The sequence below is a fragment of the Micromys minutus genome (assembly GCF_963924665.1).
Source record: "Micromys minutus genome assembly, chromosome: 11".
Classification (NCBI taxonomy): Eukaryota; Metazoa; Chordata; class Mammalia; order Rodentia; family Muridae; genus Micromys; species Micromys minutus.
In genome coordinates, this window is record NC_137980.1 from 55,401,533 (window position 1) to 55,473,621 (window position 72,089).

Genomic DNA, 72,089 nt, shown 5'->3' on the forward strand with positions numbered 1-72,089 from the left:
GCCCCAGTTGTCCTGGAACTCAATAAATTACCCTGCCTCAGAATACTGGGATTAAAGGCATGTACCCCCAAGCCTACTGGTATCCCCTTTCAAAGACCCAATCCCCAGGCATCCTTCACCACCCAACTCACGTGCTCTGGATTCCTCCATGCTCCCTAGACATCCCTGCTACCTCTGTCCTTGGGCCTTTTTCACAGCAGAACACCCTTGATGTCTGGCTTTGCAGTACAGCAGTAAATGGTTCAAATGTAGTTCTGCCCATTTTTCCATTGGAGGTAAAGTATAAAGTTAGTGCTAAAATAATGTAGATTGTCCTGAAGCTGTTTGTGTTTAATGTTAATTTCACTTCCCTAAGAAGGACTGCCTAGTCACGTGACTCCAACTGAACCTTCCCATTTTAATTAGTAAAATAAAGGAAAGCCAATACTGGGTGGGGCGAGGGAGGTGGAGAGAGCTGAGAGGTCTGAGGAGGTCAGGGAGGAGGAGGAGGAGAGGTTGTGGCAAGATGGAGGTTCCCAAGGACCAGCTAGACCCAGGTGATATTAACTTGCGTTAAATAGCTATGAGCATTAAGGATTGTATAGGTCTAGTATCTCATATAGAAGGGCAGTTTGTATCTTTGTCTAGTTGATGTAATCTTGTTGTGTAGAGGGTTTGTGGATTGAGAGTTGAACATATAAACCTATGAAAAGCTATCGGGCTGTAGAGTTGTATTTATGTGGGATTTTGGGGTACAGAAACACCTCAGGAGGCAGAGAACAGGCAGAAGAAAACGGCCAGGGAAGGGAGATGCGCAGACAAAGTGGCAGCTTGGACCAGGAGAGAGGTGTGAGGGTCAGGCCTGAGGAGTGAGACCTCAGGGCTGATAAGGGAGATAAACTGATTTCATTTTTTAATATTTACTGCTGGCATTCTTTGTGGTAGCTCAAGTCCTAGCAACAGCACAGGTTCTCAGGAGGCAGTAACTGGTAAGCTAGGGGCTGAAACTTTTTCCTCACGGCATGTCCCACCTCTTAGATTCATCTGGTTTTAGTCTGCATTTTTGAAAAGAAAAAATCTGCACAGAAAGAAGCTAGAGCAACCAATGTTCTTCAAAAAACCACCTCTCTGGTTGAGAGTCTACTGGGAAGATTGGGAGTGGGGCATATCCTCTACATAAGAATCCCAACTCCATTTCAATCTCATCTGTCACTACGGCTGAACATAGAATACCCAACGCCCCGCCCAGTTAGAGGTCAGCTCTAGTGAGGGCCAAAGGAAACAAACACACAAATGAACAGTATCTGAACAAGGCAGAGGATGACAGGGCAGTAGGCAGGGCTGACCTTGCAAAATCCCTTAGGAGTTTCCAAGCCGAATCAAATGCACACAGGGCACTAGAGAATGAGCCATAGCATATGGTTAGTGTGAAAGGAGCCCTTTACTGGGTGAGACAAGATGCTGGTCAAGGGTAGATTTAGGGGAACAATGAATTTACTGCTTACCGCACTTCAAGGACGAAGGAAGCTAGCCAGGGAGCTAATGGCAAGGAGCACCTATGTAGCACCGGGGGATAAAGCTACTGAGACTGGGACTACCAGGTTCCTCAGAGCAGCTAGGAGGCCCTGCAGGTACCAAAGGCTGCTGCCATGTGGGGAAAGAACTCAATTATCTTTAATGGGCTGGCCACTGGGAATATTGGACTTGGTGAAATTTAGGTGTGGGAAGAGAATAAGGATGGACCTGAAGGGAATGGGACGCAAGTGTGAAATTCCCAAATATTAAAAATCCTATGTTGGTGTGTGGGGGGGGGGAGACAGAGCTACTGAGATTTATCATATCAGGAGCTGGCTCAGAATGGAAAGGTTAGATGCTTCAACCAAGTGCTTTCTACCCTGCTTCTCAGGCTTGAGCTCTGGAGTACAGCTAGAAGGAGACAGGAAGACACACACAGTCAGACCATTAAATCAGAGCCACACCCCATTTGCAAAAAGACCTTTGATTTGGGTCTGAGAAGTTTCCATAGCAGCTGCCTTGAATCTGGTGGTTAACAGAGCAGGTTAGGATGAGGGAACAGCAGGGGGCCCATGTCTGCACCAGCTGCTTTTAGTGAATTCTAGGTCACCCTTAAGAGTCTGGTAGAGAGGGGCATGTTCTGTAATGTTGGCGGCAGGAACAGCTAGTGACACTCTGGAAGGAATTGCAGCAGTATTAACTAAAGGCAACAATGTTCTCAGTCCCTGCCTGCATGCTCCCTTCCTTCCATAATCTTCTAAGGAGGAACAAATGTGTACAATTCCATTTGTGAGTTGGTTGGTATAGTCAGCAAGACCAAACAACACTGTTTCTTTGGACAAGCTTGAAATGCACTTGTTAGAAAGGCATCACAGAGCCTGGCATGGAGGTGTAGTAACTCTCAGACCAGCCAGAGCTCACAGTGGGACTCTATCCCCCTAAGAACAAAAACAGGCATTGTATTAACTTACCGTTACTCTGGCAAACACGAGGTATTCTTCCATCAGATCGACATGTCCAGGCACTGACGGATGCTTAGCACAGCCACTTAACTCCAAGGGATTCCCTTACTTTTCACACAATGCTAGGATGATCAAAATGCTGCAGTTGACAACAAATGTCCTGAGTTCAGGAGCCCAGGACAAGTGGCTGGAGTATCTGATGAAAGCCCATCTGGGTGGACAGATGTTTCCATCTGAACCTCCAGAACAGAAGCCTGAAGCTGGAAACAGCCTTCCTGGGCATGGAGCCCATTCTATGCAGTTCTTTTGGCCTTGAGCCAGGCACAGGACTGGGACAAGTTCAAGCAGCTGCCATCCATATTTCCTTCACAGGCAGGGGGCACACCCAGGACCCTTTGCAAACCATTTGAGGATATAGGCTACAACCAGGTAGTAGAAGGGGCCAGAATGATGTAGGAAAGCCTGGGCATTAGAGCACGGTCCCCAGAACCTTGCCCATGCATTTTACCATTTGCCAAGTGTGACCTGAGTCCTGTGAAGTGCAGGTAGTGGTGCTGCTAACTTCCTTCCTTCAGAGCAACTCAATACAAAGGACAAACTCTGTTGTCCTTGTTCTGTTTCTTAATGACTAAATTTTTTCTTCTCCCAGACCTTTGGTTCTTGTTCCCATCACATGCTGGAGACCACAGTGCAGTAGCTGTTGTAGCCCCAGCAGGGCACTGTTTCCCAAGACCCTGTCTAAGGATGGTAGCTCCCAGTATCAAGTTGGCTCCTGACTCAGGGCGGGGCAGGAAACAGTAAAGTCAGGGAAGCAGAAGAGGCTCTAAGGTTCCTACTATCTTCCTTATGCCTTCACCGGTGGAGGTCTTCACCAGGCTGGGATGTGCCTTAAGCTGCCGTAAGTCAAAGGGCAGGGAACAAGTGTAAAACAGAACTTGTGGCTCAAAGCTACATGCTAATTACACGTGCCCAAATAAAATTTGCTTCTTGTAGGGCTTTTGCAACCACCAGAGTTAAAGGCACTCTAGATGCAGACACTCATCCCCACACTCGAGTCGGCTGCTACCATTACTGCCATTTTCTGCCTTTTTCCTAGACAAAGACCCACTAAGACCGTCATGTGCCATATCCCAATGGAAAAACCGTCCATTCTAGGAACTGTCCTCCACACAACCATCTGCGGCAGCAGGAACACACCAGGAGATGCGCATGTGTGCCACAGTGACTTTTATGCAGAGGATGAAAGCAAAGGCCCCTCACTGTACCCCAAGTAAGATTTTCCAGCAATTACAGCTCCAGTGGGAATTTCTATACAATAGAATTGGTGGTATTTCTTCAAATTTTTGTGTTTTTTATTTTTATTTTTCTTTAAAGTCCATTGATCATCACAAAAACCCAGGAAATACAACTAAAGAGAAAACAAATGTCCAACTGAAGTCTAAGAATCCAGAGCCATGGACAAGATGTGGCACTGGAAGAGCTAAATGTGTACAGGGGCGGAAGGTAATCTCCATGGGCATGGCCACAGCCACGGGGGACACATAGAGAGGTGAGGCAGCAGCTGGGCGGTTATGTTAACCGCTGCACGATGACAGCGTTGAGAAGGTTGGCTTCCTTCAGGGTTTGGTTCTCATCAGCCAGCTCTTTGTTAGGGAAGGTAGTCATAAGGACAAAACTGGTGGCAGCCATAGCTGGCCGGGCATCCACGATGAAGAGCCGGATGTCGCTGACCCTGGAGGAGTATGTAAGTGGGAGGTAATGAGTAGGGCCTCTGCTGTTGCCCCCAACCCTAGCCTTTGGGAAGAGAAATACATCTGAAGGCTCCTCACCATGCCTGCTTCTCTGTGTCCCCTCCCTACAAGCAGCCAAAGTTGTCACCTAGAAGCACATCAGTCTCATTTCTTCCCCTGCCTAAAGCCCTCCACTCCTGGTAGGTACAATCTTCCAGAAGTCCCAAAGCCTGCCTTATTTTGCTCTTCTTATCCTCATCTCTCTCCTCCCTTCTTCCTTCCACTCTGCCTTCTTTCATCATTCTATTCTACTTCAGGACTCACTACAAAAGAAGGCTGTCTTCTACTGCTCCCATCTTGCCACAGAAGTAGCTGTGTAAGTGCACACTTCTGGGACCATCTGACTATAGCCTTTGCCTATAGACCACGATTCCCAGCAGGGTAGACACATCTTATTTGGGTGTCATAAGGGCACCTCTCAACTGCATGTCAGCAACACCTTAGTCGTAGGGACCCTACTTTAGGCACTTTCTTGCATCTGGGAATCACAAGGATAGAGTCACTGGAAATGGAATTCTTCCTTATACCCTATCAACAGAAGTTTCTTTCTGCCACTAAGTAGTAATGGCTCATGAGAACCTGGACACACCTCACCCACACTCTGTATAGGCTGTCACCTGGGTGGGGTTAACCAGTGAGGTGAAACTAAAGTAGTAACTGGTTGGTAAGATGGGTTGCAACCCTCTCAGAGGGAAGCACCAACATTAGGAACATTTGATCAGCACTCAAAGACTGCCAAACTACTAGTGGCCCACATCTGAGTCCTAGCTTAGCTGGCCCACCAGGGATGAAACCTAGACAACCTCTTTGAGAGAAAGGAGCTGCCAAGTATCTTCACTGGTAATAGCCCCCTAGCACCTCTCCTGCTAGTCTCTTCTTTCAATGGTGCCTTAGTTTTCCTAAGTTTAAAACCAGAGACACTTCCTTTGAATAAGGAACCCAGTGGCTTAATCCTAATGATGAGGAATGAACACAGATGAGGCGTGAACAGACCCAGCTACTTGTACATTCATCATCCTAACCCATTTCCTCTTCCAGGGAAAGTATGAATTGCTTGATGGTGTCCACGAGGGAGAAGAGCTGCCTGCTTCCCACACATCTATGCTGGACTCTGGAACTAGACACTGCTGGCAAAAGGTAGTTCAGATAGAGCAGGTACCTGTGGCTGTGGTTGAATTTCTGCACCAGCCTCCCGCCATCTGCAAGCCGGATTTGGATGTTTGTGGTAGGTTCTGCTTCATTGATTAAGATGGAGGAGCTAGCTTTGGCTTCATTTTCTGCTTGCTGGGCCGGAGAGCTGGTGTTTAATACCTGGGGGGCCGTGCTGAGGAGAAAGCAGTATATCAGGGCAGTGTAGAAAGAAGGCCTTCACAGAGGTACAGGGCAGCTTCTAATAATGTTGTCCAGAAGAATTTACCTCAAACTGCAAGCAATAATCATTCAGGTCAGGTTTTCAACTTATTTGCCCTATGTGACAAAGTCTAGGACAGCTTTCAGTTGTAGAGATGAGACTTGTAAGGGGTAGAAACCACAGATCAGGATGTCTCAACTTCAGTGATACAGCTAGGGGATGCATCCCAAATCTCTAACCCAGGCAGCCTTGGCAAAACTGCGAGTGACTGATTGTGTTATGTTCTTCAGGCAGACACTCTCTAGTACAACATATATAAATAAATCTTTTAAAAAAACCTAAAAACTAAAGCAAGACTTTGAAAAGGACTTAGGGTTAGAAATGGGAGTCATGATTTTGATCTTCTTCCCAATGTAGCCATACTGAATAAATCTTTTTCTGTGTTTCATTATTAAAAATAAAATGGAATAAACTGAGGCACAGTGAGGTAAAGGTTTCAAGCACTGGTCTGAGATGGAGCATCCAGGGCATAATCCAGGTCTAGCGTGTGCTCTTAGAACAGGGCTGGGTCTAGGAGTTACAGATACAGGCAGAATTGGGGAACCTGACCCTAAGTCTCACTTTCCTCAATTAAACAAAACACTAGACTTGGTGAGTCTGAGAGAGAACAAGAATGTCAGAAGATGAAGCTGGGTAGGTAAATTGGGTTAGAATTGGGAGAGGGAAGGCAAACATGGTCAATTACACAGAATGAAAATTTCAAAGATTTAATAAAAATTGTTTTAAAAAAGAGTAAGCAGCCAGACACGGTGTTTTATGACTCAGGAGTTTGAGGTCACCCTGGGTGACATGGTGAAACTCTATCTTAATATGCCAAACAAACAAAGAGACAAACAAATTAAGATTTCCCAGAAAAGTTGAGAAAGTAGCTCAAAGGACATGTTGCATTTGACATAAACTAGAAGCCCAAAGACTTATGTGGCTGTTTAAAGTTATCTAGTGTTGGCAGTTAGAACAGAGACTAGAAGGAGCCCAGTCTGGCACTGGTCAGTACTTTGGCCCTAGAGATAGGCCTGACTCTCCAAGCTATGGTACTTATATGTAGACTGGGGACCAAAGTAGGGTTAATGTTACTAAGTATGGAAATGCTTAATACAGCACACAGCAAACAACAGAAAATGTCAAACATGTACATGCTATCATTCCTAAAGATCATCAGAACTTTGGACCAAAGTCATTTAAGAGATGTTAGGTCTAGTCATGAGTTCTAAATGCTCTTTCAGAAAAGACATTAGAGAGAAAGGCAAACACTAACACTGAGCTTTATGATTAGTTAAGAACAACATGCTCAGAGAACATTAGTTCCAAACCACTCCATATAACTTTGTAGGGCAGCTATGTTCACAGGACAGACCCTCTGCTTAGTCCTTCCGAGAACTGCTTCCACCTAAGCCCCTGCTCTCCAGAAGAGCTGGCCACCTACACAATAGTAATGGAATTTCACCCATGGACAGGAAAGGTAAGCCTTAACCTCTATAACCAGAGTTTTTTCTTTGGTGTCTCCCTGAAAATGCAAGGGAACTGAAGCCTCACTCATGTGAAGAACCTCCGTCATTCATCTGCTCATCGCCTTCACAAGGGCATGAACTGGTGTTAAGGTAGTTTCTTTAACAATTCCAAATACTAGAACTCAGTGCCAGCTCTCACAAAACCACCACTGTAGAAGACCTGGGGAGCAGCAAACCTCCCCACTCATCTCCAACAGCGCCCTAGACGTGCAGTCTTTACCAAACTGTCACATAAGCGCCTGCTCAAATGAATGGATGTGAAGTCTAAACAAATATTCAACACAACTCAAGAATTTTCTCAATGCCTTTAAACTGAATTATTTGACCCATTCACTATACAATGTAACTTTTTATATATAACTTGAAAAACAAAACCCCCAATCTCAGGTTTGTTTAATATTTGCGATAAACCTGAAAAAAATTAAGATTTTAGCTCTTAATTATTCTGGATAACAAAAAGATAATGAACCTAGATATGATGGGTGGTACATGCTTCTAACTCTAGCACTTTGAGGCAAGAGGATACTGAAATACAGACCAGCTGTGGGCAACAGAATCCCAGTCTTGACTGGGCTACACACCAAAAGCCTCATCTCCAAACAGCAGTAGCCTTTCCAAGTGCTATGATGTCCTTGTGCTCCTGGGAGGCTGTGTTAGATAGGAAGTTTGAAGTTTCTTAACCCTAGCAAGCTCATTCTAGGCTTACAGCATCCAGGAGACCACAGCTTCTCCAACACTCAGGATTCTGTGTAAAAGTAGCAGCTATGCTCCACTTACTGTTCACACCAGGCAGGTCTACATGCATTGGCTCCTTTATTCCTCCCAACCACAATCCAGAGGGCGAGCGAGGACTCTTATCAACCCTACTTTATAGCTGAGGAAACTGAGGCTGTGTAGTCTAAGGTCACACAGCTCTAAAGGAAAGACAAGCAGGGCCTTAACTCAGGTCTGTAGACTCCAGACCCCATACTCCCCTTACTCTCCCTCCCCTGAAACAAAACTCAGTTACTCTGTCAACAATACACAGCTCCTCACAGGAGATCACAGAATTGGCTAGTGGGACTGATGGTTCGGCTGACATTGCCTCTTACCTGCCCAGTTTCTGGCCCTCACCAGTGAAGGCTTTGAAAGCTCCCTTGGGCTTCACGAAGTCCTCGTCCCGATGATCCTCCATATCCAAGTTCACCTGCCCACCATGAGCTAACCTCCGAAGCTCTGCAGGAACCTCCCTAAGGAAAAAGGGATTTATTGTGAGAAGGATGGAAACACTGGTTAAGTTGTTGTTGTCAACTTAACACCCTCAGTAGTCATCTGGGAAGAGAGAACTGCTTTCTCCAGACTGGCTCATGACCATATCTCTGAGAGACTATACTCACTGACCAGTGATGCAGGAAGGCCCAGCCCACCGGGGACCACGCCATGTCTAGGCAGGTGAATCTAGCTATGTAAGAAACCAGCAGGGCAGGAGTCAGTGAACAAGCTAATAAGCAGCTTGTTACAAACAGCACTCTCCTTTAGTTGCTTTTAGTTATTGTGTAGTCATAGCAACAGAAAGCAAACTAGAATAGTGCACAAGATGGGACCAAACCACTCAAGCCCTTTGCTTTAAGTCCGTCTCCTTCCTGTCTCTCCATTTCTCCCTTTCTCTATCCCTGAGGACTTTAATGAGGAGAGGAATTGGGAAGAAAATGAGGGAAACCCCACCCCCAAAGCCATTGCAGCATCTCTCACCCCAATGGCCTGAGAAGAGGGAGACTGCCTGGTCATGGTGTAGTCACCAGGGTCTGGTTGTGAAAGTGCTACCTGTCTGCCTCCACCTTCTCAGTCACAGCACAGCCTATTTATTTGGCTACTTAGCGATGCCTCAGGGAAAAAGGCAAAAAGTGCACAAAGTGTTTTGGAGGGATCCGTGGATCTTCATGCCAACTGTGCTAAACCTGTTTTAATAACTTTACTTCTCTTCCCTTTTCACCTGACAGCTGACTCACTAAAGACTAATGTGGGCTTCTCTGCTTACCCTCTACGGATAGACTCCAGAAACTGAGCATTGGATGGGTCTTGGTAGCTTCTAAGGTCACCATTATCTAGGCTGAATCCAGTTTTCCAGAGCTTTAGCACTACATGAACCTGTGACAACAGGAGGTCATAAACAGTTAGTCACGTCAGCAACGGAGAAAATGCAACTGAACCTACAAATGAGTGGTTCTTACTTTGTCACTACAGAACACCGAGACAGATAAGCACATGACAAGGGCTATCAACCAAACACGTATGCACGGACCTAAACTAGGAACATGCTGTGACACACACTAGGAAAAATGGGTATTGTCCTAAGGAGTTTGCTAGGGAGGTGACTATACAGGAGGTGACTCAATCCCAGCCGTGGCTAACTGCAGGACTGTGGGTGTCAGATCTACACCTGAGCTACTTCGCAGTTATTAAAAATGGTATCTGAGGTTGGAGAGATGACTCAGTGGTCAAGAGCATGTAGTGCTCTGACAGAGGACCCAAATGTGGTTCTCAGCAGGCATGTCAGGTCTTTAACTCTCATTCCTGAACATCTTCTGGCCTCTGGCCTCACATGCATAACCCCTGCCCCCAAAGTTTCAAGATGTGTACAAATTTGTCAACTTCCTATACACACTTACACACACAAGTTTGAAAGGCCAACAACTGAGGCACTGGAGGCCACTGCTACAAGTCTATAAAAGTTTTACTGTCTTCTTGCTTGACTTTATTTGGAAATAAAACTAAAATGATTTAAAATATACATTACAGAAATGAATGGACACAAAGGTAGGCCAAAGTATTTTGTAATATGTTAAATTTTTTTTAAAGACCGAAAATTATACAGTATCATTGCAGGGAGAGTGTGTGTGTGAATGCATGTGGAAGATAGAACAAGCACAATGAAACAAAACACACACAACCAACCAAATCCACCCAAACTGCAGGTCGTTTCTGGCATTTTCAAGGTTCTTGAACTATCCCCAAAACACTAGAGAAGCCCCCTCCCCACACATACATTGTCCTCTTGTGTGTGACCCAAAGAAAACTTCCCCACCCCTTGCCCTGGGTTTGCTCACTAAGTGAAAACTGTCTGATTTTTATGAAAGTTCCTGTAGAGACACAGCAGGCTCGTCTTTTAGAAGTTGCTCGTTCACACATGTAACCAGTCCCTTCTGAAAAATGGGCACCATGAGCAGTTCACAAACGTCTCTGAGGAAGGCACACTTACATCCTGGCCTGAATGCCGCCTTCTTTCTCCTGCCACGTAAGCAGACTCTTCCTCTGGTGCTGCTCCAAGGCGGTAGCCCCCTCCTGCAAACGGCTATAAAGGAAAGTTCACAGACACTTGGTGGTGGAATTACTCTGGTACAAAGACATATATAGGACGAGGCAGAAAGGCAACATTCTGATCAAACTTGTTAACTACTGAATAGCAAACTGACTGCTCAGAGGATAAGAGGGGAAAGCTGGAACACCCAGTTAAAAGGAGCAGCTACCAAACTCAGTATAAACTCAGTAATAATGGCTATGTAGGATATGGGTATAGGACAGCAATAATGACTTTTTGATTTTCCCAAGGACAGAAATCTTTACATAAAAACTGGTAATAAAGCTGGGTATGATGGAGCACCCTTTTAACCCCACCACGTGGGAGGCAGAGGCAGGCCTCTCTGTGAGCCTGAGGAAAGCATGGGGAAAGAATTTCAGAGACAGACTGGGCTACCCAGAAAAACCCTGTTTTCAAAAAAAAAAACCAAAACAGCCCCCCTCAACTAGTAATGAATTTAATTACAGTGAAATATAGGAAAACACTAAGCTGCCCAAATTGGATAGGTTTCTGAGCTCTGATCAAACACACAGACACTCTAGTCTTCTACACAGGAGAACAGGTAGCCAAGTGGAAAAAAAAAAAAAACAAAAAAAAACAAGGAAACCAATCTCTGCTAGAGAGAAGCAGACCACACTCTTCACTGTGGGATCAATTCCTGTGGGTACAACAACTCTTATGCTCACTCTTGGTTTACTGGTCTCTCCAGGGCTCTTGGTCACTCGTTCCACAGCTACAGCCCCATGCTCTTTGGCACCCTTAAACAGATCATCCACCAGCTCATTGGGACTTTTCTTCCGGGGAGGGCCAACAATCTGCTGTCCACTTCTCTCTGAACCCCCAGCATAAAACCTGTTTTTAATACCAAACACACCAAAAATGAACAGAAGATGTATCAGGTTCTGGGCACACTGAAGCAAAAGGTACAATGCCTCTTGTCTTTAAGGGACTTATTGACTAGCTAGAAAAACATGTAAGGGTACAGGCAGACTTATTTGATGCAATGGGAGCAGCCATGGTGGTGGTGGTGGCATGGAAATGGGGAGACACAGGGACAACAACCAAGGGTGCCAAGAGACCTCCTCCTGGGACCTCTTGAGGATGCGGTTATCAGGTAAAGACATGGGGGAAGAACATTCCAGGCATGCACAACGACACATTAATGCAGAAGAATTTCAACAGGAACCATCCACCTGGAAGCCCCCTTCCAGGAGGAGGCAGCTAATTCTAAGAGTTCTCGATTAATGTTGGTGGTGCAGTTAGTACAAGCAGCTAGGATCCAGTCCTGGCTCTGCAACTGTATGACCTTTGTTGCTTTAAAATGAAAGAAGGATTACATGCCCTACCTACCTGCTCCTTAAGTCAGGGTCGAGGTTCAAATCAGCAGATGTATGCAAAAGAGCAAGCAGAGCAATGTACATGTGAGGTCGACTGACACCACACCAGCAACTCCCCCAAGATTAGCTTCACCTGCCATTCTTATGACTCTCACTGGGAGCCTCAGGAGATGTACTAGAAGCCAAGGAAGCTCCAATCTCAAAAGTAAGCTCCAAGATACCTACACCAGGTACTCTAGTAGTCCAGGAACAGCTTGAGATTAGGTTAGTACTTTTATTAATCTAGATCTAAGAAGGTGCTGTCATGTAGCTGCTTCCTCATCAGCTTTACACTGACACAGCAATTTGTCTCTAAAAGGGATCAGTGGGAATTTGTGAAAATCAATCTTGCTTTGTTATTCTCACAATTTCCCTAGAACAGGAGGCGATGCTTAGGCCCTAGCTGAGAATGCTGTTTCAGGTCTAAAGTAGCCAAGGAAGCTAAAGGGCTGCGAAACAGTGGAAAGTCACATGGAAGCTGTGACCAGGCTGGAAAAGATGGAGGTGGTCCGTATTCGGGAGCTAGGCAGTCACACATGGGGCTGTGATAGTTAGTGCCTTCTACTTGAGGAGTGTAAAACCTTAAAATTACCAACATCTCCAAGTCTCCAGTATACTTAAAAGCCAAGTTCTGAGGTAATGTGACCCACTACATGAACACATGACTTCTCAGATTGCCACAGTGAAGTCACTACACTACCACAATGGTTACCTTCTCATCTTCCTGAGGAATGCTTGAAAGACCAAAGCAGACCCATGGAGAATAAACATCTGAGAAATGAGGCTATAGCCAGCTTATTCTTTTCAATCCAGGTAAATACAGTTCTGCCTGGGCTGAAAATTCTTAGTTGAGGGACCTTTAAGTCTTGGCTTTAAGAACTAGGAGCCTGTGAATAACAGTCTTAAAAATATTATGTTCTTGACCTGGTATTTCTGTTAGAGGAATTACTGTAAGAAAATAATTCAAAAGCGGTCAAAGATTAATATAAAAGGTGCTCACAGGATTGACATTTACAGTTATATAGACACAGACATACCAAAACTATGGGACACATGGGCTAGCAGAGTCATGGAAAACAGAATTTCAGTGCCAGCAGGGAAGTATCTAAGACCTTGCTTAATCCAACACAAGAAAACAAATCATCTTCACCATGTTAGAATTACAACAGGACTGCATAGAAACAACAAAATATAATGATAATTATCAAATAAAGGCTGTATTTTCATTCTGAATTTCATATTTTCTACAATGAAACAATAATTCTATTATAACATTTCTAAAAGTAAAAACTATTTGATTGTGTTGGGAGGACACACATTTATAACCCCATTTTTCTACTTATTGTGCAATTTATCTATATGCATAAAAACATAGCACAAGTAGACAGTTGGCTATTTCTGTACTGTGATATTACGGGTAACTTTCTCATTCTTAGAGGTTTTGCTTCCCCCTTTATGATATTCTTCTACAAATACCTTCCTGTAACAATTAGAGAGAGAGAAAAAGAAGTCCCAGAACATGACAAAGTGGAGAGGGAATCTGCTAAACTACACAGAGCAAACTGTTCTTAGGCTATTATACCCCCTATGCACAGAAGTGATGCCTGGCAATAGTGAGCATGTGCCTCATGCCTTATCCTAGGTTATTTAAACACCACTGAGTACCTCTGATAAATTGCGCTGCCTCTCAAAGCCTTACCTCTGTCCTTCCTCTTCCTCCTCCTCTTCATCTTGGTCATGAATGAGGTCTCTGAAAGATGTCACTCTATTATCACTGGAGAAAGAAAGGAGCAAAATTATTTCAGGAATAGTTAAGAAATACAACACCTATATCAACTGGGGAGTTGGATTCTAGAGTGAGATGTTGTGGAAAGATGAAAAGACTGACCTAAGTTTAGATAACAAAGAATGTGACATTTGCCTGTGAAGGTCACAGAAGACTGAGAATAAATTAGCGAATGCTACTGTGAGGTGAAATGGAATCCAGTAAGCTGTTCTGGAAGTGGGGAATGAGCCGTTTACTAGTTTTAAAGCAAGTAACTGAGGGCTGGTGAAGCGGCACAATGGTGAAGAGTACTTGACCAAGGTGTGGTTCCCAGCACACATACAGTAGCTCACAACTATCTGCAACTCTAGTTCTGGGGAGTCCAACTCTCTCCTGACCTCCGTAGGCACCAGGCATGTACATGGTCCACATACATACACATAGGCAAAATACTCAAACACAAAAAATTAAAAGAAAAAGGTCTTACTACTCAACAGTTTCATTATTTAACTTTTAAAAATAAAACATTAACTAAATGTTGGATTTATAAAAATAATTAGACTAGTCTTACAGGCTAGTGGCACAGATAAGCAACTATCTACAACAGGGGCTGTGGCAGTACACAAAGGCAGTACCTTATGAACACAAAGCCTCTTGTCTCCTGTGAGGGAAAGACTTCCTACAAAAAGACACATGTGGACCATTACCAAGGAACTGATCAACAGGCAACTGAGTAGAAAAAGGATGGTGGAGAGAGTGGGAAAGGGGAACTAAACAGCATCATGCAAACACACGTGTCAATGCAGACAAAAGACTAACACACTAGGGAAAGGTCAAAGAGACCTGCAGAGAACTGTGTGGGTGGCAGACAGCTCCCTACCTGTTTCTACTGCAGAATAACTTTTTTAAAAGTTTCCTTAGATCTTTTGTTTAGATTTAGATCCTTATGCCTCAGTCTCCCAGGTGCTCAGATTATAGGCAAAAGGCACCTCATCTGGCAAGTATTATTACTAATATTCAGGAGGTGGGTGCAAGTCCCACAGGGTAGAGGAGAGGTTTGATGGCTCAGCTCTGCAATTGTTTTCAACTGCCAGTTTCCTCTCTTGTATTCTCGGTAAACAAAGATTTAAGGACCATGAGACAAGCATTTCATTTATAAAGATTAAAAAAAAATTAATTTCTTGAGAAAAGTAGCTTTCCTACAATGTAGAATGGGAAGGGGCAACTAAGGTTCATGAGGACAGGCAGAAGGAACAGTTGTTTACTAGGAAGAAAGCGACAGCTATGTTTTAAAGATTTGTTTCAAGGGAGCAAGAGGACAAGAGAAAGTCTGAGGTTTCATCTGTTGGAAACAAGAAGACAAAGCCACAGCCAATACAGTTCCCGCTTGAATTAATTGGGAGTAACCTCCAGGTATTCTTGGAGGGCCATATGGCACAGTATAAAGGATCCCAGTCTTGACATCTACACTAATGCCTAGAGAGGCAACTTCCACTCACTTTCTCAGGTCTCTGAATGAATGATAGGCTAGGACTGAAAATCCATGGGAAAAGTTACTACTGCTTTGTTGTTAAACAGATTTATATCTACCTGCTTGAGCATACTCTCCATATGGGTTTTACCTTTCTCCCAATGTATATACCGAAATCTAGTAGCACCTGACACATTAGGTGTGGCTGTAGATGGTTCCTATGCTAACTCTGCTTCTTACATTGGGATCTTGGACATGCTACTTAAATTCTCTAATCCTTTGCTTTCTCATATGTAAATGGATATAAGGCCAATATCAACTGGGCACTGTTAGCACGCTGATGTATGTAGAGACCTTTGCAGGCTGTGGTGCACCAAGGAGCTACTTTTTGGAAGTAATTCTAAAGTGTGGTTGCTAGATCAGAAGCACCAAGAAGAGCTCCTGAAGTGAACCTGTGAATCCCCAATACCATCTTAAATCTCTGGGCTTGGAACTCTGGAAGTGGTGTTCTGCACAGTCCTTGCTGAGGAGGGGCAGAAGCCTCAAGTTTGAGGACAACTGCCCTCAGGTAATGCTTTAGAGTCACCTAATAGCCCCGATGTGCTGGGGGATATTATTAATGTCAAAATCCCGCATTTGATGGTCTTCATTTGGAGGCATTAAGCTACCTCCTCGGGTAACTGGTATACTGAAATATCATAGAAGTCCCTTATATTTTCTGCTTTAAAGCTGACCATCTTGGTTCTGTGGCATTTAGGAGGCTAAGGAAGAAGGATAACTATTTTATGTGTAGCTAGGTTGGGCTACATGTAAAGACCTTGTCTGGAAAAATAAATGCAGTGATTGCTAATAGCAGCCTATTGAACAATGTAGTTTTAGGGAAGGAGATAATGCAAGTCCTGAAACTTTAACAAGTATAGATTCTGTGAGGTAAAAGAGAAAATAAAAAATAGAAACCGCTTGCTGTTTGTTGTTAGATTCCAAAAAGTGCTGATTAGGAAGGCAGCATGTGGGAGCTCTGACTTTAGAGGCACCAGACAGCAGGTGTGACTCAGCTTTTCTAAGATGCTATGCCTTGATCTGAGAATGCTAAGTACACCCTCTATTTCCAAAGCTGCTGAAGGGTGTGTACAAACGGAGGTAAGGTTATCTGGCTTCAATGGACAGATGGCTAGTGCAATAAGAACTCTACTTCTCATTTTATTAATATGAAAAGTTAAATTGTAGGAAAAGGGTTCAAGAAAACATGAGAGAAACATTACTTATTAATACCTGGCTAAAGTAAACAGATTTAGAGTTGCAACCTGAGTTCTGAGGAATAGGGCTGTGGTGTGCTGCTCATTAGAGGGGCAAGGATGAAGGCAAACATGGGTGTGGGTTGTGAACTAAGACTGACAGGCAGAAAGCAAGACAGCAATTTAGAGAGGATACCAACAAAGACAGAACCACACACATCACAGGGATGGGTCATCAAAGAAATTAATTTGGTTGGAACAAAGGATATAAGGGAAAAAAGGGGTTAAGGTGAGAGAGGCAGATTCAGGAAAAACTTTGGAGGACTTCTGAGCATCCATGAGAAGTAGCATGCTGTGCTGAGAACTGAGATTCAGGAAGCAGAACAGCTCTGACTTTTTACCCTCCATTTGCTGGCTTGTGTGATTTGGGGAAGAAGCTCAGATCTTGTGTGTCCTAATCTATACAGGGGGAATGGTATAGTACTCACCTTACAAGGTAGATGACAACTAAAAAAAAAAAAAAAATATATATATATATATATATATAAAGGCTTAACTCATGGGCTGGCACTAAGTGCTCAGTAATGATAATGATTTATATTGATCTTAGACTTCCTCCCATAGTAGGTTATGCAAAATACCTTATTAGATTCTTCTTATGGGAATCTAATATACTCTCTTGCTAGAAGATACCTGCCAAAGTATAGTTAAACCTGTACCTACGGTGATTTTGATCTAAAGACATTCTACTATCCCTTTCTACAGACTCCTCCTGGAGGCTCAAGGGCTCCATATTAAATGCCCCATTCGAGTCCAAGAAAGTTTGTAATTGACTGTTCTCACTTGGCATCAAAGACAACATGAAAGGTAGATGACAGGTGAACAGGGGTCAGTCAGTAGAATGCTAAGTGTCCTGCAACAGCTAGGTTAAAGGCTGGAGAGCAGCTGTTCCCCCGACCACCACCAAATTCCTTTGGGGTACTAATACATTTTAGTTTCTTCTGAGAAAATTCAGTCAGCATTTTCCTCCTAAACAAAGACAATGATATAACAAACCACACCCCTTTTCTTCCCTTTTTCTTCTCCCCTTCACTGAAGCCCGAAATCAAATCTAGGGCTTAACCAAAACAGTAAGATGAGGCCAAGAGGCCTGAACTCATGTCCAGCCTTATATTCCTTTCATGTTTAATGCTAATGTTAAGCTGCAGTTCCTTGTTGCTTTACTTTTATTGTAAAACACAAATACAGAGTTCCTCTTTCTGTCTCTGTTTCTTTCTGTTTCTCTCTCTCTCTCTCTCTCTCTCTCTGTTTCTCTCTCTCTCTCACACACACACACTCACACACTCACATATGCCTGTTGTGGAACGAGGCAGGGTATAGTGTTGGTAATAGCAGGCAAAATATTATGCTCTAAAAGTTGTTTTTTTTTTTTTTTTTTTTTTTTTTTTGAGACAGGGTGGCAGAGATCTACCTGCTTCTGCCTATGGAGTCCTGGGATTAAAGGAGTCTACTCTGCAGTCTGGCATTTTGGTTTTTTGTTTGAGTCAAGGTCTCTTTACATAGTTATGGCTGACCTATGTACATAAGGCTGGCTGTGAACTCAACTCTTTTTCCTAAGTGCTAGGATTAAAGGTATATGCCACCATGCCTGACTCTGCTAAGTGGCAGACACTACTACAATTTCCATTTGACAGTGATGAAAACTGAGGAACTGAGATAAATACCCTGTTCCAAGTCATAGGTCTCTAAGCTGGGGCTCTAAACCTGGGCAGTTGGCCTCCCTGGCCCTACACTAATAAACCCTTGCTGCACTAAGGGTTATTCTGATCTGAGAAGAGAGGAGGGAACAAATGATAAGCATTAGAGGCTACATTTCAACTCCTCCCTGGTACTTCTGCGTGTCAATAACCCAAAGTGAGGTTGGATCACAAATTTGGCCAGCATTCTAAACCCTTACAACCCACACCTCAGGAATAACATTACAATATTTCATCAGTGCCTCACTGCAAATAATTGAAAGATCACTTTTTCTGTGACCTCCCTTCTGTAGAAACTGGAGGCAGGGAAAGACATGAAGGACAATAGATCTGGTATTAAGTGTTTCTCAAAGGGAAGAAATGTAGTTTAAAGCTCAGAGACCCTCTGAGAGAATTTACCACTTCACAGCACAGAGACATTCTTTCTGCATTCTGGAGTTGAATTCAAACCCAGCAAAATTTTCTGACAAAACATACACTGGAGTAGGTGCAAGCAGACTAAAAGTACGGAAAGAGTGTTGGGAGTTCAGACTCTTCTGTGGGAAGACCACAGCAGTGACTAAAGCAAAGTATTAGAAAAGGTGATAGAGATGCTGGTGACTTCCCATGTCAACTTCAGAAAAGGTATTTATCTCTACGATCGTCTTAATATGTGATAGGCATTCCTAAAGTCAGTAACCTAATCTATATTATGGCACTCCTAAAAGAATGAAAACTAAAGATAAGAAAGCCATTTCTTAAACACAGTCCTTAAAGATCAAGTAGGGGCTAGAGAGATGGCTTGATGGTTAGGAGCACCAAATCCTCTCCCAGAAACCCCAGTTCAAGTCCCAGCACCCACATGGTAGCCCATAACCATCCATTAACTCTAGTTTCAGGAAATCCAATGCTGACTTCTGGCCCCCACAGTGCAGAGACATACACGTAAGCACAGCACTCACTCACATTAAAAACAAAAACAAAACAAGCAAACAAACCCAAACCACAAAAAACTTAAGCTGACCCTTGAATCTGAGTTCTCTTTTAGTAAATCCTCAAACCCTTTGGTTCATAATCTGGATCCGAACCTTCTGTCAAGTTAGAAAGGAAAGTCCCTTTTCTGGAAACACTCATGGAGCAACTGACGTTGGTCCTTACCTAGGAGCTGTGCCTCTGGACACTGAACTTGGGGTTGCTTGTGAAATGGTCACAATGTCTTCTTCATCCCCTCCATCCTCATAAAAGCTTGCAAGTGCAATCTAAAACAAAGAGAAAGTACTTTGAGATCCTCCAGTCTTTTATCTGACACATATCTGACAATGGAACAAAAACATGACAAAATTCACACTTAAAAAAAAAACTCCTATACCTGGAACCAAAGAAGATTAGATGGAAAGGCAATAGACATATTAGCCTGGAAGTGAAGGTGGGGATATACTGCCTCAGGGGGAAATCCACCCACTAAGGGAAATAAAGATAATAAATAAGATTAATGTGGAATTAATATGGAAAACATGAAATAAGACCACCATCTGTTATTTATTTATGTGTCAAGTCGTCTGTACCCTGTATGTTAATTCATTTAATCCACTCAGAATTCTATAATTAGTATTGTCTCATTTTATAGCCAGCACAGAAGGACTGCAAAATGAAGACAGTTTCTGGAGGTAAGAAGTGGCATCAGGTCCAACCCCAGGCAGTATACTCAGGTCCTCATTCTTATGTTCTAAGAAGTGACACAGTTTAGGGACAGATGCTACACTTCCTTTCTTTGTGAAGCCCAGTTTCTTGTTTGAAATGGAGATGCTGTCCATCAAACCTGTAACGCTAAAGGAGATAATCACTAAGATTAATTCGGTCACCTGAGCTTTACACACACAGAAGTCCTTTATACATGAGTCCTTTGGCCATTTGTGACTGTCACCAACTCAATGAAAAGGCATTTATTTATCACACACTCTCCACAAAAAGAGAACAATGAGGTCCCAGAGAGATGAAGGAGGCACCTCCAGTCCACAAGGTAACCAACCATATAGGAGGAAATGAGCTGTCCTGGGACAATCAGTTTGAAGGTGTTCTTCACATAACATAACCAGCCTCCTGGGAAGTCACGTGTCATCTTAGGAGTTGTGCTAAACTGACATTAGAGAACCTGCATTCAAGTCTTGGCACTGGTAGCCAAGTCACCACACAGATAAGAGATTCAGTTCAGATAATCTACTGGGATAGAAGCTTTTCTCTTATGTATTTCTGTTCAGCACAGAGGTTTCATAGTGCCTGTAGATCTGACCTCTTTTTGTTTGTTATGTTTCTGAAAGAGGGACTATTTACTCCTGGCCATTCTGGAACTACGTAGACCAGGCTGGCCAGTTTGAACTCAAGAGATCTTCTGCCTCCAGAGTGGTAGGAGTTAAAGGAGTAAAAACCCCTAACGTTTTGGGGGGCTACTTAAATGCTAGAGTCAGCAGACATGGCTACATCAAAAAGCTCACACACTGAGCACATTCGGTGTCCCTTTGAGGGTCCAATTCCTCATCCATAAAATAGGGTTAGTCTTTACCTGTTTAATTAGCAGTTAGTGGGTTCTTCAGCAAGTTACTTATCCTCCAAAGTCTCAGCTGCAAAATGTGAGACATGTAAATGAGACATTTTAAAATGCTGGACAGTGCCTGGCTTGTAGTAGGTATTAAAGAAGTATTAGTCGCCATCATCTATCTACCTAAGATGTAGGCTGGCCAGGACATTAACAAAATCACTTCTTTCTAACATTAATTACTGAATGTTTCTGAGCGCTAAAAGATGGGCTTTCCTCTAGGGATCAGACGTGTGCAACATTTCATGCCTGGTGGAGCTTGTCTTCTAAATTAATTATTTAGTGACTATTTACCACATGCCAGTGAACAAGACAGAAATTCCCATTTTACTGTTAACTACAAAAAGCGAGGAGACCCCAAACTTGTGTCACAATCCCACAGGTAGTTTCTCCCAGCCATTAGGCAGTGGGGCGTGGGCTGATTTCCAGGCAGGGTTTCCCCCACCAGCACCGCACCGCTGCGGAAGCGGAATTGGACGGCCACCGCGACCTCAGTAGGGCTCCATCTGGAAGGCGGTCACTCGAATCCACCGGGCCCCGCGGGCACTCGCCGCCGCAGCCACGCCCCCAGACGACTCCTCCAGGCGGACTGCGGCAGCGCCCAAAGTCTCACCAACACTGCTAGCCCGCGGAAAACTGAGGCTCTGCAGAGCGGCCGGGGGCCTCCCGCTTCCAGAAACTTCCAAGCCAGGCCGGCGACGCGTGGCAAGCGACCCCAGAGACCATGAGGCCTGGGCCAGGGCCCAGCCCCCGCAGGGATGACTGTGCGCTTCGGCCATGTAGGGATCACAGAGCCGACTCCGCATTCCCCAGCCCGCCCGAAGCGGCCCGCCTCGCGGCGCTACCTGCAGGTCCCAGCCAGCTGACTCCAGGAAGAAACGGGCCCGGTCCTCCTCAGCTCCGGTCACCGCCACGAACTCCCTCAACGCGTCCTGCCGCTCCGCCGCCATCTTCGCCCCGTGCACTTCCCAATCCGCTCCGGCGGACACTGCAACAGCCCCAACCCTAGATCTGCGTTCCGCCCGCCGTCCTACCACGTCCAGCGGCTAGGCGCCTGCCCGTAGGCTCCGCCCAATGTGGTGCCACAAAAAAAGCCCTCCGTGCGGGAAACTCCACCGTTTTGCGCCCGCTGGTGGCCATTGTGCGAACTGTACCTTAATGGCTGAAGTGGATGGATGTGAGAGGGGCTGGTTTTCCCATAGGATGAAGGATTTCTGAAGAAAACAAGATCCTGCAAATTACCCATGGTCTCATTTGTTTTTTTATTTGCTCATTAATTTTCTTCTAGCAGCATTACTTGAGAGCTGTCTATAGCTTGATGCTCTTCCAAGGGCTGTGAAAACCTTATGTTTCTTGAACCTAACAGTCCAGGACTCATAACAATTCCATGGTTTCTTATCTTACATCAGTACACATCTCAACCTGTCGCTTTCCACACCACTGCATTGCTGCTGGCAGGCTGGCCCAGGACAAGGAGACTCAGAGGTGCTATGAACTTGGTGGAGCATGTGTCCTTGTCATATACATACATACATACATACATACATACATACATACATACATACATACATACATACATATATATATATATATATATATATATATATCCAGGAGTGGTGTAGCTGGGTCCTCAGGTAGCACTATGTTCATTTTTTGAGGAACCACCAGACGGATTTCCAAAGAAAGCAGTTGTATCAGCTTGCAATCCTGCCAACAATGGAGGAGTGTTGTTTTTCTTTCTCCACATCCTCGCCAGCATCTACTGTCACCCTCCCCCCCCACTCCCTTCCCTCCGCCCCCTCAATTTGCTTCCATGAAGGTGCTCCCTCTCCCAATCACCCCCTTCCCCTCAGTGCCTTGGCTGCGGCTACTGTTGTTTTTCCCATGAGGGTACAAACCCTTTCAGCTCTTTCAGTCCTTTCTCTAGCTCTTTCATTGGGATCCCTGTGTTCAGTCTGATGGTTAGCTGCAAGCATCCTCATCTGTATCTGTATGACTCTGGCAGAGCCTCTGAGGAGACATCTATGTCTGGTTCCTGTCAGTAACCACTCCTTGGCATCAGTAGTAGTGCTTGGATTTGGTGGCTACATATGAGGTGGTTCTCCTGGGGAGGCAGTCTATGTAGATCTTTTCTTCAATCCCTGTTCCTCTATTTGACCTTGTATTTCCTCCCCTGTTTTGATCTCCTTTCTAAGAAGGACTGAAGCATCTACATTCTGGTCTTTCTTCTTTTTGAGCTTCATAAAATCTGTGGATGGTTTCTTGGGTATGCCAAGCTTTTTTGGGGAGTGGGTGGGGGCTAGTATCTGATTATAAGTGAATACATACCACGAGTGTTCTTTTGTCACTGACTGTGTTACCTCACTCAGTATGATAGCTTCAGGTTCCATTCAATTTCTGAGGAATTTCATGAACTCATTGTTTTTAATAGCTGAGTAGTACTGCATTGTGTTTATGTACCATAATTTCTGTATCCATTCCTCTGTTGAAGAACATCTGGGTTCTTTCCAGCTTCTGGCTATTATAAATAAGTCTGCTATGAACATTATTGAGAGAATTCTTTGTTTAGCTCTGTACCCCATTTTAAAAAATGCTACTCTTGGTATTAGATGTTTTATTAAAAAAATTTTTTTTACATTTACACTCCAGATTTTACTCCCCTCCAGGTTCACCCTCTGACTGTTCACATCCCATCCCTCACCCCACACCCAGCCCCACCTCCATGAGGATGGCCACATCCTACCCACCCCACCAGACCTGGGGTCTTCAGTCTCTTGAGGGTTAGGTGTATCTTCTCTGACTGAAACCTGACCCGGTATTCCTCTGCTGTATATGTGTTGGGGACCTCATATCAGCTGGTATATGCTGCCTGGTTGGTGATCCAGTGTCTGAGAGATCTTGGGGGTCCAGGTTAATTGAGACTGCTGATCTGCTTACAGGGTTGCTCTCCTCCTCAGTTTCCTCCAGCTTTTCCCTAATTCAACCACAGGGTTCAGCAACTTCTGTTGATTGGTTGGATACAAATATCTGCATCTGACTCTTTCAGCTGTTTGTTGGGTCTTTGGGGGGGGCAGTCATGATAGGTCCCTTTCTGTGAGTGCTCTATAGCCTCAGTGATGGTGTCAGGCCTTGGGCACTCCCCTTGAGCTAGATCCCCCGCTGGGCCTGTCGCTGAACATTCTTTTCCCCAGGCCCTTCTCCAATTCCATCCCTGTAGTTCTTTCACACAGGAACAGTTATGGGTCAGAATTCTGACTGTGGGATGGCAACACCATGCCTTGTCTTTTTTCTGGAGGTGGCTTCTACAAGTTCCCTCTCCCCACTGTAGGGCATTTCATCTAGGGTCCTCTCCTTTGATTTCTGAGAGTCTCTTACCTCCCAGGTCTCTGGCCGCATGAAACTGGCTCTCTGTATGTACAAAAATGGAAATAGACCCATATTTGTCACTTTACCCAAAGGTCAAGTTCAAGTGGATCAAGGAACTCGACATAAAACCAGATATACTCAATATAATAAAAGAGAAAGTGGAAAAGAGCTTTGAACTCATTGGCACAGGGGAAATTTCCTAAACAGAACTCCAATGGCTCACACTCAAAGATCAAGAATTGATAAATGGGGCCTCATGAAACTGGAAAGCTTTTGTAAGGCAAAGGACATAGTCAATAGACAAATCAGCAACCTACAGACTGGGAAAAAAATCTTCACTAATCCCACATCCAATAGAGGACTAATATCCAAAATATATAAAGAACTCAAGAAACTAACCACCAAAAAATCAAACAACCCAATAAAAAATGGGGTGTAGAACTAAACTGAGAATTCACTATAGAGGAATCTTGCAGGGCTGAGAAGCACCCAAAGAAATGTTTAAAGTCCTTAGTGATCAGAGAAATGCAAATCAAAATGACCCTGAGATTCCACCTTACACCAATCAGAATGGCTAGGATCAAAACCTCAGGTGACAACACATGTTGGAGAGGATGTGGAGAAAGAAGAACACTCCTCCATTGTTGATCGGATTACAAACTGGTACAACCACTCTGGAAATCAATTTGGAGGTTCCTAAGAAAATTGGAAATAGATTTACTTAAAGACCCAGCAATACCACTCTTGGAAATATACCCAAAAGATGCTCTGCCATGCCACAGGGACATGTGTTCCACTATGTTCATAGCAGCCTTGTTTGTGATAGCCAGAAGCTGGAAACAACCCAGATGTCCCACAACAGAAGAATGGATGCAGAAATTTGGTTCATTAACACAATGGAATAGTACTCAGCCATTAAGAAAGAGGACATCCTGAGTTTTGCAGGCAAATGAATGGAACTAGAAAATATCATCCTGAATGAGGTAACTCAGACACAAAGGATATGCATGGTATGTACTCACTAACAGGAAACTATTTGTCAGTGTGCTCCATTTTTAATATGGTTATTTGGTTCCCTGGAGTCTCACTTCTTGAGTTCTTTGTATATATTAAATATTAAATCCCTCTATTGGATGTAGGATTGGTAAAGATCTTTTCCCAATCTATTGGTTGCCATTTTGTCCTATTGACAGTGTTCTGGGCCTTACAGAAGCTTTGCACTTTTATGAGGTCCCATTTGTCCATTGTTGATCTTAGAAATAAGCCACTGGTGATCTGTTCAGGAAAATTTCCTCCATGCCTTTGTGTTCTAAGCTCTTCCCCATTTTCTCTTTAGGTTCAGTGCATCTGGTTTTATGTGGAGGTCCTTGATCCACTTGAACTTGAGCTTTGTACAGGAGATAAGAATGGATCAACTTGCATCTTTCTACATGCTGACCACCAGTTGCACCAACACCATCTGTCAAAATGCTTTCTTTTTTTCCACTGGATGGTTTTAGCTCCTTTGTCATATATCAAGTGGCCACAGGTGTGTGGGTTCATTTCTGGGTTTTCAATTCTATTCCATCGATCTACCTGCCTGTCTCTGTACCAATACCATGCAGTTTTTACCACAATAGCTCTGTAATATAGCTTGAAGTCAAGGAAGGCGATCACCGCAGAATTTCTTTTATTGTTGAGAATAGTTTTTGATATCCTGGGTTTTTTTGTTATTCCAAATGAATTTGCAAATTGCTCTTTCTAACTCTATGAAGAATTGAGTTGGAATTTTGATGGGGGTTGCATTGAATCTGTAGATTGGTTTTTGGCAAGATGGTCATTTTTATTATATTAATCCTACCAATCCACGAGCATGGGAGATCTTTCCATCTTCTGAGATTTTTGATTTCTTTCTTCAGAGACATGAAGTTCTCATTATACAGATCTTTCACTTCCTTGGTTAGATTCAGACCATTTTATATTATTGTGATGGGTGTTGTTTCTCTAATTTCTTTCTAAGCCTGTTTATCCTTTGAGTACAGAAAAGCTACTGATTTTTTTGAGTTAATTTAATTTAATTTTTTTTAGATTTATTATACATATATATATGTATATATATGTACATTGTAGCTGTCTGTCTTCAGACACACCAGAAGAGGGCATCAGATCCTATTACAGATGGTTGTGAGCCACCATGTGGTTACTGGGATTTGAACTCAGGGTCTCTGGAAGAGCAGTCAGTGCTCTTAACCACTGAACCATCTCTCTAGCACCATTGAGTTAATTTCATATTCAGCCACTTTCCTGAAGTTGTTTATCAGCTATAGTAGTTCTCTGGTGAAATTTTTGGGATCACTTAAATATACTATCATCATATGATATTTTGACTTCTTCTTTTCCAGTTTGTATCCCTATGACTTCTTTTTGCTGTCTAATTTCTCTGGCTAGGACTTCGAGTACTATATTGAACAGGTAGGGAGAGATTGGGCATCCTTGTCTAGTCCCTGATTTTAATGGGATTGCTTCAAGTTTCTCACCATTTATTTAGTTTGATTTTGGCTACCAGTTTGCTGTATATTGCTTTTAGTATGTTTAGGTATGGGACTTGAACTCCTGATTGTTCCAAGACTTTTATCATGCAGGAGTGTTGAGTGTTGAGTGTTGAATTCTGTCAATTTTTTTTCTCAGCGTCTAATGAGATGATCATGTGTTTTTTCCCCCCTCTGAGCTTTTTATATCGTGAATTACATTAATGGATTTCTGCATATTGAACCATCCCTGGATTCCTGGGATGAGGCCTACTTGATCATGGTGAATGATCTTTTTGATGGGTTCTTTAATTTGATTTGTGAGAATTTTTATTGAGTATTTTTGCACAGATATTTATAAGGGAAATTGGACTGAAGTTCTCTTTCTTTGTAGGGTCTTTCTGTGGTTTAAGTATAAGGGTAATTGTGGCTTCAAAAAATGAATTGGACAGTGTTTCTTCTGTTTTTATTTTGTGGAATAGTTTGAAGACTATTGGCATTTAGGTCTTCTTGAATGTCTGATAGAATTCTGCACTAAACCTATCTGGTCTGAGGCTCTTTTTGGTTGGGAGACTTAGTGACAGCTTCTATTTCTTTAGGGGTTATGGGACTGTTTAGATGGTTTATCTGGTTGATTTGACTTGGGTACCTGGTATCTGTGTAGAAGATTGTCCATTTCATGCAGATTTTCCAGTTCTGTTGAGTATAGGGTTTTGTAGTAGGATCTGATAATTTTTTGATTTCCTTAGTTTCTGTTGTTATGTTTCCCTTTTTATTTCTGATTTTGTTAATTTAGATACTGTCTCTGTGCCCTCTGGTTTGTCTGGCTAAGGGTTTATCTATCTTGCTGATTTTGTCAAAGAGCCAGCTCCTGATTTTGTTGATTCTATGTAGCTCTTTTTGTTTTTACATGGTTGATTTTAGCCCTGAGTTTGATTATTTCTTGCCGTCTACTTCTCTTGGGTGTATTTGCTTCTTTTTGTTCTAGAGCTTTCAGGTGTGCTGTCAAGCAGCTAGCGTATGTTCTCTCCAGTTTGTTTTTGGAGGCACTCAGAGCTATGAGTTTTTCTCTTAGTTAGTTCTGCCTTCATTTTGTCCCATAAGTTTGGATATGTTGTGCCTTCATTTTCACTAAAAGTTTTCCCTTTCTTCTCTTCTCTGTTCTTCTCTCTCTCTCTCTCTCTCTCTCTCTCTCTCTCTCTCTCTCTCTCTCTCTCTCTTTCTTCCTCTCTCTCTTCCTTCCTCTCTCTCTTCTTTGACCAAGTTGTTGTTGAGTAGAGAGATTCAGCTTTCATGTGTATGTGGGCTTTCTGTTGTTTTTTGTTTTTATAGAAGACCAGACTTATTTCGTGGTTATATGATAGGATGCATAGGATTATTTTGATATTCTTGTATCTTTTGAGGCTTATTTTGTGACCCATTATATGGTCAGTTTTGGAGAAGGTACCACGAGGTGCTGAGAAGAAGGTATATTCTTTTGTTTAGGATGAAATATTCTATAGATATCTGTTAAATCCATTCAGTTCATAACTTCTGTTAGTTTCACTGTGTCTCTATTCAGTTTCTATTTTCTTATCTGTCAGTTGAAGAGAGTAGGGTGTTGAAGTCTCCTACTATTATTATGTGTGGTGCAATATATGCTTTGAGCTTTAGTATAGTTTCTTTAATGAATGAGGGTTCCCTTGTATTTGGAGCATAGACGTTCATGATTGAGAGTTTGTTTTGGTAGATTTTTCCTTTGATGAGTAAAAAGTGTCTTTCCTTATCTTTTTTGATGACTCTTGCTTGAAAGTAAATTTTATTTGATATTAGAATAGCTACTCCAGCTTGTTTCTTGGGACCGTTTGCTTGGGAAATTGTTTTCTAGCCTTTTACTCTTAGATAATGTTTGTCTTTGTCACTGAGATGAGGTGTGTTTCCTGTATGCAGCAAAATGTTGGGTCCTCTTTAAGTATCCAGCCTGTTATTCTATGTCTTTTTATTGGGAAATTGAGTCCATCAATGTTAAGAAATATTAAGGAAAAGTGATTGTTGCTGTTATTTTTATTTGTAGAGGTGGAATTCTGCTTGTGTGGCTATCTTATTTTGGGTTTGTTGAAAGAAGATTACTTTCTTGCTTTTCCTAGGTGTCATTTCTTTCCTTGTGTTTTAGTTTTCCATTTATTTTCCTTTGTATGGCTGAAATTGTGGAAAGATACTATGTACATTGGTTTTTGTCATGGAATATCTTGGTTTCTCCATCTATTTTAACTGAGAGTTTTGCTGGGTATAGTAGCCTGGGCTGGAGTTATGTTCTCTTAGGGTCTGTATGACATCTGTCCAGGATCTTCTAGCTTTCATAGTCTCTGTTGGGAAGTCTTGTGTAATTTTGATCAGTCTGCCTTTATATGTTACTTGACCTTTTCCCTTTACTGCTTTTAATATTCTTTCTTTAGTTTGTGCATTTGGTGTTTTGACCATTTTGTGATGAGATTAATTTCTTTTCCTGTCCAATCTATTTGAAGTTCTGTAGACTTCTTGTAGGTTCACAGGCATCTCTTTCTTTAGGTTAGGGAAGTTTTCTTGTATAATTTTGTTGAAGATAATTACTGGCCCTTTAAGTTTTGAATCTTTGCTCTCTTCTATACCTGTTATCCTTAGTTTTGGTCTCATTGTGTCCTGGATTTCTTGGATGTTTTGGGTTAGGAGATTTTTGTTTTTTTCATTTTTTTTATTGTGCCAATGTTTTCTATAGTACCTTCTGTCCTGGAGATTCTGTCTTTCATCTCTTGTCTGCTGTTGGTGATGCTTGCATATATGACTCCTGATCTCTTTCTGAGGTTTTTTTTTATCTTCAGGGTTGTCTCTCTTTGTGATTTCTTTTTTTGCCATCAACATACTTATTTTTATTAAAATTAACTTTTGACAACAAGAATAATGACAGCATTGTTTCACATTTTTGCAATCTTTTTTTGCTTGACAACAGAAGACAATTGGGAGTCTCAGACCTGCTTTATCTGGCCATCGCTTTCACCTGGAATGGCACCGGAGAAAGGAAAACTCCCCTGAAGGATTTCAGAACCTTTGTAGGATTGTTAACTACATGAAACTCACAACAGAAATGGAGTCTCAGTAGACTATAGCCACGGAACCAGCATCAGGATGGCCGCTCCTTCCCTGGTCAGCACGTTTAAAGGAAACTTGAGCTCTTGTTAATTCAATTTCACCCTTTTGTTTTACATTTATGCCAGCAATTAAACTCATGGCCTTATAGCTGAGCTGCAGCGCCCCCTAGACCCCAAACTAGAACTCCTGTTTTAGAAACAAGATCTCCTGGACTCAAAGGATTGATCCTTCTACCTAATTCCCAAGTACCTGGGATTATAGGCTTATACTCAAACTGTCCAAACCTCAGTTTTCAAGTTGCTTTAAGATCATTCTATTGACAGCCAAGATTACATAGTAGGATTTTTTTTTTTCCTTTTGGTCAAGTTTTGTTCTAGAGATTGCAACATGTCTTCCACAATCAGCACCAACCCTGTAGTGTTTGGAGCTGACAAAGCCTTTCTGTGCCCACTTGATGCCATTCACTGGTTCTTAGACTCTCTTTCTTGAGAGTTCAAAGCCCAGAGCAGACCTGGCTGGTCCAAGGCTGCCAAGTCCTTCTTCACTCCTGCCTGGTGCTATCTCAGAAGGAAGACAGAGCCTGGGGCGTTTCCAGGTGCCAGTGAGCCACACTTGCAGACTTTTAACAGGTTCCTTTTGACCTTGTGAAGATGAACCCACAGGACAAGTGTGTTCTTGTCAAGAACAGTACACTTTTTGAGGCTGGTTTCCTGGCTCTGAAGAGGCTCCTTCTCAGATCACTCTTTTCACATACATGAAATAGCAATCATCTCCAACTTAAAGGCTTTATTTGACACAAAATACAACATGGTTGTGGGAACACCAAACTCCAAAGACAAAGGAAAGAAAAAGAACCATGGTTCTAGCTAATTTATAATTAACAGGAAGTCACTAAAAGAGTAACAAATGGGTAAGCTTTACGGGAGAGTCTTTTCTAATGCCCATACTTTTGGAATTCCCTCTTTCTGTTGTCCAATGGACACACCTGCCTCGTTTTGAGCCATCGAGAGATGCAGTGGAAATGGAAAGCATGGTTGCAGACTCCCCATGCAACCGTACACTCTTCGGAAGGAGCTGATGCCTGGTTGGCCCGACATTCAATACAAAGATCCATAATGTGGTTCCTGCAGATGGCACAGTTATCAACCACAGTATCCCAGGCCCAGAGGGCTACTGCATTTCACCTTTTAACTTCAAAACGCTTCTTGCCTGCGCTGCTGTCGGTGTTGCTGGGGGTATCCACATTCATTGCTGCCGCCATTTTGGAAACAGTCTGTCTTTGTGATTTCTTTATTGTTTCTATTTCTATGTTTAGATCCTGGATGGTTTTGTTCAATTCCATCATCTGTTTGGTTGTGTTTTTCTGTATTCTTTAAGGGATCTTTGTGTTTCCTCTTTAAGGGCTTCTACTTGTTTACCTGTGTTTTCCTGTCTTCCTTTCTTTTTCTCTCTCTTTCTTTTTTACTGATTTTATTGGATACATTTTATTACATTTCAAATGTTGTCCCCTCTCTTGTATTTCTTTTGGGAATTATTTATGTCTGTGATGGTTTGCATATGCTTGGCCCAGAAAGTGGCACTATTAGAAGGTGTGGCCTTGTTGGAGGAAGTGTGTCATTCTGGGGCTGGGCTTGGAGACACTCCTTCTAGCTGCCTGAGGAAACTTAGTCTGCTCCTGGCTTCCTTTGGATGAAGATCTAGAACTCTCAGCTCTTCCTGTACCATGCCTGCCTGGATGCTGCCATGTTCCCACCTTGATGATAATAGACTCAACCTCTGAACCTGTAAGCTTGCCTCAATTAAATGTTGTTATTTATAAGACTTGCCTTGGTCATGGTGTCTGTTCACAGCAATAAAACCCTAACTAAGACAGTGTCCTTCTTAAAATATTATTTTAAACCTAAATCTTGCTTTTCCGGTGTGATGGAGTATCCAGGACTTGCTATAGTGGGAGAACTGGATCTGATGATGCCAAGTAGCTTTGGTTTCTGTTGCTTAGATTCTTGTGCTTACCTCTCACCATCTGGTTATTTCTGGTGTTAGTAGGTCTTGTTGTCTGTGACTGGAGCTTGTCCCTTGTGGAGAGCAATTTTGGTGCCACTGGACTGTTGGCAGTGGGAATTTTTTGTGTCACCAGGACAATCGGAACCTGGTCAAGGCAGGAATCTGACTCTGGTTCTATACTCAGGAAACTGGCCCCCGAATTAAGAACATTTGTATTTGAAGCTCAGGGCAGAACACTTAGAGTTCTAGTTCAGGGCAGGACATTTACACTTGTAGCTCAGGGCAGGCTCAGCAGATGTAGGTGTGGCAGTCTCTTTGTCTCTTGAGATCCCCTCTTGTCCCTGATCTTCACACCTGGCCTCCAGAAAGATGTTTACAGAATTTTTGATTGTTAACTTGCTTGTTCCCTGACTCAGAACTGACGTTACCTTTCTGCATGTAATTAAAGTGGCTTAAAAGAGGACTGGATAAAGAAGGCTTTGCTTCATCCGCAAGACTGGCTGAAGTCATATTACAGTTTTGACTAACTGCCTCTTTTTTTCTTTCAATCCTCAATCCTGCCCTAAGGGACCTGTTGTTTGACCGAGCTGGTCTCAGATAGTCCCTCCTGTGGTTATTTGAGCCTGTGATCTTAGGAGTGAGAGCACTCATGGGAGACCAGCTCTGTCCAGGCAGAATTTGGGTGCAGAGAGGGCTGTGGGTTAGCCTTAGCTCCGGGCTCAGATGGAGACTGGAAGTGTACACGCACATCTTGAGTCCTCTGTCTTCAAGGCAGCATATGTGTCTGTGAGTACTGTAGAAGGTGATTACTTCTGAGAACTGCCAGATATCCCCATCTGTGTCTGTCACATTGGGAAGTTAAGGAAAGACTGTGGATTTGGATAAAAAATGGGAAGCAGAGAGAGCCACAGGGAAACCAAGGATATGAGAGGCAGACACATATCTTTGTGTCAGTAAATGCTGCTACCTTTAGATCTAGCTACCAGAGGCATGATCTTCCACTTTAAAAACGTTATGTAGTATCGTTGTATAATAGAGGAGACATGAGGCAGGCTAGCTGATGGGGGCAGAGAGAGGCATACTCTCACTGCACATTTTGGATCACAGTTCAGAAGATAAAAAACTCACACAACAGAGAAACAAGCAAGGACAATTGAGGTCCCAATACCTTACCCAAGAGCACCTGATGCTAGTGACCTGATGTTATGGTTTGGTTTGGTGGTAAGGAGTCTCTCACAAGCTATGTGAACACTTGGTCTCCAGTTGGTGGCACTCTTTTGGGAGGTTGTTGGGCCTATAGGATTTGGGAGCCTTGCTGAAGGTAGTGGGTCATAGGGGGTGGAACCTGTGTTCATACCTCAGCCCAAGAAGTGCTCACTGCTTCCGAGGCCACTGACATGTAAGGGACTTTACCATTTACCAATTTCTACCGCAGCTCTGCCTTTCCTATTGTAGCAGACTTTATTTCTGAGCAAAAGTACCCCCCCCCCCAATTCCCTCTGTAAGGAAAAGATGACGGGGCACCAACGAAAGGAAAAGTCACAGGGCACCAATGTTGTGAAAAGATGACGTCCCGGGTTTTGGCACCAATGTTAGGGAAAGGATGAAGAGAGTGGGGGGCATATGGCCCATGGAGGTGCAGCAAGGCCTGGGGGTAAAGGGGATGACTCTGGGGGGGGGGTGGAGGTCCATGTTGAGAATCCTTTCCCCTGAGGAACCAGCCACACAATGGTATAGTACAGAATAGAGTTTATTCAGGTCATGGGAGAGTTAAGAGGGTGGTAGAGGCAGAGAGAGAGGGGGAGAGGAGTAGAGGCCGGTCATGAGCATGTGGAGAGAGAGGGGGGAAGGGAAGGAGAAGAGGATGGATAGGGATGGGAGAACAAGAGAGCCAGGAGGCAAGAGAGGCCAAGAGAGAGGAGGGGGCAAGCAGCCCCTTTTATAGTGTCAGGTCACTGGGGCGGAGCATACCTGGCTACTGCCAGGTAATTGAGGGGTGGGGTTTACAGAATCCCAACACCCTCTATCAAGCATTTTGCCACAGGAATAAAAAACCATCAAATGTGCCTAAGTTCTTCCCAAGAAACTTATGTCAGGAAGTGTCAATAACTCTGCAATAGTGCCTTTGGGGGACATTCAATAGACAAACTATCTCAAGGGTATCTTAGCCTGCAGGGAGAAGGCGTCCATTAATCAAAGTGATCATCTCTGGCACAGGGACGCATGCCCAGTATCTTGAGTACAATGTCACTTGCAGTGGTTCCCACGGGCCTTCCATTGAATCTATAAAGGTGTTAGTCATGCAAATCTGTAGCAGTGTGGCTTCCAAGACTTAAAAGCCTCGCTCCGGACCCTTGCTCCCGTATTGATACCGTATTGGTTTAGATCATAAAGAAAATCAAAGCTGTATTCTTTGTAGAGAGGGAGGACCAAATAAAAGAGCCCCACATAAAGGGCAAAATCTCCCACTCTGGTGTCAGCTCCTCGTTGCCTGAAGCCTGACCATGTTTACGACGCTGTTTACAAGCATGGCGGACCTGCAATAAATAGCCCTGGGTGCCTTACCCAATGGTCAGTTTCAGAAAAGGAAGCCAACCAAGTCAGAAAATGTAGTTGTCTGTCCTCCTAACTATACAAATAACAAGCCAAACAAATGTCCCAGGAGACAAGGCCAGACAATATTTCCTAATGACTATAAAAATGGACCCCATTCACGCTAAGGCAAGATACTATCTCTCAGAGTTTACCTGCTGTGTGTCTGCCTAAAGTGTCTATTATTCATCAATACATTCGTATCAATGTTTTCAGATAAATATTTTACCCTGCTCCTTGAGCTCTTTCATCTAAGAATGACAACTTTAGGAACTGGCATGTCCTTGTGCCCAATGAGCTCAATGTCTGAGACATCCACACCCACAGAGACAAAGAACAATGCAATAGGCAAGAGTTTTAATTGATTCCAGTATACTGGGGACATCCTGTAATCGGGACAGTGATGACCAGAGTTCCCAAAATGCACACCTTTTATACATCTTTGCGAGGTAGGCTTAACACAGTCTGAGTCAGGTACTTTCCATTGGCGGTCAGTGTTGACCTTTCACACAGTTGGAGCCCCCTGGAGGAGTGGTACTGCTATCTGGCCACAGCTTTATCTAGTGCATACCCATTTGGGGGGTATGTCAGAAAATTCCTAGCATTGTGGTCCTCTGGCACATCCGCATCTGGCTCTGATTGTTCCTTTCTCACAGTAATTACAGGTTTGACTCACCAGATCCTCCTTGTCCTAGTAGGGTAGAGATCAAGGTAGTGAGCGAAGGGGAGGAGTTAAACCAAGATTTGGACGACCTTTGGTTTTGTTCTCTTTTTCTTTTAGCTAGTCCTTCTCTAAACTTGTTCATGTTACCTTTTATTACCTCATCCCTTAAAGCCCCACATCCTGAAAGCTTAAATAAGGCCTTCCTAATTTGTCTATGAGATCATGCCTGATATTTGTCAGTGGAACTGTAATGACTTTCCTCAGTCAGAGCTTATCTAATAGTAACCACTCGAGTTTATGGAGCCTGATGTTGGAAAATGTGTCCATCCAAATCTACGTTGAATCTTCAGTCGTATTTGGGGCCTGCATGGTGCTAACCCAGACAGTTCACCATCATGATAGAATGTGTTTCCTATAGGAAAGGGCCTGACATCAAACTCTGACACAATTTCAGATGCCATGGACTTCTTGCAGACACCGGCCTGACATAGCTGTCCTCTGAGGGGCTCAACCATTACCTGACTGACACAGATGCAGATACTCACAGGCAAATATTGGACTACTCTATGGAAGAGTTGTGGGAAGCCCAGCCTAAGCCCAGGCAGCTGTGTGCTGCCACCCTGGTTAAGAGGAGTCTCTTTAGCACAGAGAATATTCAAACCACCATGTGTTTGCCCACATAGCATCCCACTCTCAAAATTACCCGGCCCAGTGTTAGACTTCAAACCTGTCCTACTAAGAGTACAGGTAAAACCCAAAGATCCTGACTGACATCTGGTGACTGAAGCCACTGTTTGTCCCTGAAAAACGATGTCAACAATGATTGTCTTATCCCAGGACCAGCAGTCAGGATCATACATCTTTGCAGGTTGCAAAGAAAGTTATCAAGCAAGCAGCCCTCAGGTACTCTAGGCATCCTGGCCGTTAATACCCATCAAAACTCCTGAACATCAGTTCTTAACTTACCTATCTCCAGAAGTACAAGAAATCAATTTCAGTTGTTTATAAATTTCCCAGTCTAAGGCAATTTGTTATAGATCAGGATGAGACTTTCACATTTGAAGAGTCGCTATCTCCCATGCCAACAGCTTTTCCAGTCTGTAGGAGTCTAGCTGACATTACTCTTTCCTGATCATCTTGAAGATGTCTGCCTTCTGTCTCCTTGGCTTCTAGGTCCCTGAAGGAAAATCGAAGATTCTTTCAGGGAAGCTATGACCAAGTTCCCTTCCTCTCAGTCACATACACTTTAGTAATGTGTTCTAGGGTGTTTGAAGAAAGATATTTTGTGACAGTAGGACTGTGACAGTGAGGGGCATACTTTAGACACAAAGTATATAGAGAGGAATGACTACTTTGAACATAGATATGATGTTTGTAACAGTCAGTGGTTAGCACAGTATTTTCAGTCCTAGTCACAAAGGATTCACAAAGGACATTGGAGCATTATTTGGGTTCACTTTCTTACTGGTAAATATGAGTCTATCCCCAGTTAAAGCTTTGGGGGCCTTTATTAAAATTACCCCGATTACTGTTTAAGTGGAGATAGTCCTTGCTGTGGTTTGCATTTAAAAACTCCCCTATAGACACATGGACTTGTATATGGGTCTGAAAACGTGGTCTCTAGCTGGTGATGCTGTCATGGGAAGCTGGAGACTAGGTTTTGGAGGTGGGCTGTAGCTCTAGGAAGCAGTTTTATGACCTGGCATTAGACATGGGGTGACCAGAAGTACAATGTGTATAGCCACATGCTAACACTGTTCATCGTGGGTTCCCTGTTTCCTCAAAGTGTGAGCCAAAATGAACCATTATGCTGCTTCTGATTGGGCACTTGGTAGCAGTAACTGCAGAGTAGCTAATACAGTCCTTTGGGGCAGGAGTGTGCCCATCCCTCATTGGTCCCTGTCTTACTCTGACATCACAAAGAAGGACTGTGATAAACAATAGACACCCACCTATATAATGTACTGTCCAGGGCTGGTTACTGTCCTTCTGGTTTGGAGAGAGGTTTGGTGGTTACTGGTGAGACTTGGACTCTGGTAAAAATTTTGGACTCGGATTCTGGTGAAGGTTTGGACTTGGATTCTGGTAAAGGTTTGGACTCGGATTCTGGTAACATTTTGGACTTGGATTCTGGTAACGTTTTGGACTCGGATTCTGGTAACATTTTGGACTTGGATTCTGGTAACGTTTTGGACTCGGATTCTGGTAACATTTTGGACTTGGATTCTGGTAACGTTTTGGACTCTGGTGAACCACTTGGACTTTGACACGGTGAGTAACTTTAATCAGTTACTGCTTGAGGTTTGCAGGTTTTAGTTTTACATTTTACATGCCTTAGTTTGTCTTTGACTTTACCTTTTCATTTTTACATAGTTTAATTTCTTCATAAACTATCTTCAAATTGTCCTTTTCTACCTACTCATTTTCATTGCCTTTCACTTACTTTGAACAGGTTTCGTTAATAAACATTAAGCATACAATGTAAGACATTTCTATATATGCACATAATGTACTTTGAAAATAATCACCTACTTGGTAAACCTGTATTCCCCACCCCTTCTTTCTCCTTCACATTCCTAATCAATTCCTTTTACTACAGGCCCCTTCCCCTACCTTTGCTTCAGCACTTGAGAGTCAGTCAACATCTTTCTGGGACTTGTCAAAGACAACAGGGTGATTTCCAGCCCCATGTTCTTCTTTTTAAGTTACAATGTTACTCTTCAGCTGAGCCTGTGACTGTTGTCCCTCTGTCCCTCTGCATTGCTGTCAACCAGTTGGTGGGTGTTGCAGCCTGGGTGTGACTGACAGGATGAACCCATCTTGGTGGGGAAGTTTGGTCCCTTTAAGCACTGTTGAATTCCAGGTTAAGTATTAAGCACCGTGACTAAGAAGTGTGTCCGTGTTCACAGGTGTTTATAATGCTCTTCTTTTGTTACTGTACTCACAAGGCTTCAGTATCTGCATAGTACAGGCTCACAGGATGAATCTGGGCTTTTCTTCCTCCTCTTTCTGTTTTAACAGAATAGTTTGAAAAGCAATGGTGGGACTTTTCTCTAAAGATTTGATAGAAATCTCCAATGAGTGTCTGGTCTGGTCTTTTGATTGTTATTGCTGATAAGATTCTTTTAAATTTCTACTTCAGTTTTGTTGCTTTTTGGTATGGAATCAGCTCTTTGAGAATTTTATGTGCTATTTTTGGTCATATTTATCTTTTCTTCTAACTCCTCCAGGATCCTCCACATGGTTTTCCCTACCATTTGGGATTTCGTCTTTTGTTTTGTTTTGTTTCTGGCCATCAAGTCCCATTTCTTTTGTCCCCATATTCTTAGATATGTGGCCTTCCATGGAAGAGTGTTCTGCCGACCTTATCAAGGGCCACACTCTTCAAATCGGTATCTCCCTCCCAGCTATCAGTTTTGAAGAGCTCCTTTGCTAGGTGTGTGATTTCTTGTGCACCTCCCCACTTCATGCTGAGATTTTGACTGACTTGAGCCTGAGCAGGTCATAATTCTGTGAGTTCATATGTGCAAGTGCCTTTCTGTGTCCAGAAAGCACTGTTTCTCCTTGTCATCGATGGCCTCTGGCTCTTTAAATCTTTCACTTTAGATGTTTTCTCTCCTTAGTTAGTAGTTTAATGTGTGTACAGAGGTTTATCAGATTCTTCTAGTTTTTTCCATTTCCCTGGAACATTTTTAAAACTTATGCTTTATATTTTAATATAAAATAGTCATACCACACTTCTCTGCTAGCTCAACACTGCTACTGATGAGCCCTAGACGACAGAAAAAAGAAACTTCTCTCTCCCAGTTTGAATGAACAGAAAACATAATTTCAATCACTATTGGGTAGTTGCTTTCATGTCAGGAAATATGTTCCAGCATCCGTGTTGGAGAAAGCAGGCAAGGAAAGCTCCTTACATTTTGCTCTCTTTTGATTAATTTCTTGCACAACTTGCTGCTGTGCACGCAAAAATTCTGCATTATTTTTTTTCCAATTCTGCTACCCACTACTGAAGAGAAACGTCAAGCTGAGGAGCAGGGCCCGGCTGTGCCATGGGCAGTGGGTGGCCTAGGGAACTGGGGTATATGGGGAAGCAGCATCCGGGGCTGCACAGCTGGCATTGGATTGGCTGACCTAGCCGTGGCTGCCACTTCCCAGGGAGGAACCCCTAAGACTTGAGTCGCTGGTGCCTCCACAGCCTTGGGCAGGGACAAACCCAGCACGGACCAACACCTCCTCATCCTGACCAGTTATATTTATTCTTAAAATAAACCTGTCTATGCTACTGGAGTGGTTTGAATAAGCTTGGTCCAGGGAGTGGCACTATCAACAGGTGTCACCTTGTTGGACGAACTGTGACACTGATGGAATACATTTGGAGGTCCTACTCCTAGCTCCATGGAAGAGCTGGTCTTTTCTTAGAAGCATTCTGATCAAGATATAGGACTCTCAGCTCTTACTGCTTTATGTATACCTAAAGGCTGCTCTATTCTTACATTGGTGATAGTGGACTGAACTCCTGAACCCATAAGCCAGCCCCAAATAAATGTTGTCCTTCATAAGATTTGCATTGGTCATGGCACCTATACACAACTATTAATTCCAAACAAAGAGAGTTACATTGGTGTTTGTATTATTTTATTCGCCCGTTCACCAATTCATATTCTGAACTTGAATCTAATTCTTTTGGATTTAGCTTGTTCTTAAAATTCTATGAGCTTGACATGCATCATAAGACTATTTGCACCACATGTATGTGTGTTTGTTCGTTTGTTTTTATAGTGCAGGAATTTAAGACTATAAATGTTTCCCATAGACTCACTTTTAATTCACTTTTATCTTGCATCACTAGCTGGTATAGACAGTGACCAATGCTATCAACAAGATGAAGAGATGGCACCTGTGTCAGACTGTAAGGGACAACCCCTTTGAGGAAGACGCCTTTACAGATCATTACCAAGTATTAACAACCCTTGGCCTAGGCTCAGTTGGTGAAGTAAAATTGGCTAGGCATCGCCTCACCCAGACAAAGGTAGCTGTAAAGATTCTGCCTGAAAGCAGCAACGCCCCCATGGTCCGATCTGAAATCGAAATCATGAAATCCCTCGATCATCCCCATATTATTAAACTTTTACACATAATCGACACCGCCGACAACATTTTCATCGTTCTGGAGCACGCTGTGGGAGGAGAGCTTCGCAGCCGAATTGTGGAGAGTGGCTACCTCCCAGAGGAGGAGTGCCACAGGCTCTTTAAACAGATAGCATGGGCTCTCCAGTATATTCACCAGAAAGGGATTGTCCACAGGGATTTAAAGCCAGAAAACATTTTAGTGGACAGCAAAGGAAACATCAAACTTAGCGATTTTGGATTGAGCACCAGGATCATTGAGGGCCAGAAGTTAGCAACATTCTGTGGGACCCTCCCTTACTGTGCCCCAGAACTGTTTGAGGATAAAGGGTACGATGGGCGAGCAGTCGATGTCTGGAGCTTGGGGGTTGTGCTGTACTTTATGGCGACAGGGTTCCTCCCTTTCCAAGGATATACCTATGAAGCAATAAAGCAGAGGATCTTGGAGGGAAAGTATTCTATGAACTTCAGGCTGTCACCAGAGCTTTGGGATGTGATAGCCAAATTGTTAACTGTCAACCCTGGAGAAAGGCCAAGAATCCATGAAATTTTTAGATGTCAGTGGCTAAAGCATGAGGATGAAGCTTCTCCCAGTCCTTTGGGAGAGAACACGGACATCCAACCCGATCCTACAATAATGCTCATCATGGGTGTCATGGGGTACAAGCAAGGAGAGATAAGGGAAAGTTTGCGGGAGAAAAAGTTTGACAAGGTTATGGCTACGTACTTAATGCTCAAGCAACGGACATCCCAGGAAGACAAGTCCATCAAAAAACCTCATCCCCGGCAGTGTGATCAAATGTTGAGAAACACGAAGAAACAAACAGCTATGAGGAGGGGATCTAGTGTGCCTACCCTTCCCACCTTCAGTTTGCCCAGTGAATCAGAAAGTCTTGACAAGGGAAAAAGAATGATACTGAGGCACTCTATGCCACCCACCTTGAACTACTTCAAGAAGACAACTCTTGGTCACAGGATCTTCCCACGGCTTGTCCACAAGTCTCACTTCCCGAGCATCACCTGGTGGGAGATAGAGATTAGTGACACCTCGGATGAAAGCTCTTCCACAGAGTCATCAGGGTCATCATTGACCATCTTCTATTCCAGACAGACATCGATGGGCTTGTCCAGAGTTGGCTCTTCCAACTCAAAGAGCAAGGGGTCCCCAGAGTGTGTTTTAGGTCATCCTGTCTTAGTGGAGAAAGCCCAATGTAAGGACACTAACATGCCGAGTGGAAAGAACAACACAACTGTTCCACCAACCTCACCTCAGCCGCACTTCAGGAGACAGCTCCACAATGTGACTCCAGCTAAGTCACTGGATAACAGGAAGTCACTATTGAGATCACCTCGAAAATCTATCATGGAGGCCAGAGGTGGAGATCCTGCTATAGAGGAAAAAGAGCCCAGACTGTCTTCCCCAAATACCACTCAGGAGCCCTTCTGTGGCAGGCGTCAGACTGCACCCAGGCCCCCCCTTAGATGGCGGGTCTGGAAGACTCTGAAAAATGGCTTTCTAACAGGCCTGGGAAGTGTATGCTGCTGCCTGCCAGTGCAAAGGCGAGTCCATCTAGCCAACAACAGAATCCTGCCTGTCAGTTAAAAGGGGCCGTGGAGGCAGCCATGGTGACAGGTAGGTGGAGAGGTTTTACGGCACTTCTACTCCCAGGCTTTTATTTTTTAAACAATGTCAGATTTTTAAGGAAAATGTCCCATGCTGCAGGATCCAGTTATTCGTGGGATCGAGGGGTCCTACCCTGGGTAGGAATGGGCGAGAAAGAAGAGCGAGACCAAGCAGAACCTTGTCAAGGTCTCTTTAAATTGTCACAGGTTTTTTCTTTTATACAAGGGGATGGAATGTGGGGTGAGCAGACATGCGGAGGTGTCTTGTCAGTTGTTAGCCGGAAGATTTAAGGCTTAACTGACTTCTCAAGACACCTGGGCACCATCGATTGCAGAGAGCTCCGAATTCACAGTCATTTTTGCAGTTGTAACTTATCTTGTGTAAGCACCAAGCACTTGGGACTGAGGAACTCCTGAGCATAGTTAATTCTTGTGTAGAAACCAGGGCCCTGGGGAAAGTCCATACTCTCACATAGGGGGAATGAGGTGAGGAGGTCATTGTGTGGGGCTCGGGCTCCCGACATCTTGCTGTCATGCAGGGAGAATGGGGGGAGGACATCATTGTGTGGCATAGTTGGACCTCGGCTCCCAACAGGAAACATATTTATTTACTGTGTAATCGTGGAGGTTAACTAGCTGACCTCAGTTCTGTCTTTACACTGGATCTGTCCTTGGGCACAGATTACTGTCTCCAGCTGTGGCAGCAAGTCACTGATCTGTTTGCTGGACTAAATGATATTATTCTTTCTCTTTCCTACAATTATTTTTTTTGTTGATGTTCTGGGAAGATCATTAATTCATTTTCTTTTTAAAAAGGATATTCTCTGTATTTACATTTCAGAAGTTACACCCTTTTCCCGGATTCATCCACCCACCCCTCCCATTACCTCCATGAAGGTGCCCCTGTCCTAACACCCTCTCCCCATCAATATATTGGCATTCTCCTACACTGGGAAAACAAGTCTTCATTGGACCCAAGGCCTCTTCTCCCACTGATGCCAGAGAATGAAATTCTCTGCTGCACATGCACCTGGAGCCATGTGCACTCATTGGTTGGTGTTCTAGTCCCTGGGAGCTCTGGTGGGTTTGGTTTGTGAATAATTTGGTTCTTCCCATGGGGTTGCAGACCCTTTCAGCTCCTTCAGTCCTTTCTTTAGCTCCTTCATTGGGGTCTCAATGTTCAGTCCAATGGTTCGCTGCAAGCATCCTCCTCTGTATCTATGGTTCTGGGTATGAGAAATGTATATCAGATTCCTGCCAGCAAGCACTGCTGGGCATCAGCCATAGTGCTTGGGTTTATTGGGTGCATATGGGATGGGTCCCCATGTGAGGCAGTCTCTGGATGATCTTTTCTCCAATCCCTGCTCCTCTAGTTGTCCCAGTATTTCCTCCCATAAGTGTTTTGTTTTCCCTAAGAGCAAACTCCTTCTCTTTCTGCAGATGAAAACTGTGTGTCTGGGTGGTGTGACACCTTCTCAGATCCCCTGAGGTCTGCAGACTGACATGTCTTCTGTGAGGAAGGTCTCAGCTCACTATTGTCCTGACTCTTCTGGCTCTGTCATTCCATGATGTCTGGTGGTGCCACAATTGCGCCAGCAAAGTGAAGTCCTTCAGGGAACTTAGAAATCCTGTGAAGAAGGTACCACAGCATGCAGGTTGTCAGCAGTATAACATGGGCCTCAGAAGACTTTCCATGCCTGGTCAGAACACCAGCCACCCATCGTAACTGAGCAAGGTCAACAGGTGTGCTCTGTGATGTCTGGAGAACCATGAGCAACAAAAACAAACAAAATTGAAAAAAACCCCCTCTATTTATCCCATGTAGAAACACTTGTTTAGTGCTGTATTATCCATAGTGCCTGAGAGAATAGGAGCCCGTAATGTAGGAGGACCAATGTCTCAAACAAGAGAACTTTGCTCAGAGCATGAGGCAATTTATATCTGATGGTTTAGAAGGATCACCTATGTGTATAGTCACAAGGACAAGATGCATGTAGCAAAAACAAGCTTTTGAGTAGAAGCATATGAAAACAGCCAGCTGTAATGAATAATCGAATGCAGACTCACACTTATCCACTACAGTTGGAAGGCCTGACCTATTTCATATGTAAGTGAAGCCACAAGACTTTTACTTAGGGAAGATGGGAAACCATGGAGAGGTTGTGAGCACTGGACTCTTAGGTTCAAAGAACAAAAGAAACAAGTAGACAGGGTACTTTGTTTTTCAAGCCATAGACAACTCTCAGGAGATGCTCCAAGGATGAAAGGAATGAGGCCAGGAGCATTCAAGCCATAGGGAAGAACGATGCCAGGTGCCCAAGGATGCCCAGGGCATAGACTTGCCCATGACATAAATATGCACAAATATTATTTGTCTTTTGTTAAAAACATTGCTGAAATAATAAATAAAATGGATAAGTACTTTGTCAAGAATGCAGGACTGTTTTTTGAAGCAGTGGCATTGTTTTGGATACAAATTTCAAAAATCCTTGTTATTTTCATCACGTTTGTTGCTGGTACAAAATATAGTTGTGACACAGTTCTATAATGTCTGGGTAATCCAGTGACACCATCATCTCTGTTTAAGAGATATAATTCCAACTTGTGTGTGTGTGTGTGTGTGTGTGTGTGTGTGTGTGTGTGTGTGTGTAAAACAAGGGAGGAGCCCTTGTCCTGGAACCTGATCTTCCTGCCCCTGTTAAACTGTAAGGTAGGCCACTTCACCTTACCAACGTACTTTGTGCAATTGTCTTCAAGATCATGTTGAGAACTCTGAGGGTCTTCTCGTCACAGGGATGAGCTTCCTTATCACCTCTTCCCATCTCTTGACAGAAACTCTCTGAATGAAAACCAGGCAGGGAGGATGGTCAATAAACATTCTCAGTGAGGTTTAGAGCGATATTTACAGGTATAAATTCATGGATTTAAACCTCAGGATATCTCAACATGATAAAACACTTAATGGCCATACAAAAGCAGTCGCAAACCAAGGCAAAAAGTAGTAGAGTAAAAATCAACAAAGTTTAAACTAGTGAAATGGAAAAAAAAAACTGTAAGGAACAGTGACACAGTCCTTTATTTGAAAGGATGAAAAATGACATTCTGTAGCTGGAAAGATTGCTCAGCAGTTTAGAACACAACTGCTCTTGTAAAGGACCAGGGTTACATTCCCAGCCTTATTAGGGCCACTCACAACCATATATATATATATATATATATATATATATTACCAGTTCTAGAGGATCTGATGCCCTTGTTTTGCCTGTGGACACTGAACATATATTTTATCCATGAAGGAATATATTCTGGATATATATATATGTGTGTGTGTGTGTGTGTGTAATATATGTTCTTTATTATATGTACATATTTTTGTTTATTACCATTTGACTGTTTCGGGTCTGCCAGCCACCCATTAACATCAAAGAGACAATTATTTTCTATATGTCAGGGCTTACTTTAGGCTTCTTTCCAGGTAGCTCATATGATTATATAACTTTTAATTTCAATCTAAGTGCTGCTCATGGCCTGTTACCTCTCTTTCAGGTTTAGCTCCTTTGATACTGACGCTAACAAGACGGGGATGGCAGGTTATAAGTTATAGGAAACAAACCAGGTCTGAATACATCACTTCAAAAGTCAAAATTTCATGATATCCTTATGGTGTTATTAAATTTTCTTGAACCTTTTATCATAGTGACTGATTCTTTATATGCAGAAAGAGTCATTTTTGCATATAGAGACTGCAGAATTTGTACATGATAAATCAGAATTAACTCTGTTATTCATACAATTGCAATAGGCTATCAGAAGCAATAATTATCCACTATATATTACTCACATTTGGTCTCATATGGGTGAGGTTTAAAGAAAAAAGTTTCTATCACTTGGCATCAAGACAAAGAAATAAAAAATACCCTGTGTTTTTTATTATTTTTGATATATAATATCAAAATCTGTTATCGGCTGGTCCTAAACCTAGCAGTACCAAAAGAAATGACATCTGGCAGATGGATGTTTTCAGTTTTTCAGCATTTGGAAAACAGAAATATAAACACTCTATCATTGAAACGAACTCAGGGTTTCAATGGGCAATTGCTTCAGTGCATTACACATCTGCCATGTGCCTTTCTCTGCCAGTTCAAATCTCAGGAACTGCAGGAGATTATTGAAGGCTTCAGCACTCTAGAGGCCCTGGATAAGAATGTGGTTCTGAAGCCAGATGAGCAGAAGGAGAAATGGGATCAACATCTCATGAAGAAACCCCAAGAGTCAGAAAACTACCCACCTGTGGAGACGAGTGAGAACAGGCAGCCCCTGAAGGTGGGCAGTCCAAGGCAGGATGCTGAGCCCACTTGTGATGAAGAGACGTGGAAGATCCTGCGGAAGCTCTCCATACATGTGTGCTCCATAGAAGGCTGGCTGCTCCCAGGAAGCAGCTGGCACCAGACGTGCCAGGCCCAGCCGCAGCAGCAGCAACAGCCTTGCCAGTCTGTTCAACCCAGAGGCCCCTACCAGCCCCCGGACAGCCCTGCCAGCCCCAACAGCCATCCCTGGGTCCGTGAGCTTGGCCCTATCAAATTCTACTAAGCTTCAGACAACCCTTCCAAGACTGACAACAACTTCTGGGCCCTGCTCAGCACCATCTTTCCCAGCTTCAGTTTCCAGCCCCAGATCAGCTCAGCCAGAAGCAGTGCTCACGCAGGTCAGCCTCCCATGCCACTCTTGGTGCTTCCAAGCTCCAGGCAGTGCCTGAAGTGCCAGAATCCATGGCATTGTTAATGCCCACTTCGGTCCCTGTTGACCCCCTGTCAACTCTGCTGGTCTCTACTGACCTTATGGCACCATTGCCAAACTTTGGGTTGATGAGCTATACTGTGTCTCTGTGAACAGCCCTGTAGGGCTGCCATGACATAGGAGGACAAGCCCCCACAGTCTGCTACCCCAATGCCAGCAATGCCTGTCCCCTCAGACTCTCACCACACAGTTGTCCCACCAGCTGCCTTTCAGGCTAGTGCTGCTTCTCTGCAGGAACTCTTGGCCCAAGTCAGCAGAATGATGCCAATAGACCCCTTCTGAGCCAGACTAGCTGCTCTCAACAGGCCTTAGTGAGCCCCAAGTGGCCCCAGTAATTATTTGAAGTCCCAGAACAAACTAGTCCTCCCAAGACTTTCCTGATGAGCCCTAGACAGTCACAATAAGAGAAGTGTTCACATCTTTGCCTATGGCAATCCCACATAAGATTGGCCAGAAGTCTCTTCTGGGCCCAGAGTCACCTAAAAAACCCCAGCCATTACTTCCTCTTCCTGATCACCCTTCACTTCTGGAGAAAGCAGGCCTGGCCCTGCAGCCTCTTCTGAGGCCCCTTTGTCAGCCTAGGTGGCAGAACCTGCTGGGACTGGTGCCAGCTTGTCATTCCCAGCCTTCAATATTGGGATATCCCTTCAGGCCCCTGAGGTCACAGTGGATGCTCCAACTCTGCCACAGGTGTGGCCTTTCAAGCCCCATCTGTGAGTCCTGGAGCCTGAGGCTTGTAACTTCCTGGGTGAATTAGTTATGCTACAGTTGGACTGCACTAGTGAGAACCAGCTCTCTTTAAGCCTGAGATGGTTTCCCAGACTGCCCCGAGGATGGTTCCAGACTACTTTGTCTGGTTGGTCTCATTGCATCAGGAGAGATGAACTCCATGTTGTCCCACTGTCCCCTCCAAAGGTGTCAGTCCTTGTGGTGTTACTGTGCTCCTCACATGCGCTGCTCTGTGATGGACAACTCCTGAGGTTACACAGCCTCTCTAAGAATTTGGAGCCGTTGGGATCCCTTAGCATCTTTTGGTGCCTCTAATTGCCAATGCTGTCTTTGCATCTCTTAGTCTCTTATGCATGTGTGCAGGGGTTAGTTGTGTGTTTGTGCGTGCCTGTATGTGATAAAGTGCAAACCTAGGCCTCAGTCTCCTGTTTCCCCCTCACTCCCTTTTCCCACCAATGATTTCTGCCCTGAGCACACAGGCTTGGGTGACTCAGGGACACACTGTAAATTTGGTTGGCCAGGTTTCAGGTCACAGTTTTCTTGGCTGTGGGGTGATGCTAGCGTCTACTTGAAGATCCTCCAGCTACATGAGAGATGTAAAGGGGTAGTAACTCCATGGCTGCTTCCGACCCTCTCGGAGATCTTCCTCCACCCCAGAAGCATGGTAGGGCAACTGGAAACCCCTATTCCTGTTTATTCCTGTTACATCAGTGTCCGGCCCTGATTTTGACACGTGTTACCACAGAGATGTCTTTGGTCTTGTACCTGTCCATACCCCATACAACCTGTGATCAGGGGTTGTTGACCCCTCCACAGTCCATCTCAGAACAGCCCCACACAGGAGTCCAGAGCGGCTTATCTGAGCCCTGAATGGGAAGTGACTTGAGAAGAGACACGAGTAGACCTGGTGCGCTTGTTACCTGGGGTTCTTTGGGTTGAGTGGGCCAGGGCCCCCAGTCTTACCTGGTACCTGTTTACCCTGATGGGCCCATTTCTCCTGTTCAGCCTCTGAACTGAGAATTTGGGACTTATTTTTCTGATTATAAAAATAAAAAGTGTCATGTCATTTTTATAACAAAGAAAGAAAGAAAAGAAAGGGGAAATGGAGCAGAAACTTCTAGATTCTTTGGAAAGTTAGTTAGGTCAAATGATGTCTTGCGTGGGCACGTAGGTGAAAGGACGTCTTCCTAAAGCCAAACACATAAAAAACAGTTTTCCTGAAGCAGACCCAGGTGAGTGGATGTTTGATATAACAATCAGGTGAAAGGACTTTGGATGAACTCCGCTCAGTGGGGATATCCTCCCCTGGGAGCTGCAATGCCTCTGCTCAAGAGCCTTCCTCTCAGAGTGGTATGGTTCCTGAGCTCCCATACCTCATGACGTCCTTCCCTTGGGACACTGTCTCTCTTCAGAACTGTGTGGTTCCTGGGACCCGTCTCAGGTTGCAATTCCATTGGAGAAGAAACCTTTACAATCCTACTGTGCAGTTGGAACTCCCAGGTATTAGGCCTTACCTGATAGAAAGAGTGCTAGTTGACGCCTTCAAAAAGTAGGCTTGACAGGGTGAGAGACCAAGTCTATGGAATGTGGCAGGACCTGGAGGGAAGCGTGGTCAACCCTTGGGTACTGAACATACAGTAAGATGAGTGTGCCGATGTCCACAATAGTACTGAACCTTACCTAGGCACATCCTTAGTTGAGGACAGTGGGGTACAGCTCCTGTCCTGAATGCGGCATGCTGTGTACTAAGGATGCAATGGGAGGTAGGGCATAGGCCTCCCTTGGATACTGGACCTACAGTGATGTTAAACTACATACAGTTGGAGCAGCACATGAGTTTGGAAGACATGGCTGCATGAATAGGACCCTTGATACTGGGACTGGAGTGAATGCAGTGTGCAGGTGGGCATTGTGAGATAATGACCTCTGAGTGACACATGGCTGTTGCCCCCTTCAACTCTCGAACTTGCAGGAGAGTTCTGAAAAGCCAGGCCCTTTAGTTGTATTTACTAGGTTTTCGTGACTGCTGCTGGCCGAAGTGTTGCCGTTTTGTCAGATGCTGCCATTTTGATATCTTACAGCTGTGGTAGGCTGGGCAGAAAAGAGCAGCCAGCTGCTGCTTGGATGGATTTTGTGGCAATGCGTAGGGAAGACACTAACACCCAGGAGATTAAAGTGCACAGGAAGATCAGTAACAGGAAGGCTATGGGGATGCTGTCCTCAGGGCTCAGGGCACTGTCCTTGAGCCGATCTTATTTCAGGTTCAATAACCAGGGCTCCAATGTCTCCTTTTCAGCTTTCAGACCAGGGTGTAAAGCTCTCAGGTACATCTCCAGGTCCTATTATACATCCAGTATAATAGTTGTCTTGACCATGACATTTCTTTACAGCAAATGAATAGTGACTATATACTAATGATCCAAATTTGAAAACATTAGGAAGGTAGAGGAGCTACCTGTGCTTCCTGGCCTGTCACAATGCACAGTGGTGGTAAGAATGATGATGTCATATGCAATCCTAAAGCAGAGTGGGGGGGAGCAAGATAGTTTACTGCTTGAAAAAGATTTTTCAAAGGCATCTTTACAATTATGAATATATCGTATTCTCCAAGTGGTGCGGTCAATACTATTGTCCTTAGATACACGTGTTTCCTTTCAGAGTTTGAAATACGAGCTGGGCATGGTGGCACATGCCTGTGATCCCAGCCCTCGGAGGCTGAAATAGGAGGACTCCCAATTGGAAGCCATCCCTGTCTATATAGCAGAGCCTGTGACTAAATGATGTTTAACTTCATTAAACATTATGCAGTGTACACAACTGTGATTCTTAAGATGTCCTTTTGGTAGAACTCATGAAAGTTTCTAAGGGGTATTATAATCATGTTTGTCTTAGTTGTGGTTTTTGCTGCCATTATGAAACAACATACCTAAAAACAAACAAACAAAATGGAAAGGAAAGGCTTTTTTTGGCTTACTTTTTCCCATGGTAGGCAATCACTGGAGAAATTCAGGACAGGAATTCAAGCAGGGCAGGAACCTGGGGCAAAAACTGCTGCAGAGGCCATGGAAGAGTATTGCTTGCTGACTGGCCTCCCCTGCTCGGCCTCTATTCTAATAGAAAACAGGACCAACAGCCCAGGGTTGGTCCTTCCAAATCAACCTTTAATAATTAAGAAACTTCCCTTCAGGCTTGCCTAGAGGCTGGCCTAGTTTGTTGTGAAGCTGACAGAAAGCTAAGCAGAACTCTATTTAATACATTTTTATTGTGCTCACAAATTTTAATTTTTCAACAAATACAATTGTATGAGTTTTGCAAAACAATGTCTTGAAACAGATAAACATGCGGAATGGGTAAATCAGGCCAACACACAATGTCTGTGTTATTAGTTGTAGTCAATGTGGTACAAGAGATGTCCCAACACACAATGTCTGTGTTATTAGTTGTAGTCAATGTGGTACAAGAGATGTCCCAACACACAATGTCTGTGTTATTAGTTGTAGTCAATGTGGTACAAGAGATGTCCCAACACACAATGTCTGTGTTATTAGTTGTAGTCAATGTGGTACAAGAGATGTCCCAACACACAATGTCTGTGTTATTAGTTGTAGTCAATGTGGTACAAGAGATGTCCCAACACACAATGTCTGTGTTATTAGTTGTAGTCAATGTGGTACAAGAGATGTCCCAAACTGGTCCTGTGCGTCTGTATTCTTTATCTTCCCCATTACAGTTTCTTCCTGTGCTGGGCTTGGATCAGTTACCATAATGCCTATTAGATTTATACAAGTTCTCACAAAAGATAAGACCGTGTGTGTGTGTGTGTGTGTGTGTGTGTGTGTGTGTGTGTGTGTGTGTGTGTACATGGGGTGTAAGGGTGGAGTTCATAATCTACTGGCTTCTGCTTCTTAAATACTGGGAATACAGGGATTTGTCACCTGGCTCAGTTCTGATCTGTATTTTTCCTTCCTTCCTTCTCTCCTTCCTTCTCTTCATTCTTGCTTCTTTCCTTCTCTTTCCTTCCTTCTCTCCTTTCTTCCTTCCTTCTTTTCTTCTTTCCTTTTCCTTCCTTCCTTTCTTCCTTTCTTCTTTCCTTCCTTCCTTCCTTATCTCCTTCCTTCTCTCCATCCTTCCTTCTTTCCTTCTCCTTCCTTCCTTCTCTCCATCATTTCTTCTTTCCTTCCTTCCTTCCTTCCTTCCTTCCTTCCTTTCTGTTATGTTTAGTTTTAAAGTTTACCACCTTTAACTCCAGGAAATGTTTGCACTATCAGTCCTCTCCCTGCTTCCCTTGAATTCTTGGACAGAAGACACACGCACACACACACACACACACACACACACACACGGTTTGCTCCTTTTCTACTTATCTTAGGACTCAAAAGCTGGGTGCTGATATCTTCTACATAAAAAGGTATGCCCTTGAAATACTTTTCTCTGTTCCCACACCTGCTCTAAACTTCAGTGGCTATTCCCACCTGGGCCCTGCCAAACATCCTGACCTCCTGCTTATAGTAGTGGACATGGGCCCAGCTCCTACAGAGACCTCACATGGCTGCTTACTTCTTCTCCCTCAAAAGCATGGAAGAAACTCTCCTCTCCTTCCCTTTGTCTGACTTTTCCTCCAGGGACACAGAATCCAGCTTGTATCTCCTGTCCAGCAATTGGCCCATGGCTTTATCTAATAATAGATCAAGAACCATTTGAGGAACAGGAGCTTAACATCAGAACCCACCCCTCCCTACTTCTCCCCCCTCCACCACACCTTGCTGCCTGCCTGCTTTTCTTCCTTAGCAGGATATTACTATGTAAAATTTAAGCTGTTCCCAAATCCTATGGGACAGAATTTATATTTTGTGAATTGAAAGCCCCGACAAAGCCCAACAGTACTTGGCATTGTGAGCTTTCAATGGCTAAGGCATGACTGGTTCTGTAAGAGGGGAAAGAGCCAGCCACACAGACTCCACTGTAATAGTCATCATAGTTGCCATGGGATATAAGCAAGTAGAGATGAAGGAAAGTTTATGGGAGGAAAAATTTTGACCATGTGATGGCAACATATTTGACGCTGAGGCAACAGTCACCTTGTGAAGACACATAAATAAAAATTCTAAGCTCAGGCAGTACCAAACCTCACTCAGCCTGGCGCATGCTGTCCCCTACCTGGTGGCCCAGGGTCTCACAGGCCCCGCTCCCACCCTCAGCTCGCCTACCTGGACCTGGCGCGGGGGTGACTCTGGGGCCGGGTTGGACATGGGCAAGAAGCACAAGTCGGTCGGACAGTTCTATGAGGAGTACATAAAGAAGCCCCTGAAACTGGTCCTCAAAGTGGAGGGAGCAAAGTCACTGAGCTCTCCACGGGCAGCTCCGGGCATGACTCCAGCCTCTTCGAAGACAGAAGTGACCATGACCAACACAAGGACAGAAAACAGAAAAAGAGGAAGAAAGGAGAGAAGCAGACTCAGGGGGAAGAGAAGGGGAGAAAACGAAGAAGAGTCAAGGAAGATAAACAGAAGCAGGATCGAGACCATGTGGAGAACAAGGTAGACAAACATCTCGTGTCATGTCCCTGTAAGATAAGACATCCCTCCTGAGAAGCCTCTCACAAGCTCCTTAGCTAAACAAGAAGATTGGGATTACTCTGCACTCTCAGTGAGGAAGAGGAAGCTGTAGGGAGAGAAAGGGACTGAGCTCAAGTTACAACTTAAAGACTTGTAATGAGTGTACTCTGAGTTCTTTTATCTCTCTTGCTGCATGAGAGCTCTAAGCTGGCTTCAGTGTTGAGTTGGCATTCTCAGCCTTCAACACTTTTGTGATAAATTGAATTCCTGTGTGGAGTATTTAGTGAGGCATAGATGAGTTGTATAAATAGAAAACTGAAGCCTAGATGAAGCCTTTTTAAACACATGCTTCCTGTTTGCTTTAGAAGTAGAACAGATACTTTATGAAACTTTGAATCAACTCATGAGACAATTGCAAAGGTAAATGTTTCCCGGCCCTTTAAAAAAAAGATGGTAATTAAAAAGGTGATCCAAACCACACCTCTGCTTTTAGTTATCTAAAAGTCATATTGTGTAGCCTAAACCCAAATATACTTGATTTTAAAGTAAATTATAAGTACCTTACCTGGCAACAAAAGTCCCAAGAGGGTGACACGCCCTCTTATTCAGCCTGTTTTAACTGGTAACTTGAAGAGCGTTATGAAATGGCAGGTTTCTCCTTCCTAAATTGGTTCCTCACATTCAAACTTGAAACTAGAGGCTATAAAATCAAGCTTACTTTTTTTTCCCACTTACAATCTCTTTTTCATGCAAGAAATTTTATGTAACCTCAAATGGAACATAAAGTACGTAAAGAGATCAAACTTACAAACTCGGAATTTATTTAATCTGTGTATCGTTTGGCGTTGAGGCGGGGTCTCTATCCACAGCCCAAGTTCACTCACTGTAAAGCAGGCTGGCCTTAACTCAGATCCTCCCGTCTCAGCCTCTACCTCCAGAGCTCTGGGATTGAAAGTGTGCTCTACCAGGCATGGCTTGAAATTTATTCTAAAACATTCTTTGGTGTGTGTATATTTTTACTATTTATTAAAGATGAAAGTGAATTTGCATGAAAAAGTCCTAAGCCCGGGCAGTTGTATTAAAGCTTGAATCATATAGTGCCAACCATTAAACAAAAGGTTGTAAGGAGGGATCTGGTTTGTGTGCCCTTTCCTCCTTCATTTTTAACAACCAATGAAAATATCTAGAATGGTTAAAAAGAGTAGAATGTTGTAAAGCGTGCTGGCCACCCTCAACTGCTTGAACAAGGAGACAAGTCCCATTTGCAGAATCTACCCCCCTCCCAACTCCCCTCACAGCTTGTCAAGGAAGCTCTTTCAGCTGCAGCAGGTTGGGGGAGACAGAGGAGAGTGACAAGTCGGGTGAAAGCTGTACCAGAGTGTCTTCAGAGGATTCATTACTGGAAATCTATCCCACCAACCATCAATGGATATGTATAAACCTAACCTGGCTCTAACAATTGAAAAAGCAAGGAGCACTCAGAGCAGGCCTCAGTGCAGGCAGCCTAGTGCAAGAGTACAAACATGCCCAGGGAAAAGATCAACGCATCGCTTCCACAAACCTCACCTCATTAAGACCTCATGGGGCACATCCATGACCTGACCTTTGCTGAGTCAAAGGACAACAGGACCTCACAAAATAGGTCACCTCTATTTTCCAGCATAAAGGCACAGGTTAAGGGTCCAAATATAAAAGAGAGTCAAGCCTGTCCTCCCCATATATGCCCCAGTGATATCTTTGTGTTTGGTGTCAGAGTGTAACTAGGACCCCTTAAAGGTGTATCTGGAAGACCCTAAAGAATGGGGTTATAAAAGGCCCGTGTCAGGACCTAAGGTCCAACCCTTTGATGAAGATGCTTTAAATGGCCAGTGACACGGGGAAAATAAAATTGGCAAGTCATCTCCTCACCTAGACCATGGTGTCAGTAAAAATTCTTACCAAATAGAGAACATCCTCATTAAATCAAAATTGAAATTAGAAATACTCTAGGCCACCCCAATATTATTGTACATTATTGAGAAAAGATAATTATATAATTCTAGAACTTGGTGTGGGTTGGAAGTTATTGGGCTGAATTATGGAGCCTGGCAACCTACTGGAGGAAGAATCCCATAGGCTATTTAAACATATGGTATATTTCCTCCAGCACTGTTACCAGAAATGAGATACATTTGCTCACAGGTATTTAAAGCCCGAAAATATTTTAGGGGATTCCAAAGGAAATTTAAAAATTGACTATTTCAGACCAGGCAAAAAGATGATCAAGAGCCTGGAACTGGCGGCTTTCTGTGAGCCCCTTCTTTACTGTGTCCAGAACTCTGAAGTATAAGGTATAAAGGTCATGTCTTTGATGTCTGGAATTTGGGTTGTGTTTTACTCTGTCAAGAGGATGCCTCTCTTTTCAGGGAAATAACTCTGAAGAACTAAAGCAGAACACCTTGACAGAAAAGTACTTTATAAAATTCAAGCCGTCACCAGAACTTTGTGACATGATTGCTAAATTGTGAATTCCGAACCCCTGACAAGAGCCAATAGTACAGGACACTGGGAACATTCAATGGCTGAAGCATGACAGTGAAGTTTCCCCAGTTTCTGTAGTGAGACCAATGCCAGCCGCCCAGACCCCACCTCAATGGTCCTCGTGTGTGTCATGGGGAATACGCAGAGAGATAAAGGACAGTTTATAGTAGAAAGAGTTTGACCATGTAATGGCAACACATCAGATGCTGCAGCAACAGTTTCCCTAAGAAGACAGCTCAGTAAGACACATAAGCCCAGGCAGTGTGATGAAACCTGGGAGCACATGGGGTCAATCACATGTCAATCACAAGAACAACAAAAGACTATAAGGAGGCTCTATCGCATGTGTCCATCCATCCCACCTCCAGTGCCCAACCAACTGAAAAATTCTTAGAACTGAAAAATGCAGAATGTCCTACAGTATGCTACCCACCCTGAACTAATTTGAATAGAAGACAATTCCCATTCCAGATTCTTCTCCCAGCTTGTCCATGAGTCCTTAACTTGCCTTCCTTTTCTCAATCCTGGTGTTGTGATAATAGGTGTGTACCTCTTGTATTTTTAGGCCCAATGTTAAAATTTCTCTTCTTAGATATGTGGGTGTCTAGATCAGACAATTCATGGATTCCAAACCTTTTCTTAATCACAGGCATCGACTCCTTCACCAACATTCACTGGGACCTTGTTCTGTGTTTTCTTGTTTTTGTTTTGTTTTGCTTAACATATCTGTTATTAAAGAGTTAATGGCTTGAAGATGTTCCCAGGAGCCAAGACTTCGATGCCAAGGCATTTTCTTCCAGTGTCTCCATATGGAACCAAGAGGCAGGTTCCCTGTTGTGAATATCCTCCAGAATGATCTAATCAAGGGACAGCACTGTCACTCAGCACCGCTATGCACTCTGCTTGTCAAGCAGGTACCGGGGAGGGCAGTGAGATACTATGTTCACTCCTGAGAGGACAATGTTATGAGGGTTTTGGGTGAAGTATGTTTATTCAGGAATATTGTAGAAGTCATTCCAAGGGATAGACAAGCAGCTGAACCTGCAGCATATAAGGTCTGGGCAGAAAGTTTGAAAGAAGCAGCAGAGAGGTGAGCAGATGCACGGTATAATAATAATCTCCAACTTCACTTCAATAAAATAACACTTCCTCCATTGTGCTCATTGGACACTTTCTGAAGCAAAATGGGTGTCTTATTCCATTTTGTTGAGATATTTTATATTCTCTTGAGGGCCTCTGTTCTTGCTGAGCACGACAATAGCTATTGGGAACTGAACCTCCCCTAAAGGGAAGTAGCTTGGAATCCCTGGATACTACTGCTGCCATATGTCACCATTCATGTGGTCCCTTTGACACAAGGCCTTCACTAAAGTCATCCTGTATTTGGTACCCAGGATACTAAACCTGACTTGGCAGACATGTGCTGGAACTAAAGCAGCAATAAATTGAATGGTAACCAGCAGATAGTGAACTCCCCAAGTTTCAGCCTTGCACCTTTCCTGAGGCTAGTTAGGGGATGAGCCCTGTATGTTTTTCCACCAGGAAGGTACAATGTGTTGGTCACCGGCTATTGTAACTTCCTGGAAGATGCCATTTCTGTGGCCTATGTGGGTTCTGGCTTGTCCTGGTGTCTGTCTGCTATCCCATTCCTGGGCACTGCTCCCACCTTGAGGAACAGTATGTGTCTAACTGATAATGAAAATGGGCTGTGTCCTCTGGGCCATGTACTCTCAGGCATTGCTATTTTCATGGCCTCTTGGCCACTGAGATTATAAACTGGTCATTAGTTGATCCTGTAGGCTACTTGTCTTGTCCCGGTGACAGTGTATAGCCTGCACCCCAGGGGCAGAACAGGAAAGTATGTGAGCAGACCACTATGGAGTTGATTAGCCCTGAGGTCTAGTATGCATTCACCCTTTAGAAACGAAGCAAGCTGTGTGTTTGGATTTTACTCAGCCCCTAGGAGTTGGGTCTGTCCTATGGTCTGCTTCTGTAGACTACTGTTTACTGTTCCCTGAAAGCTGTAGTAGCAGCATTGAAGAAAACTCCCGAGTTCTTGAGAATGATGTGAGGTCAGCATGTTGTTGGGGGTCTCAGATCTGTGCCTTGCTTAAAGACAGCAAATGATTAGCCCCTGGTCACTGGGCTTCGAGTTGAGCTGTATGCAAGATAGCTCTTTGGGTACTGGAGAACTGATTGTGTATGGGGAGGGAAATCTAAAACTCCACTTGATATTTGACCTCATGTTAAACTTTAGTTTGGTCCCTGGTTATCACACATGCTATGGGCTGAAACTCATATTCTGTGCCTGGTTTGAGGTCAACAATATGTCATTCTCCTGGGTACTAGTCCTGCATTATGAGCAATGTACAAGGTTTCTTCCTGAGTACTGCCCCTGCATTGTGAAGCAGTGTCATGATTGCCCTGGTACTGATTTAGAAATGGGCAAAAGTATGAAGATGACCCATAGGTCCTTTCTGTTTTCACAACAGCCTATGGGAATGCCCCTGTGTACAGTATATGCCTTAGGCTCAACACTCAGGCCCTGGCCCAGCAGGAGGTCAGTATCACAGCAACCTTCTAAATCTTGGTCTTTCCTTGGTTTTACCATATTACTGGCTGCCTGGGCTATGGGCCTGCAGAGAAACCAGTGAGCTATGGTTGCCTCACATATGGGTATGCTGGTTGCTTTCTGTCAATCTAACACTAACTGGAGTTTCCTGGTAACAGACAGGGAATACCCCTTAAAAATCGCCTCCATCAGATTGACCCATGGACAACTCTGTGGTGCACTATCTTGATTAAAACAGTGATGTGGGAAGGTCCAGCCAAATGCAATCAATGGGCCCCTACATAGATGATCTTAAATTGTTTAACAAATTATCTGAAGGCTATGTAATGGAGACCATGCCTCGCCCAAATGATTTATTCACTCCTGATAAAAAATATTCCCGATTCTCTAAGTGTCTTACCTAAGTGCTTGAAGCCTGATCTAATGGATATTGATGTCTTACAGAAGCAATTCCAGCCACTAGTACTTCAATTAATGGCCACTAGTACTTCCATCTACATAGCTTGTCTCAGGCAGAAGAGTGATCTACAGTCCACTGACTCATCTCACTGACCTCTATTCAAATATGAACCCATATAAATAACACAATATTCAGACTCATAGCTTACTTTAAGTTCAAAGGGTGATATGATTGATTGCACACCACGTGTCTGTCATTGGCACATGTAGAGAGCCGTTTGTGCTGCACCCAAACATGGTGCCGGCTTCCCGCCAAGGACTCAGCAAACAGCTGTTGCCCAACCAAGAGACTTAGAGCGCATGCGCCACATACGTCATAGCCCGCTCTGGGGGCATGCTAATGAGTTACTGGAGGGCGCACCAATCAGGTAGCGACACGAGTCTCCTGGGCATATAAAAGCAGTGCATTTCTCTCCCACAGGGAGATCCCCTGCTCAGAGTATTGTACAATAAAGGTTGTTTGCAGAAGAATCCTGTTGTTGCACGCCTTTTCCTGCCAGCGGGACGTGGGGCACGCGACAGGCACACATTATTTAAACTTTCATATGAATTCTAATCTGGTATATACTTTTATTCTGGCCCTCTGGGTTCCCTGTTTTTATCATGACAACTTTCTAACTTGTGTACTCACCTTACTGAAGCCCTTCTACTTTTTCAAACTTCTGGACTAGTGTCCTTCTGCTGAGCATGCCCTGTCAACCTCAGGCAGGCATATCTAATAGTAACCACCTCAGGTTCGTGAGATGTATTGTTTTAGTGAGTGTTTAAAGGAACAGTTTATGTAAGTGGGGCCTCGGGTGGTTGGAGAGCATGAGGTTCACTAATATAATGCAATGCATTTACTTGTAAAGTGTTTGATGGAGTCAGTTACTGTTTTCCCTGGGAGGATGTTCAGCTAAGAAACCTAATAGTGTGAGAATAGGCCCTCGCCACACTTTGAATCTAACAAATCATGATTTGGTTTCCCAAACACTAGAGGTATGAGGAATCAATTTCTGTTGTTTAATAGTTTTCTGGGCTAAAGCATTTTTATTACATCACTAGAAAGCACTGGAACATCTGGAATGGCCTGTGACAGTTAATTCATGTTAACTTCACACAAAGCAGATTTATATGAAAGCATTTTCTCGATTAAAAAAAATGCCTCCATAAGATGTGGTTACTAAGCACTTTCTAGATTATTTGGGGAGGAGGTCGTAACCTACTGTGGGTGGTATACTCTCTCTGGCTGGTTTTCCCAGGTTTGGCAAGAGAGTAAAGTGAGCAAGCCGCAGAGAGCCTGTCAGGAAGCAGCACCCCTCCATGGCCTCTCCATCAGCTCCTGTCTCCAGGTTCCTGCCATGTTTGAGGTTCTTTCCTGACTTCCTTTAATGATGACAGTGCTGTGGAAGTATGGGCCACATAAATCCTTTCCTTCCTAATTTGTTTTTTGGTTATGCTGTTTTGTCTCAGCAATAGAAACCATAACTAAAACATGGTTTCATTGATCACATCTATGAGTAGTGTGCTGTGGGATTCCAGACTCACTTGCCTTACTTCACCATTTCAATAGGTGAACAAACTGTCTTTTGTGACTCTGGAGTTCTGTTGAGAAATATATTTTTGTGGGAAATATATAGTTTCAGGGGAAAGCTAGAGTGGGGGCTCTGCAGTTACGAACACTCATCTGGTCTTTCAGAGGACGAATTTGGTTACTGGTCCCCAAGGATGGCTTGTACCTTTAGCTCCAGGGGATCCAGTGCTCTCTTCTGTGCATGGATTCTGAGTACATTTGCCTATTCTCACACATAGATACACATAAAAAATTTCAAAAATAAATTAGAAAAAAAACAGAGTATTTTTTTATTTTGAAATCTATTGTGAAGCCCTCTACCACTCAGTAGTTGTTATTAATAAAACAGTCCTTTCCACATCTATCATGTTTTAACTTTGAGGGTATGGTGAGAAGTATAAAAGTCAAAAGTGACTAGATCACATTAGGAATAGTTTGAGAAGGCCAGTGGGGCAACACACATATTCACTGTCCATGTATATAAATAAAAAATGAAGTATAATAATTATCCTCACTATTATCATCAATATCATAATTATCTTAAGTGATGGAGAAAGTCCTTGTTATGGGTTGGATATAAAAGGTCAAGGAACAGTCATGTGTTTGATCACTACCTTCCCGTCATGAATTACTATTTTCCAAAGTTGTGGAGCCCTCAGGAAGTGTGGCTGAGATATACAAACAGGGCCAATGGGCTATATGTGTCATTGTGTGATGTCTCCTAAGGAAATATCAGCAAATGTCTCCACAACTCAGGAAGCAATGATACACCAAAGTAACAATAATTCTACCAAAGTCAACTATGATAAACCATTTTGTTTATTAGGCTTATTAACAAGAATGTTGGGCTACATGCAAGACCATAAGTGATTTATAAGCAATTTAAACACTGAAATGCCCATGCTTTTTGATAAGTGCAGAGCTCTCTACAGGGCCAAGCAGTTCAATACCTAGATAATCTCTGCCCCTAATAGTTGTTTCTTGCAACCATAACCTTGGGTCTTTTGAATCTTTTTAGCTTCATAAACTTCCTGGGATTTCTTGAGTTTGGTGAGCCTCCCTCCTCCCTCCTGGAGGGATCATTTCATTGGGTTGGGGGAATTCAGGTGAGCCTCCCTCCACCCCCCTGGAGGGAACATTTCATTGTATTGGGGGGGGGGGAAATTCAAACAAACAAACAAACCAACAAACAAAAAAGTAGCACACATCATTCTACCCCTTCCTCTGGCTTCTACAATCTTTCTGTTCCCTCTTCTGCTCTTCATCCTGAGGCTGGAAGAGGGTGGTGGAGATGTGTGCTTCTGCCTATGTACCTAACCCCTATACCACAGTAACAGTTACTCAAGCTCGGGATCTTCATCAGTGATTATGAATTCTATCACACATCACCAGTTCTGAAAAAAAAGTTTCCTTCCATGGTCAATGACAGCTGACAGCAACCGTGATCTATAGGTGTAAGTATGCACAAGTGTTTAGAGGCAGTTTGACAGACTCACCACATACATTTAACAAAGCAATCATAGTTACTTCCTTACTGGAGCTTTGAACCCACAGCAACAAGTTTCTCTGTGGCTTATAGTACCAGAGATTCCTTCTGATGGAGCACGTCTTAAATCCGATGGGAAAGGTGTTCTTATATCCTTAATACTAATGCCAATTCTATACCAGCAAACTACCATTGTAGGGTTAATTCTCCACTACCATTGAAAGAGGCTTTGCCAAAAGGCCTTCACTACAACTCTTGTTTTTGTACACTTGCTCTTATGGCTGTTAGGGTTGAGCCATTGATGGATGGACTCCATTTGTTGTAATGCCTTATATGGTGCTGGCAACTGACATTCCAGCACTAAACTGAGTCTGTGCTTCTTCCCATGAGAGAGAACAAAATGGCATTATAATCCTTTACTGAGTTTACTTTTCCCATAGTTCCCAGACATAGCCCTCTGAGGTTCTGATGACTTCCTACAGAAAAAAGATACTAAAACAATGTATCAGACTATATAGGTCAGCCTATCTGACAAAGATTTTAGCCTGCTCTAAAGACTTTGGAGTCTTTATTACAGTCTTACATAGCATCCTTTTTTATCAAATTCTTAAAGGATGGGCAACTTGGGTAGGGTAGGATGTGAAAATCCACCAATATCGCTCTAGCTTTCTTACATTTGCCAGACCAGTCTGAACAATATTCAGTAATTTTTTTCAGGTAATCTCTGCACTGATTGGACATACTGTTCAAATATTTTTGTAGCTGTACTTAGCCCTGACATCTTGTGTGAACTGTGAGCTCTTTGTTTCTGCTTTAGGTATACCTAGAGCCCTTTCTGTTCTATTTTAAACCTGGGAAACAGTGCCAGGTCAGACTTACGGCCATCTATGGGTCATCTATTGGTCATATGTAGCTGTAATGGGCATGTTCACAAGCCATGTGCTGCCTGGGGCTGTTTTTTGTCCTTGTAATGTAAAGAAATGATGGTGGTTATCTGTGGGACTTAAACTTTGATAAAAATTTAAACTCAGATATTGTTGAAATTATTTTCATGGAGTGTGGTCAAGTTTGGACTGCAATAATGGAGAAGTTTGGATACGAATGTTGATGAAAATCAGTCGCTGTTAGACCTGGTGGTTTCTGACAGACTGAGCCCTTTCCATAATTAACTGACTGCAGTTTGCATGTACTGTTTTGATCATATATTTCTATGAACTTGAAATGCATCAATAGATTATCTTGGACACATTTTTTTAACTATGGGAATTTATGGCTCTAAGTGTTTCTCTTAGACCTACATTTAATTCAATTTAATCTCACATCACTAGCTGGTTTTGACACTGAACATTCATATCAACAAAGATAAAGAGGTGCCAAGTGAATCTTTTCCTAAAGTCCTTCCCCTTTGATGAAGATGCTTTAACTGAACATTCAAAAGTCATAAAGAAGAATTTAGGTTAATAAAACTGACTAGTCATGCCCCCATACAGACTATGGCAGCAGTTAAGATTCTATCAAAAAGGAGAAAGAACACCTTCATCAAATCACAAGTTGAAGTTATAAAAAAGTCTACACTACTCTCACATTCCTAAACTTTTGCATACCATACGAAAAAAAAAAAAACATTTATATGATTGTGGAACACAGGGTGGTAGGAGAGTTGTTAGGCAGAATGGTGGAGTTCTGCTACCTACCTGGTCAATAATCTCCAAGGCTATTTAAACAAATGGTATGTGTTCACCTGTATAAATATATTGCCCACAGAGAAGTAAAGTGCAGAAATATCTTAGTGGATGGCAAGGGAAATTTAAAACTTAGCAATTTCAGACTGGGCAAATAGACTACCATGGGCCAGACTAGCAATATTCTATGTGCCCAGAACCCTTTGAAAGTAAAGGGTATGATGACCATGCAACTGACCTCTGGACCTTGGGGGCTGTGCTCCACCATATGTCAACAGGATATCTCCCTTTCCAGGTAGATTACAATGAAACACTATAGAAGACAACCTAGACAGGAAAGTACTTCTGTAAAAACTTTTCTGTCACCTAAAATTTGTGACATGACTGCTAACTTCTAAACCCTGAACAACATGAATACTACATTACACTGTGGGCTTGAAATGGATAAACAATGGCAAGGAAGGTTCTCACAGTCCCATCCCAGGGACCAACAGGGACCACCAGGGACCACCGACTGCCACCCGAACCCCACTATAACGGTTATCATGGGTATCATGGCAAACACGCAATGAGAGATAAGTGAAAATTTACAGAAGAGAAAGTTTGGCCACGTAATGGCTATAGATTTGATGCTGAAGCAACAGTAAACAAAAGAGGAAAAGCCAATAAAATAAATCTAGGCCCAGGCATTGGGATCAAACCTTGAAACACACAGGGCCAACCATGAAACACCAAACAGCTATCATGAAAGGATCTACTTTTCCTGTGCCTTCTAATTCAGTTTGTCTAGTCTACTTTAAAGTCAACAAGAAGGAAAAAGGAGTTCAATGAGGCACCCTATGCTAACAACTCTGAACTACCTAAACAAAAATACAACTCCCATTCGCAGAATCTGTCCCCAGTTTACCCACAAGCCTCACTTCATGGGGAGAAACAGAGAGCAGTGAGCCTCAGATGAAAACTGTGTCAGACAGTCTTCAGAGGACTCATCACTGGAAATCTACTCCAGCCAAGTCATCCATGGATGTGTCCAGAGCTGGCTCTAACAATTTAGAGAGATACAGTTCTCATGAAGTGTTTTACATCATCATGCCTCTGTAGAGGAAGCTCAGTGTAAAGGCAGCACCATACCCAGTGAAAATACTTTAATCTCGTCCACAAACTGCACTTCAGGATGACCTCAGAGGACAACTCCATGACATGACTATTACTCTTTCAAAAGGCAACAGGACATCACAGGATAAATCATCTCCATTCTCCAGCAAGAAAGCCTAAGGAGAAGTTTTCCCTGTAGAAAAGAGTCAAACTTATCTTCCCCACATATGACCCAGAGACACTTCCATGATTGGTCACAGACTGTACCCTGGGATACCTTTAAAAGGTGGGTCTGGAAGACCCTAAAAATGGGGTTATAAAAGGGCCTTGTCAGTTCTTATGGTCCAACCACTTTGAAGAAGATGCTTTAACTGAACTTTAAACATCTTAAAGACCAGTGTCCAAGGGGCATTCGGGGAATGAACTAGTCATCTCCTCCTGGACACTGTGGTTGCAGTTCAAATTTTATCTCAAGGGAGACAGAGCACCCTCATCAAATCAGATTTATAAAAACTGTACAACAGCCTTATGTTATTAAACTTTTGCATTTTATTAACAAAAACATTTATATTTTTCTGGAACACGAGAAGGGAGGAGAGTTATTAGGCAGTATTGTGGATTTTGGCTACCTATCAGAGGAAGACTGCCATCGCTTATTTAAGCAAATGGTATGTGCACTCCTATACTGTTACCAGAAATATATTGTCTATAGGGGTTTAAAGCCCAGAAATATTTTAGAGGACACCAAAGAAATAAAAACAAATATTACTGATGATAGATTGAGTAAAAAAAATTATTTGTGGTCAGAAGCTAGAAACTTGCCATGGGAGCCCCCTGTATTGTGCCGTAGAACTCTTTGGAGGTAAAGAGTATGATGGCCACGCTATTGATGTGGAGCTCAGGGCTTGTGTCGACTTTATGTGGATAGGATGCCTTCTTTTCCAGGGAAGTAAGTATGAAGACACAAAGCAGGAGACTTGGGCAGAAAGTACTCTGTAAAATTCAAGCTGTCTCCAGGAATGTGACACGATTGTCAGCGTGTGGACGGTGAACCCTGAACAGAGGCAAACAGGATATGGCATTGTAGGCTCTGAATGGCTACATCACAGCAATCACAGTTGTGACAGTTCCTATAGACAGCAGACAGTGAGCCTCCCTGTAATGGTCACCATAGGTCTCATGGGATACGTGAGAGGAGAGATAAAGGGAAGTTTATAGGAGAAAAGTTTGGCCAGGCGATGGCATGTTGAGGCAAGTCACCTCGGGAAGACAACTCAGTAAAAGACTAAGCTAAGGCAGTGGGATCAATCCTTGATTGATATACACAGGGCCAAGTATAAAACTGCAAACGGCTGTAAGGGGGGGATCTAGTGCGCCTACACTTCCTACTGTCAGCTTGCCCAATCAAGCTATATTCCAAAGAAAGAAGAGTACAATGAGGTAGAGTATACCACCCACCCTGAACTGCTTGAACCAGGAGAGAACTCCCTTGGCAAAAACTGCCCCAGTTTGTCCACTAGTCTCACTTCATGAGCAGCATATGGAAGAGCAGTGGTACGTCTTATGGAAGTTGTACCACAGTGCCTTCAGAGCATTCATCATATATCTACTGCAGGCAATCACCCAAAGATGGCTCTAAGAATTCAGGGTGTCTTCACTGAGTGTTTTAGCTCACCATTCCTCTGTGGGGAAGCCAAGTATAAGGGCACCAATATACCCAGTTAAAAGTTTAACTTATCTTTTCCCAACGTTCTTCTCAGCAGGCCCTCACCAGACAGCTCCACAGCATGAACACAACTGGTTTAAAGACAACATACTCTCACACCACAGATCACCTCCATTTTCCAGCAATGAGGCCCTAACCCCAGAACAATAAATAGAGTCAAGCCTGTCCTCCCCAGTGACACCTTTGAGGTTGGTGTCAGACTGTACTCACATACCCTTACAAGGTGGTCTAGAAGACCCTAAAGAATGGGGTTTAAAAAGGCCTCTGTCAGATCTTAAGGTCCAGCCACTTGATGAAGAGGGTTTACCTGAACATTATAAAATATTAAAGACTCTTGGCCAAGGAGCATTCGGGAAAGTAAAATTGGCTGACCATCTCCTCACACAGACTATGGTAGCAGTTGAAATCCTTCCAAAACCAACAGCACATTCATATTTTTAATCTCTTGCACATTATCAGGGAAAAAAATTTATATGGGTTTGGAACACAAAGTGAATGGAGAGATGTTGGGCAGAATTTGGAGTCTGACTACTTCTGACAACGAATCCCATAGGTTGTTTAAGCAAGTTTATGTACTCTCAAGTATTGTCACTGTGAATCTATTGCCAAAGGAATTTAAACGCCTAAATATTTTAGGAGAAGACAATAGAAATACAAAACAGAGATTTCCTATCGGGAAAAAATGTTATGGTCGAGAAGCTAGCAACTGTCTTTGGAACTCTCCATTTCTGTGCCGTGGAACCCTTTAAAGATAAAGGTTATAATGACAATGACATAGATGTCTGGAGCTTGAGTGTTGTGTTCTACTTAATGTTAACAGAATGTTTCCCTTAACAGGGAAATAACTATGAAGAACTAAAGCAGAAGACCTTGACATGAACGTACTCTGTAACAGCTGGCACCAGAACTTTGGGACATGATTGCTAAGTTATTAACTGTAAACATGGATGAAGGGCTAAAAAATGGCATGTGAACTTTCAATGGCTAAAGCATGACAATGAAGTTTGTCGCAGTTCCCTCAGAGAGGACACTGACTGCCAGCCAGACCACGTTGTAATAGTCATTATGGGTATCATGGTATATAAGCAACAAGAGATAAAGGAATGTTTACAGAAGTAAAATGCTTGACCAGGTTATGGTAACATATTTGATGTTGAGTCTACAGTCAACCTGGGAAGACAATTCAATAAAAAAAAAAAAAAAAAAAAAACACCTAAAGCCAGCCACGGGAACAAACCTTGAATCATACAATACCAGCCATGAAACAACAAAAGGCTATACGTAGGGAATCTAGCATGCCTACGCTTCCCACCTCCATGATATCCAATCAACTGAAAATATTTAGAATGAAAATGAGAGTAGAACGAGGTGTAATATGCCCCCTGCCCTGAAATGCTTGAAGAAGAAGACAACCCCCCTTCACAGAACCTGCTTGAAGAAGAAGACAACCCCCCTTCACGGAACCTGCTTGAAGAAGAAGACAACCCCCCTTCACGGAACTTGCTTGTTCACCTTATGAGCAGCACACAGAGGTGGGAGGAGAGAGACAGAGAGCAGTGACCCTTCAGGTGAAAGCTGTACCAGAGAGTCTTCAGAGAATTCATCACTGAAAATCTTCTGCAGCCAGTCATCCATGGTTGTGTCCAAAGCTGGCTCTAACAGTTCAAACAGCATAGGGTCCTCACAGGATGCTTTATCTTATCATGTCTCTCTGGAGTGAGAACAGTGTAACGGCAGCAAGATTCCCAGTGAAAAGTACTACACATCTCTTTCACAAACATTACCTAGTTAGGACCTCATGGCACAACTTTACAATGTGACTACCACTGGCTCAAAGAACAATATGACCTTACAGGATAGATTTCCCCCATTTTTTTCAGCAAGAAGGCTCACGCTGAGAATCCACTATACAAGGAATACAATTGAGCCTTTCTTTCCCAAATACACCCAAGGGTCACCTTTGTGGCAGGTTTCAGACTGCACCAAGTGACCCCTTTGAAAGGCAGGTCTAGAATACCATGAAGAACTAGGTTATGAAAACCAGTACACATTATGTTGCCAATCTGAAAGAGAGAATTAGTAGCAAGCAACTAATCCTGGCTGTGGGTTAAATGGGAAGTGATGGTGTTCATGATGAGAGGTTCTTACACAGGCTACAGTGCACTTTTACAACTCTTTTAAAACAGTTATCCCTTACTTTGAAGGAAAAATATTTATCAGTGTTATCTGCATGGAGATAAACTTGCAGAAGTCAGTCAGTTATTTTTTTACACCGTGTTCATCCTGGAGAATGGATTAAAGTCCCCAGGCTTAGCAGCAAATACTCTGAACTGTTTCCTGGGTTAAATAATATGCTTTAAAATATCCATATTATAAAAATACACATTTATGGGGCTTGTGATAATATTATTTCACCAGAAATTCAATTCCACAGTATCTTTCCTGGGATAGCTAGACTATATATAGAAAGCAGAGGAATAGCTCTGGAAGCTTGGCAAGGATGCTGGAGAAGGATGGGTAAGGGGAACAATGAAGAACACAAGAGGTGTCAACCTGAGAGCCTGTGCCATTATAGGGCTAGCAGAGCCAGGCATAATTTCCTAGGGCTAGGTGCCAGTTGGAAGCCATGTCTACATCACAGACTCTAACTAAGGTCAAACTCTTCCTCTGTCTGCACAGGAGCAGTGTGTGTATGGGGGTGTTATATCCTTCTCAGATCCTTCGGGATCTGAGGCCTGAGCAAAGATTCTAGGAGGCATGCCTGAGCTCATGATTCACCTCTCTCTGCCCTCCATGTAGGTTCATGATGGCTGCTAGTGTCACAATTGTGCCAGCCAAGTGAGGAACTCCATAAAACTTAGAAATACTGTTTAAAAAGTTAACAAGACATGTAGATAATCATCAGTAACACAGGCCTCAGAGGACCTTTTATGAATGCTGAGGTTATCAGCTGTCTGTCTCCAAATGTACCTGTGAGTCATTAGAAGAGACAGTGGGCACTGAAAACAGAGGAGGACCCCAGAATGACTGACCTCTTTGTGTTTGTGTCCAAGATGACTTTTTTGACCAGATTGGAGGCAGAAACAGCAATGATGGTGTAGGGAGTGACCATCTGGTGCTCATGATGGAATGTGGAGTGTACAGAAACAGCTGATTCCGTTGCAGCTCTCAATACCATCCTGGCTTCTTAGGCAGCTTGTTCCTAACCCACGAATATTCAGAAACCTTCAGAACTCACCCAAGCACTACTATTAGTTTTAAAACCTGCATCCTTTAGAGGCAGTCTTCTGTACTCTATATCTGGACAGACAGAAGAAAACACACACACACACACACACACACACACACACACACTCACAGATGTACCTATAGACAGTTGATGCTAGTGAATATTGCTTGAAATGGAGACAATCTTCATGGTAAACAAAGTAATTTCATACTTCATGTGCCTCTAGGTGTCCCTTCAAATCAGAATTTTCTTGTCTCCATGCTCATTTGAAACACTATCCACCACCTCTACTGCTTCATAGGAGCCATTTGCCATGACATGGTGTACACTTTGTCCCAAGGCATCCAAGCACGTGAAGAGTGAGGCACACAACCTGTGCTTTGAGTAGAGTCAAGGTGAAGTCTGGAGTGTTTGATAGTTGAACTCAGAGTTGGAGCTGGTTCCAAGCAAGATCATGGATAAGAACCTGTTGATGGAAAAACAGCTGAGACCCTCTGGTCTGACACTGAGGGCTTTCTTTGGGTGGGTGAAGGAATCTTGCCACTCTCCTCTGCCTAAGACAACTTAAGAGACTTAAGGAGTCAGATTCATACATTCTTTAGCCACACTTTCTTGTATACCCCGTGTTCCTTATTTTCAACAGTATCTCAACCAAAACCACATGCTGGTTTTTATCTTTTGATATCCTGTAAAGAAGTTGCTGGTACTGCAGTTACTGTACCAAAGGTATAAGGCTAAGAAAAGTCTGATACTTATGCTGCCTTTATGACCCTGTAGTGCAGTTACCAAAGTGTTCCTAGGACCACACTCACAAGGCACAAAGCCCAAGGTGAGAGTCATTGGCATGGAGCATAGGACAGGAGATGCCCTTCAACCCTAAGACTCCTAACACAGGGACACACAGATGATGCTCCCTGGTTCAAACCATGGGGAAGGCATTATGTCCTAACACTTGTAAATCTTATTAAATCACCTACTTTCAGGTATCCATGATGGAAGAGGCTCCTGCTGATTGGCAGAAAGAAGTACCAGAACTAGAAGATCCCAGAAGTATTGCATCAGCCGGACGGTCTGGGAACAAGAACAGAAAACCATGTTCTGACCCCAGGTCAGCCATCACCTTTAACCTGACCTTTGTAGTGGGAGAAGTCTATGTGAGGAACATTAGAGAACTTCCTGACTATAGACAGTTCTTCGCGCTCCTGGCCGGAATCAAGTGATCAGGTTAAGGTGCTTCTCAAGACCTCCACTGCTGAGTATATAGGGCAAGGAGAGTGAACTGGTGTTACTGCCCCCTCAGTCTCTTAGGCATAGACACCGCTTCTCCAGTAAGAAGTCTCAAGAAAGATGGCCATCTGCAAGAGCCAGGCATACCAGTAATATAGAAACATTGAGAAACATGGTGTGTGAGATGAGGGGGATTTTTATACTGTGTCCCCTGTAAAGCAATGACATCAACCAATACCTGAAGAAGTGCAATAGGGAGACAGGCTCTCAAAGATTTGAGCTATTAAAAGTTGAATGATTTCTTATTTTAAACAATCCATGTTCGAGTGTAGATCAGCCATTGAGAATGTCCACAGAGAGCTGTGGTCGATTTTGTAGGCAGAAATGTTACCAAGAGTGTGACACACAGGAACATGGATAAAAATATAGGACATAAATAATTCTGAATACCTGAGACTATTGTTTTATTTCAGTAAATGTGTGTGTTTAGTCGGCATGTCTATCTTATGAATAAACAATTCTCCCAGGGTGAGCACACAGGACTCACTGTGGTCTTTGTCCAATGCACTAGCTCTCTGCCCTCTTCCTGCCACATACTTCCTAGTCTCCATCCTACTACTGTTTATTACTCGTAGAGATCTTTGATTTCAGCTTCAATTAGGCACTATTTCCCTCTCTTTTGAAATAATTTTTCTTAGCATAATGTCTTTCAAGTCTGCTCAAGGTGACCACCAAGCTCAGTATCCTTCTCCCCTTCATATTTCTGAGGCAAAGTCTTGCTATGTAGCCTAGGCTGGCCTACAACTGCTGACCCTCCTGTTCAGAATCCTGGGTACTCTGGTGAGAGGTTTGCACTTCCTGAACTAGAAGGCCTAGTTACATTCTTCCTCAATAAACGTGTGGAATTAGGGCAGCCATATTATTAGCTGATGACGTTTCAATTCGTTTTGAAACACTTTCAATATTCTCTGCAGCTGTCCTAGTCCAGTGTCTTCAAAAAAGAAAACCTCCTTATAATTGGGTGTGGATATTATCACCAGAGCCCTAACATCTGTCCAAAAAGCACTGACTTGTGTCGCCTATAATCTGGTCCACCCTCAACTTGTATTTCTACCCTGTCTTTCCTCAGGGCACAAAGGATGCTCTGTATTTTCATGTGAAGTAGAAATGGAGGGGCATTCGAAGTGAAAGGAGTTTTGGCCTCTTGCAACCAAATCACTTTGGAAATAAACCAAGCCCAGGAATCATGCCTACCTCTGGAGGCGCAGCCAGCATGTGCCATCTGGTATTGTTTGTGGACAGCAGGGCCATTTTTGGTACTGTGAGTGACCCTGTGCTGTGCTGTATCAGTCCATCACTCTCTGGACACTGGATGACTCCATAGCTTGGCTCCTATGAATATGTCTCTGCTACACAGGACAGTACAGACATGTCTTTGACATTTTGTATCTTTTTTTTTCTTGTCGTGTACCCAGTGATAGGATGTCTGGATCACAAGGAAAACATGGTTTCACATTTTGAGGAATCTCCACACTGTGTCTTATGATTGTTCTATGGATGTTCTCTCTAGCAGCAGTGTGCAAGTGGTGTTGATTCACGCCCATGTAATTGTTTTGTCTTTTAATAAGTCCACACTAGTTCATATATTGACATTCATGACAATCCATTTATCAATGGTTGCCCAAGTGTCCTGGACAGATGCAGTTCAATTCACAAAGTTCTAAGCTATGTCCCTACTGTCATGACTTTCGTTACTTTTCCAATGGCAATTTCAGATTGTCTGGTCTTCCT

The 72,089-nt window shown here is 43.3% G+C and overlaps 2 protein-coding genes and 1 pseudogene across 3 annotated transcripts; 1 reads left to right on the forward strand and 2 right to left on the reverse strand.

The window, feature by feature from the left end:
* Positions 1–3,702: 3,702 nt before the first annotated feature.
* Positions 3,703–21,671, reverse strand: NSFL1C (NSFL1 cofactor). Its single transcript, XM_080925401.1, has 9 exons — positions 21,524–21,671; positions 19,244–19,344; positions 13,578–13,652; positions 11,189–11,354; positions 10,404–10,496; positions 9,183–9,292; positions 8,257–8,394; positions 5,406–5,570; positions 3,703–4,188 (listed from the first exon to the last, which is right to left on the reverse strand). The coding sequence occupies exons 1-9, from the start codon at positions 21,626–21,628 to the stop codon at positions 4,026–4,028; spliced, it is 1,116 nt and encodes a 371-aa protein (XP_080781527.1). The 5' UTR covers positions 21,629–21,671; the 3' UTR covers positions 3,703–4,025.
* Positions 21,672–30,561: 8,890 nt separating this feature from the next.
* LOC308427298 (E3 ubiquitin-protein ligase RBX1-like) lies at positions 30,562–30,917 on the reverse strand (annotated as a pseudogene). The gene has a single exon. The product of its transcript is annotated as an E3 ubiquitin-protein ligase RBX1-like (transcript).
* An 8,884-nt stretch (positions 30,918–39,801) lies between these two features.
* On the forward strand, positions 39,802–46,259 carry LOC308427462 (sperm motility kinase X-like; the record flags this gene model as incomplete). Its single annotated transcript, XM_080925581.1, has 2 exons — positions 39,802–41,640; positions 45,810–46,259. 2 exons carry the CDS (start codon positions 39,802–39,804, stop codon positions 46,257–46,259), a joined length of 2,289 nt encoding a protein of 762 aa, XP_080781707.1.
* Positions 46,260–72,089: the final 25,830 nt, after the last annotated feature.

What these genes read in the sequence shown, in the direction of transcription:
- NSFL1C (XM_080925401.1), bottom strand. Translation starts at nt 21,628, where the DNA reads ATGGCGGCGGAGCGGCAGGACGCGTTGAGGGAGTTCGTGGCGGTGACC. An exon ending in TCCAGAGGCACAGCTCCTAG is followed by an intron (nt 13,653 to 19,243) that starts GTAAGGACCAAC and finishes TTCTTTCTCCAG; the next exon opens with TGATAATAGAGTGACATCTT. An exon ending in GAGGGCCAGAAACTGGGCAG is followed by an intron (nt 5,571 to 8,256) that starts GTAAGAGGCAAT and finishes CTTTCTCCTCAG; the next exon opens with CACGGCCCCCCAGGTATTAA.